This window comes from Talpa europaea (genome assembly GCF_964194135.1).
Source record: "Talpa europaea genome assembly, chromosome: 4".
NCBI classification, from domain to species: Eukaryota; Metazoa; Chordata; class Mammalia; order Eulipotyphla; family Talpidae; genus Talpa; species Talpa europaea.
Window position 1 is genome coordinate 17,806,501 of NC_140070.1, and position 72,089 is coordinate 17,878,589.

General features: G+C 44.3%; 1 protein-coding gene across 4 annotated transcripts; it reads right to left on the reverse strand.

Moving 5' to 3' along the window:
- Positions 1-602: 602 nt before the first annotated feature.
- ACSL1 (acyl-CoA synthetase long chain family member 1) lies at positions 603-38,716 on the reverse strand (the record flags this gene model as incomplete). 4 transcript variants are annotated; one of them, XM_084231973.1, is made up of 20 exons in its annotated part: positions 603-743; positions 1,051-1,122; positions 1,232-1,333; positions 2,299-2,442; positions 4,005-4,121; positions 4,714-4,802; positions 6,673-6,745; positions 7,442-7,537; positions 8,551-8,685; positions 10,003-10,137; positions 11,711-11,788; positions 13,895-13,968; positions 14,673-14,724; positions 14,875-14,907; positions 18,134-18,312; positions 18,527-18,626; positions 20,205-20,306; positions 23,866-23,930; positions 28,009-28,123; positions 38,522-38,716. In XM_084231973.1, 20 exons carry the CDS (start codon positions 38,714-38,716, stop codon positions 603-605), a joined length of 2,097 nt encoding a protein of 698 aa, XP_084088099.1. The 4 variants fall into 4 exon arrangements, with proteins under 4 accessions (XP_084088099.1, XP_084088098.1, XP_084088100.1 ...); XM_084231972.1 differs by lacking the exon at positions 11,711-11,788 and adding an exon at positions 11,855-11,932; XM_084231974.1 differs by lacking the exons at positions 11,711-11,788; positions 20,205-20,306 and adding an exon at positions 11,855-11,932.
- Between the last annotated feature and the right edge of the window lie 33,373 nt (positions 38,717-72,089).

Genomic DNA, 72,089 nt, shown 5'->3' on the forward strand with positions numbered 1-72,089 from the left:
ACAGGGCGCCTTATGCGCCACAGCGAAGAACATGCGCTTCAGAACCCTTGACTGAAAGCACTGTGAGTGCGTGTGAGAAGGGGCAGGGGAGGTGGCAGGGATTAAAAAAAAACCTCTGGTCCTCTGGTGATATTCTCCAGCTGGGGCAGCTGTTCTTGCTTTTAGGGGACATTTTCCCTCCAGTGCATTGTACTCTTGAGAGCAGCAGACAACTGCAGACTTTGCAGCAAGTAGCAGACACATCAGAAATAGCTAAGTCCTAACCCTTTGGTTAGAAGGACAGGGAGACACAAGTTTCAACACCAGCCTTTTAAACTGAAGAAGTCTCAAATAACTTAGCACATTTATAGTTTCCCCTTGACAAATTTTAAGGCTCATTTTGGAAGTTGTCTATCACCAGGTACATGGTCTGCAGTGCGAGGTGACTGTAAGGCAGTGTTCCGTTTTCCTCTAATTCCTACGACAACAACCCCGAATGGACAAGTCAGACATGGGCGTTTCCTTCCCTACACTCGCTGTCGTCAAAGTTACCAACTTGAAGGCCATCAGCAGAAGACTGTGGAGGTGGGTGGTTTCTCCCGAGCTTTTGTTTTTTTTTCACATTAGACTTTGATGGTGGAATAGAGTTCATCTATCTGCGACCTGAAGTAATTCCGAAGCTCTGGCCTTCTGGCCTTCATTGTTGGTGTCAGGAGGCCATTTTCGATAGAAAATAATTCAGGATGCAGGGCGATGCCTTTGACCTGCAAACACACAGGTGTTAAAAAAGGGAAAGAACAACCTGCGTCCAAATGGCACTGAGCTCCAGGGAAGACACTTCAGGGGATCCCCCCTGTCCCCAACCCGGGTCTAGCTGCAGACGCTCAGTAGAGCTGGGGGCCTACTCTCAGGCTAGAATTCAGGATTGTACCCCGACCTCCAGGAAAAGGGAACTCAGGTCGCTGGTTTAAAAAAATCCCTTCCTCACGTATCTCATCATCTGGAAAAACCCATTCATAAAAAAAATCTTCAAGTCTTTTATAGGAATTCACGTACTTTGATGAATCTTACCTGTTCAAATGGTTTTAGGCCAGCTTCTTTTCCAAGTTTCACTAAGTCTTCTAAGATAGCTTTTACGACATCCTAATAAGGCAAGAAAAATGAGCTGTTTCCACTGTCGGAGGCAGCTGCAGGTACACCTAATGCACCTGATGTGAAGATACGGGACAGGCTGCAGATCTCCCCGCCTTACCTTGTTTCTGCACAGTTCTTCAAAGGCCCCATTAAATCCTTTCTTTTGTGCCCAAGTACGTAATGTCTCAACCTCTGGCACCACAATGGCTATAAGAAACGCCTTTAACACAGACAAGTGAGTTACGATATGGTTTGATCCAGATGCACTAAAATAGCGATTATGATTCTACACCATAGACCCCTGGGAGAATCTCATGAGAGTTTTAGACTCTCTTCAGAAAATGTTACCAGCTTTCAAAGGTGCCTGAGTTCAGGTTGAGAACTGGCTATAAAACAAACAGTATCCAGTATTTTGCAATAAATGTCTTTAGAGAACCACTGGAAGTCAACAAAATATAAACAAAACCCTGATTTTTATTTACTTTATGTATACTTTTATCTTATAAAACAGGGTTAAATAACCATATAAGGTGATAAGTATCAGATAAGTGCCTTAAAAAAAGAAAATTTACAGATTCATTAAAAAAAATCTCTAATACCTCATTCTACAAGTTAGTAACCATAAAACTGAATTCATTTTTCACATTTATTTATCAAGAGGAAAAAAAGTAAATAAAATCAAAGTGATGGCAAGATTCTAGATCAAGGAAAAACAGATGTACTCTTATGAAATAAAAAATAACCTTCTAAAATTATAAGATTTGTCAATAACTTTTAGAAAACCAGACTCCTTCTCTGCATTGCTACCATCTGTCCCATATTTTGACAAATAGATGTTTCATTGCAGTTTTGACTTTGGTCTTCAACTTAAAGTACATTTGGCTCACAACCACCATTTGCTCAGAATGATTTAGGAGGCATAGCATATAAGTTGGATTTAATATGCTTGAAAACGTCAAACTCTTATAATCCAGACAGCAGTACTTCCCCTTATATTTAAATTAGCATATTTTACCCACTGCCCACTATTTTTATCCAATTTCCCTTTGTACCAGACTACTCAAGGTAAAATAAAAATATGGAAATTAAAGAGAAAAAACTTTCTGGCAAGAAGTGCCAAGGAGTAGAACCTAACAATGCTCCACTAATATCCCCGGTCACATCTGCAACTCACACAGCACGTACCTGCAAGCTGTCTCCATGGACAAACACCTGAGCAACAGGTTCACTTCGCTGGTAGATATTTTCAATCTTTTCAGGTGCTATGTATTCTCCTTGTGCCAGTTTAAATATGTGCTTTTTCCTGTCGATAATCTTCAAAGTGCCATTCTGTTGATCAGAGGGGTGGGGTTGTGGATTGGCCCATGGCTGTGCCACCCAGTACACTCACACAGATCCAGGGCAATTTCTCTGCACCATCATTTAAGCCTTGTACATGTCACAGGGGTTGGTTATTATATCCCACTTGACAGAGAGGGAAACAAAGACTTGGAGAGATTAAGTGACTTGTTGGAGTAGAGCGTGGGAAGAGACTCGAGAGCCATGGGAGTTCACTTTACTCTTTATCAATCAGCCAGCAGCACTGGGCTTGCTGCCTTCAGCTTAGCAAGCTTCAGGGAGTTTCCTATCTGAATGTCCTACAGACATTACTGTCTCCAAAGGATTCCAGTTCCTTGACAGCAGACAGGCTGATCTTCCCTCACAGCTCTGCACAGAGCAAGGGCTCAGTGAATGTTCGCTACAGAAGGGCAGACTTCTAGCCTCCTAGACGTCTAGCTTGTTGAGAGGAGGGTGCTTTGGTCCTTTGCTCAGGATTGGCTGCCCACAAATGCCCCCCCCCCACACACACACATAATAACTGAGGGATGCTGGCATTCCTAGATCAGACCAGCCAGATGCCAATAGTAACTAAAATCCCCACCCAGTTTTCTACCCATCCCCACACCCTGGGTCCCTCTTTAATTTTCAAAAGTCAGATGCTGGGAAGTTCCCAAGGCTCTTTCATTTCATGTCAGTTCACTTCCATTTTCAAGAGGCACAGATGGACATCCCGAGACTCTGAGATGTGTTTATCAGAATCAGAACTGAGACTTAATCCCTCTTGAACCTGTTGGGGGGAGGGGGGTTTTATTTTGAAATAGCGTGGGTATTCTGAAATCTGAATTAATTTGGAGAAGCACTTTTCAAATCAATAAAAATTTCACACTATCAAGCATCTTCAATCCACAAGAAACTGAAAATACACAACGATAAAAACCACCCGAGAAATTTTAGTGCTTGCAATGAAACACGGTAACGACTTAGGAAAAGTAGTGGTTGTTACCACAGCAGGCCAAGTGGTCAGACCTACTGGCAGGACAGCTGGGGCTTTTGGCACAAGCTTCTCACTCCTAAGACGACTCTGGAATTTCTCTACAGTCCAGGCTTCTGTGACTAAATTTAAAGAAGCTGGTTTTATCCATGGAACACTTACCTTATTCTTAATGAGATGATAAACCAAAGAAACAGATGTATTCACAAATTCGTGCCCATCCAATGTCTGGCCACTTTCCACACTGCCCCCACCCTTGTTGAACCTAAGGCCTCTCCATCAAGGCCTGCATCAAGATGAAAAAGCCAGTCTCCCAGCAATTCAAATAGGAAGAGCAACCAGAATTGATGTCAAGCAGCAGAACACACCAGATTTACTGTAGTTTAAGTGACAATCAGCAACAAGTATGTTAGGAGTGTAAATCTGATCCCTGCAGAAAATGGAAGTGCCTGCATCTGCCACTCCACAAGCAGAAAGGGAAAGAGAGAAGTGAAGGTACCACCCCACAGGGCAGCAAACATCTTATTTTCTTCCCTGCAGTGGAGCAAGGGGTTTTTGCACAGAGGAGGTGACCACTCACTGGTAACCATTTTCCTATGTCCCCGGTGTGTAGCCAGCCATCTTTATCCAGAGCTTCTGCTGTCTTTGCTGGGTCCTTCAAGTAGCCTTGAAATACATTTGGCCCTTTCACACACACCTGAAGGAAGAAAGATGATCTCTTAACAGCACTACAGGGCTCTGCCAAAGAAAACATGCATATCCCAACCTTTTGCTAGAAGCCCCAGTTTCCATGATCCACAGGGCGCTGTTGGGGCTCAGTGGGATCCAGAAGGCACCTCCAATGCCCCACTTCCCATTATTAATGACCTCAGCTGCAGTTGAGTTGTACGACTAGTGCCTGCCCTGGGTTCCGGCCCCAGGCTGCAGAAAGCCCCAAAGGGACTGAAATCACTTTGAAGTCATTAGGCTTTCTTCCACTAGCCAGTAGCTCACTAATAGGCATCCAGGGCAATTAGCAGGCAGGAGTTGTGTCCCAGCACTGAGGCCACTGGAGCCTCTGCATGCTCCTGGGCCCCAGTCCCTGGAATGTCAGGCGGAAGCAGCCGGCATTTGCACCCTCCTCTACATGACCCTGATTGCTAAACAGAAATGCACCTTCACAGAGAGCACAGCTGGGCTCTAGGATCACCAACAAAATCAAGCTCAATGGCTTCCCATGGCGGGGCTGGAGAATAGCACTGAGCTAGCGGAAAGGCAATGAGGGTGGACACTCATGGGGCTTTACTCACCTCACCCTCACCCTTGGCCGCCATGTAATTCATTTCTTCCACATCAACAAGTTTTATAAAATTGCAAGGCATAGGGCTGCCAACGTGACCTGTGAGTAAATAAAAGATGGAACATTTTTAAGGGGGTTACGAATATTCCTAGGCCAAATTATTTTTATTATAACATGCAAGCCTGCTCGTCATAAGAACAGCTGGTGCCAACCTCTGGCTTCCATAATGATAGCCCATCTCCCCTGGTAAATTAATTTAGGGAGTTTATTCCTAGAATAGAGACAAACATATTCAACCATCTTTTAGGGATCTCCCCTAATTTGATGAGCCAAATGATTTTTCAGAGTATAAGTAATTTGGCGGCTGATCTTTTTTTTTTTTTTTTTTTTTTTTTTTTTTTTTTTTTTTTTTTTTTTTTATAAGATAGTTTTTTTTTTTTTTTTGAGGATTTTTTTTTTAATAGAGGCATTTTATTTATTTATTTGTTTGTTTGTTTGTTTATACAAGCACTGGGTACAGTCAGAAGCGCGGGAGGGTGAGAGAATTCACCAGAGCCAGAGCGGGGAGCAGAGCAGGCAGAAGGACCGAAGTACACTGCTGAGGGGAGCAGCGGGCGGCAGGAGAGGTCTGCGCGCCATGTGGGACCCTCCTCAGGTGGCCGGGGAGCAGCCGGGGATCGAACCGGCACCGCAGAGGTCGCCGGCAGCTTCGCAACCCAGCGCTCAACCACTGCGCCACCGGGGAGGCCCTTGGCGGCTGATCTTAAGGAACCAGGAAACAAGCCTTCTGGAGCTCTTACCAGGCTCCAAGAATCAACGGCCCCTGTCCAGGACTTGCCACCCTCCCCGCCACCCCAAGATTTTTAAATGTCCCTGTTCTCTATAAGAAGACAAAACTTCTATGACTTTTGTAAACTTTAATTATTCTCTCACACACCATCTGATTCTGATCAGTATTTAAGTTTATTAAGATAGTACAGTGCTTCTTTCCAGTTAATCCTCCTGCCGAAGGGTGTGGTGTGAGGATTAGGTTCTTTTTCAAAAACAAAAATAACAGCAATTAGCTATGTCTTAAGAGCAATGCACATAATTCTTCCCGTGTGTTCACAGCTTTAGCTTAACGAGATCACTATTCCAAATTCTCTAGATGGTGAGGATCCAAGGGCGAAAGATTAAACAAACACCATGAGGAAGGTTCATAGCCTGCTGGGGCCAATCCCAGCAGAGTGAGCTACTAGCTAGTGCCCCCATTTACAACACAGCAGGTGAGGCGGGGAGGTTTATTTAGCATAGTGTGGACGATCCCACTGGTGCAGGAGTGAGGAAAGCACAGAACTCCGCAGAGAGACTGGGCAGAACCCTGGCGACAAGCACAGTGCTGAGTAAATCCTTATACATTATTTACGTGCTATTTAACCAACAATTGATCGTTTCCTCCGCAAGGCAACAGCTCGTCTCACAGGGACGTAGCGGGGATGAGATACCGTTATCCACGTCTTAAGCACCTAATGCAGAATCTCATCCGTGACAGTCAATTATTTGTTTGTCCTCCCCCTTTTTTCTTTTGGGGAAAAAGGACTTGGGTTCATTTCTCTCTGTCGTCACACAGTGCGAGTTTAACCACAATTTGCCAGCAGAAAATCAGACCCCAGTGGATTACTGGAGAACTCTGTTGGGCCAAACATTCTGAGCCTGGTTTAAAGGGCATCCTCTCTCAGATGTCACCTTCAGGATCTGGGTAAATCTCTGTGGCCACCCAGATCTACAGTCAGATCCTCAAAATTACATCCCTCTGCCAGAGGAGACGTGCTCCACATGGCTCTTGGATTTACAGGGTCAGCGGCCTCCAGGCCTGATCACTGGAGACCCAACACTTGTTTCCATTGGTCAATGAACCAACCAATGATTAACCCAATTCCACTTCAAACCTGAAGACCGCGATGAGGAGTGAACAAACGGTGTGTCGTACCTGCTGTCCAGTCTCCGGGCAAGGTCAGGGAGCAGCCCGCAGTGCACTCCGTCTGTCCATAGCCTTCATAAAACTGGGTCACCAAGAGAAGAAACAACAACAAAGGGAGAAAGTCACACGTGCGCTGGAGCAGTTACGTTCCTCTGGCTCCTGCACCGTGGCTGGCTGTGAAACCTCTTTTCCAGCTTAATTCTACAACAAGCATCCTCACAGCACCCAAACACCTCCGCCCTCCTACTGAACACCAGCATGGTGTGTGTTCATTTTCTACTTCACTTCCTGGGGACAAGCAAGGGAGAACCCCGACGGGGCAGGACGGGCCTGGCTATAGGATGCACCAGGTGGGGCTCTCGCTCTCAGCCCGCGTCCTCGATGTCCCCCTTGAAAACAGGTTCTCTCTCTCTCTGCCTGGTGTGCAGGTTGGCTTATCCCTGTGATCCATTCCCATACTCCCATGCCTCACCTGGAAGGCATGTTTTGTGTTAGAGCAGTGGTCACAAACACCTATTCTCCTGCTGAAGGGTAAAAGACATATAGACATGTCATTTTATATGAAACCCATTAAGTTGTATCTTTTATATGAAATATAAGCATACATACACACACACACACACACACACACTCTTATACTTATTTCTCAAGTGACTTAGAAAACAGAGAATCCTGCAAGCAAAACTAAAATGCATGCAAAGAGAATAAAAATGACTTTTGGAAAAAAGATTCCTGGGCATGACAAGGTCCAGAGAGAGTCACAGCGAAGCCACCTCACCTGACAGCCAAGGGCAGTTCTCAGGAAGGTGAGCACGGTGGCGGACACGGGAGCAGCTCCTGTGATCATCAACCTGACTTTTCCTCCCATGCTCGACTGAGAGACAGAAGAGGAGAGACAGTGGGGTCAGACAACTGCAGGAGGTAGGCACCTCACAGATATCTGTGCCCGGAGCCACCAGCTAACCCTCAGCAGATGGCAAAGAACTCACTGACTCTGACTCAGGAAAGACTCCTGCCAGCGTGTTTCCACCTGAAACTATTCCACTCACTTTTTTTTTTAAATTTTCTAAAATTAGGGTAACATTGGTTTACAACACTGCATATGATCCGGAAATGCAGGTTCCTCCCTCTTCAGATGTATGCTACCATACCCACCCACCATCCGCTTTCAACAGGGAGGGAGATGCAAGCCAACACCCAGAACTCATCATATTTTAAGGAATTCGAACAAGATTTGCAACCACCACACTTCTGGCATTTTTTTGGACACATTATCATTTATGCTTTACCACTCATGCCTAAAAACTTACTTCAAGAGTGACAACCTTGGGTCTCCCTGGTGGTGCAAGGGGTTAAGTCACAGAACTATGAAGCTATCCACAGCCATTGCAGCATGAGTTCGATCCCCCTCCAGGGAGGTGACCCACATGGCGCAGCAGGCCTCTCTTGTCTCTCCCGCTGCTCCCCTCAGCAGTGTATTTCAGTCAATCTATTCTGTTCTGTTCCCCACTCTGCCTCTGGTGAATTCTTTCACCACCCTGTACCTTTGGGCCATACCCCAGTTCTTGTATGCATAAATAAATAAATCTTTTTTTTAAAAAAAAAGAGTGACAAACTTGATCTAGAAAAGTGTAACAAAATGGAGAACCAGAAAGGCTATAATACCCTGATTCCTCTCCACCCCCCTAAATAGTTAGCTATTGTTCAGATTTATCTTGAATACTAATAGTTTTGTCCTTGACTTTTAGAAGTGTGTCAGCATTAGTAAAAATGTACATTCTCTCCCTCACCTTCACATCTTTCTTATAAAAAAAAAAAAAAGCTTTCATCGGAACTCAAAGCCCATATTAGTTTACATGAGAAATAATAGTATGAGTCTATGGTTACCTGTATTTTGTGAAAGATGAGTTTATCCCATAGGCTGTTGTTTCTAATGATGCCACTGCGTAGCTCTGCTTCCTTTCTCTTGGAGGCAAAGTCCAAAAGCCATCGCTTCAGTTTGGTGTTTGCTTGTGAGAAAATCTAAAAAGTCAATAAATAAGAAGGCTTCAGACCCATCAGGATGGCTAAAAGTCAGGTAATATAACAACTGGTAAATGTGGCAGCCTCATATACTGCTGGGTGGGGGAAGTGGGGGGCGCGTAAAATGGTACAGCTGGTTTAGAAAACAGGCCGGAAGCTCCTCCAGCAGCTAAAAGCAGTTACCACCTGACCCAACAATCCACTGCTGAGCGGGACCCAAGAGAAATGGACACACATGCTCACACAGAAACCTGTATGAGGATGTTCACAGTTGTCCCCAAAGTGGAAACAACTCAAATGTCCATCAATGGATAAATAAACAAATAAAATGGGTGACATCTATAGAGTGTAACTTTTTTTTTGGAAGTTCAGATACATACTAGGACATGAATGTATCTTGCAAACACACTAAGTGAAAGAAATCAGTCACACAAGAACACATGCTGCATGATCCCATGTACGTGAAAGTCCAGAATCAGAAGATTTATAGATTCAGAAAGTAGGTTAGTTTTTGCTGAGTGGTGGATGGGGTGTGGCAGAGAGGGAGCGGAGAATGAGCACTAAAGGGCAGATAAAGGGTTTCTTTTTGAGGTGATAAAGTGTCCCAAAATGAACTGTGGTGATGAGTGTAAAACTGTGAATCTACTAAGAACTTTGAATTGTATCATTTAAATGGGTGAAATGCCTAGTATGTGAACAAACCTGTTTTTAAAGTTTTTTTAAAGCGTCATTAAAAAAATAAAAAGACTCTCACAGATGACAGATGCCCTGCCTTAAAATAAGGAGCATTACAAGTGCCCAAACACATTTGGAGACCCCTCACACCCACCCCATCTGACCCAAGCTGTGGGGCACCATGGCGAGCAGGCATTCTCTATGTGGCTTAGTCGCTTCTAAGTGTGTAAGCAATATTTTATATGTGCAAGGAGCTTTACAATTAGTGAAACCATTTCAGAGTTACTCTTTTCATGTGATGCAATTTGCAACATTAGGAGACAGAAAACAGGAGGAGGGGGCGATTGTCCACGTAGAGATGAGAAAACAGAGGTTCAAAGAGGTTGTTGTAAAATAAAAATGAAATAAGCTTCCATTTTATACCCGTATTATACCTTATGGTTTACAAAGTGTGATCGTGTGTGTTTCATAATCTTCACCAACAGCTCTGTGAGGTGAACTTATCCTAACTTTACAGGTGAGTGAAGGGCAGTTCTGCAAGACTGAACTTGTACCCCCGGTGCACAGAAGGCACGTGGCTGAGCCTTGTTCAAACCCACGTCTCGGACTCAAAGCTCAGTGGCCTTCGGGCCTGGAACTTACTCGGTCAAACATCCGGTTGAGCAGTCTCGGGACCACAGGAAAGACAGTGGGTTGAAGCACCTTGAGGTCATCCATTAGCAGCCTGATATCTCCTTGGAAAAATCCTATTTTAGCTCCATGACACAGCATTACACACTAGGGAGGGAAGTAACCAACATTTTTATCATCACAGCAGGGGTCACACAATATCCAAACACACACATGAGGCTTTAGGTTTAGCATTTCAGCCAGTTTCTAAAAACCTTAAATTTCCTAAATATGGGTCATTTTTTTGAAAAACACTTTTGCATTCTTTGGTCATCATGCAACTTGGGAATGAGGATTTTTTCTTGATCACCGGAAGATAAAGGGCTTAGAAATAAACTTGGGAATATTGTTTTTAATGATAATCTCAGAGGTTCTGCTATTTTAGTGTCAATATAAATAACCATTGAATGAATGACATAGTATTATATAAACCAAATGTTTTTCGCCTACCAGAAACTTTAGATCTAATTTACACTGAAAACAAAAACTGAGCTACTTCCCTACAATCCTAGCTTATTTAAGTTTAATTTTTCCTTTATTTGAATCTAACTAAAGATTTCTGAGAACCCACTGAACAGGATGCAGTGGAGATACTGGGGGTCTAATACCAGAGCGGCCTGCCATCCAGCTATAATCTACAACATCGATTTTCCTGTCAAGTGCAAACTGCACTGGCAAACCACAGACAAGTGACAGTCTGCCTATTTTAAATTTTAAAGAGGAGAGATTCAAAGCACGATGAAAACAGAAGTATAGATGGTCCCAGGCTTGAAGGTATCCACTGCTCATTGTTTAAAAACAAAAACTTAGAAGGTTTTTGTTCAATGGCTTGCTTCCCAGGCACAATTTACAAACCACCATTTGGTACATGAGATCACTTTATAAACTCAAGAGATCTCCTGAGGTGTGCAAAAAGCACAGGTAATGGATAGAAAATGGAATCTAATGAGTCTTAATTCTTTAGGATAAGGAATCCCATAGGGCAGCAGCCAATCACAGGGAAGGCTCCCTATTAGTCACCTGTCCTTCTCACACCCAGCACAGTGCCTGTTACACAGCTGGTGTGCAGCAAACACCTGTTAACTGGCTGAATCGTGCCTGCTTTTTATCCTGTAAGTATACAGTCCCAACTTGCCCAAGAGCGAAAAAAGAAAGTGCTCAGTCAGTTTTTAAATTAGTCACACAGTAATATACTGATCAGCTAAAGATCATTCTGCTCTTCTGAGAGCTCTTAGAATACCGGTGAAAAGATTAGTCTTGAGCCAACGAGTGCCTCAGGAGCAAGCACAAAGGAAAATACAAACTTCCCAGGGATAGCCAACTGTCGAGGTGTGAAGCTGTACACTGAAATTTAAGGAGTGTTGTAAATGACTGCTACCTCCATTAAAAAAGAAGAGAAACTTCTTAGAGCAGAAGTCTTATTAGGTTTTGTAGGATGGTAGTCATAAAAATTCTCCTTTTACATTTAATCTTTCTGGAATCATGTCCACATTAGTGGCCTTCAAAAATGTGGGCTTATAATTTTGAAGTTATTAAAATTCAAGTATCCAGACCCAGGAAAAAAATCCAAATAAATATATTCTTTTAAGTAATTAGTACCATTACTCTTTTAAGTAATTAATACCATTAGGAACAAGCAAAGAATCTTCCATGGGGATGACAGTCCGTGTGTGAAACGTACCTGCATGAGCTGCTCAAACATGTGTGCCAGTGGCAAAAATGAAATGTGTGTGTCACTGGCATTCAGGGCAAGTACTTTCTGTAAAACACAACAACTTAGCAGAACACAAACAAACAAGCAAGAAAAACAAAACTCAATGCCTACCTCTACAACTCTCTCAAACATATGGGCCAGAGGCAAGAAAGATATCAAAGTATCATCTGGGGAAGGACTGACTGCGTTCTGTAAGCAAAGACACCAGCAGAGCAGAAAGGCATTAAGATTTCCAGTCACTTTGCATTTTATCTGAGAGCACATAATACCTCAACATGAAGGTCAAACAGCTTTTGCTTATCATCTGCAATTATGTCTCACCAAAGAATGAAAGGCAATCCAGAAATATTGAAATATTTTAATACTTTAATTTTTGAAATAGAGGTCATTTCTAATGACAGAGTAACTCTATTGCAGGACTTCAGTCAAAATAAGGAAAATTTTCTCAAATTAGGATATTAAGGGATTATGTGCTCTAATAACTTTGTATTTCAAAGCTGTAGTACCCACTACCCAGCAAGCTCAGTTCCACCTTAAGGTAAGACATACAAGCTTTATTCCAACATAAGATAGCACATTATGTTGTAGCAATATAAGAGCCATTCCAACACAAGATAGCATATTATATTGTAAAAGGAAAAGAGGAAAAAAGGTAGGTTTCCAAGTTTCTTTTATCTATAGCATAAATGCATCTTGTGTGTTTTAGTTTGATCAATATTTTTATCTTAAACCCCAACTTTACCTCAGTGGGTGAATAATTTAGCTCCATTTATTTAAAGCTAGCTCTGACCCAGCACAGGGGATTTGCACTCCTATAAAATGCTGATCACGATAGCTCTGCACCTAGTGTGAGTCTGACAGCTGGTTTCCATTTCATGGTTCAGAATGGGCTTCACTTAGGTCCAGGGGGACGGGTTTGCATGAAATGTTCACATTACTCACGTAAAGAATTTTTGCCTGTACCCCCTTCTGAAGCAAGTCCTTCCCCTCTCCATTATATCCCAATAATGTGATAATAGGTAAAAGCTCCAGTCCTGAGCAAACACAACAGCCCCAGAGCATGCCATCCTGGTGCAGCAGGCCATCGTCTTGGCAAATGTGACCTGCATTTACCAACTAGCATTTCTTAGTATATTTTTATGAGAAATCAAACTCAGTGATATCTACACTTTCAATTTTCTGATTCAGCCAAAAAAAGGTCCATCAGCATGACAGATATTTTACATAGCTGAGAATGTCCCTGATTGGTAATTTAAAACACAGTTTTGTAACCATTAGCAAATCATTCTTAAGGTCTCATGAGCCACTAATGCATTTTCAGTTTTTATTAAAGGTCGATAAGGAAATTAAAATTTCACTTTAGTAGGTACTGAATGTTGAACACTGTTTAGAAAGCATACACCGAAAAAAGGTTTTTGGGACTAAGAAAGTAGGAGTGTAAGTGAAAGGGAGATTAACCTTCTGTACCCACCAAAGATGCCCATTCCCCAAAACCATTAAGCACAGACTCCTGCCACAAAAATTAGGGCTCCAGAATATTCCCAAGAAACTGCAAAAGCAAATTATGGAAAATGTGGAAACAGTGTGAGGGAAAGACATTTTATTATTTAATAAGTACCTCTTTTCAAAAGCAGTTATTGAATATAATTGCTTAAGATTATAGGAAAGCAACTGAAGTTCAAAGTTTTAATTCTGCTTATAAAATGGAACTCAAACTGACCACCATGAAGAATAATAATAATTCAAAAGCCTTCAACAGCATTCAATATTTTGTTGTCAACTTAAAGAAATGATTCTAGGCTGAAACAGTAGACTAAGGCATTTCTTCTCTGTTCTCTCCTGGAAACATTTATAGGATAGTATCTAAATAAAGTTACCTGCAATAAAAGTTGCAATAAACTCTATCTCTCAATTTACCCTGAAGGTCATAAACAGTAGTTGGAGACTAGGTCCACAATGTAAACTGCTTGAGAGAAGGTGATGTTAGCCCATTTTAAAGTTCAGATCTTATCCATATTTCAGATTGTGTTCCAATTACAGCACACACACACACACACCCAGCAGGGCAGTGCTGCCTTTACTGCGTTCATGCCTGAGGCCTAATGCCAACACAGGTATCTAAATAAAGATGACAATGTCCCGAAAGTTTACCTCTGTCACTTTCACAAAAGCTGAACAATCACTTATTACATTTCGATGAGTGATCAGTGCTCCTTTGGGGTTACCTGAAGAACACACAGGAACCAGGATAAGGTTAGAGGCCAGCTGCTCCTTGAGCAACGTTATTTTGTTCAAAGTGGTTTTGTTATAACACTGATGAGAAGAATCTTGGTCGACATGCATGAAACAACATTTTTGGAGGACCTGACTTTGGTGCATATTGTCAGAGCACCAAGAGCTTCCAAGAGCTTCCAAGAACCTAACGACAACATTAAATGAGGACTTACTTTACAGAAACTGAATCCAAGAATGAGAGACATTAAGGAAGCCCAGAAACCCTATAATTAGGGCCTCAAATACCTCTACAGTAAGGTACACCCATGCAAGTCAAACGTTGAGTAACATTAAGTTCCTGAGCAAACTGCAATTCTTTAAATGAAACTCATTATCTTAAACAATCTTTATTAATATGGGCAAGTTTCAGAGGGTGAGTGGAGCAAGAAGAGAAAAAAACAGGACTTTGATTTCTCAAAGCCACTGATATAGTTTATACATGGAAGATGGGTGATGTCACCTTCAATAAATGTTTGAGAAGCATGTGGTGCTCTCGAATTCTAAGATGGTCTTGTAGAGCAAGAGCACATGCCTTGAACTGCTTCCCTCTCTTCCACTTTCAGGCTGTCTTTAGTTTAAATCAGTCACCCAGAAAGGGAGCAGAGAGGACACACTTCCAGATACCACTTAGAAGCAATTACTTTTCAAAACATACCTGTAGTTCCACTTGTGAAACAAATTACTGCAAGATCCTCAGGTGCTGGAGGCTATAGCAATTAAAAAAAAAAAGGTGGGTGTTATAAATTAGAAAACTATGAGCCATAAGAGATCACCCAAGATTTCTACTAGTCTCCAAAATTACTTGATAGTGGAGACTGCATGGAGGGTTACGGTGAGGTCTGACATGGTGTCCTTACCTTAGGAGTCCGTCTGTTGACTCTTCCCAGGTCCTTAATTAAAAAAGAAAAGAAAAGTTTAAATGCAAACATTTTCTAAATGTAAAGAATAAGGTCATATTAAGTCATTCAAAGGTAACTTTACTGCAGGATTCACTGTCAGCTGGTTCAAAGGCACCTTAAACTTCAAATAAAACAAACTATGGCATTCTGAGTTATCCTGAATCAAGAAATTTATCCATTATTCTAAGAAGTCAGTTTCCAGTTGTCTTCTTTCTTATGTACACCTTTATAAATGGTATAGCAACTGCCCCTTGAGATCATATGGTGTTTGTCTCCTTCTGACTTATTTCATTTAGAATAATGCCCTTAAGGTCTATCCATGTTGCCACAACTGGCAAAATTTCATTATTCTTTATGGCTGAGTAATATTCTGTGTGTGTGTGTGTGTGTGTGTGTGCGCGCGCACGCGCACGCGCATTTCTTAACCTAGTCATCCATCAGTGGACACTTGGGTTGTTTCCCTTCCCTGACTATTGTAAATAATATGGCAAAGAACGTGGAGGTGCAGGTATCTTTTTAAGGTAATGTTTTCATTTTTGCTGGATCACATGGTAGTTCTATTTATTAACTTTAACTTTTTTTTTAATTTTTTAACTTTTTGAGGAGTCTCTGATCTGTTTTTCTTAGTGGCCACATTTACATTTAATTTGGGAGTAACGGGAATTTCATTCCCACCAAGAGCATACAAGGTCTCCCTTTTCTCCACATTCTCTCCAATACTAGTTATTTTATTTATTTATTTTTTGATACCAGCAATTCTAATCAGTGGGAGGTGGTATCTCACTGTGGTTTTGATTTGCATTTCTCTGATTAGTGATGCTGAGCTTCTTTGTGTACCTGTGGCCTGTAGCCTTTGAAATAGGGTGTTTTTGGGTTTTTTTTCTTGTATTTCTTGTCCCTATTTCTTTTCCTTTAACAAAGCCTCGTTCGTAATCATAACCAAAGAACTGTGGGTGCTCTTTACGCTTCCCAGACTCAGACACAGATCTGCTGTCAGGTCTCCCAATTCTGCATAACTGATGTCTTCAATTTGAGGAGAAAAATTAATCTCTGCCAGATTTAAATGCTAACTACATTTTGGAGAGCTCAACTACTTGTACTCCCCACATGGAGCAGGACTGGGGATTTTGGAACCTCCTATTGGCTACAACAGAAAAATCTAAGCCACTTTTTGAATGAATGTGAAGGTAAAGAATGACAGACTCATTTCTGCAAATATATTTAGAGCTTTGCTGCAGACTCTTGGCAGGTATAAAGCAGTCAATTGTACAAGTCTTTCAACAGATTTGCATTTTTGAAAATTTTCATAATGCTGGGAAAAATGCAAAAATTCCAGATACCAATGTTTCTACTTTCAAGCCTATAAAAATGTACAGTAATATAAACATGATCACATGATCAACTGGGAAGCTAATTTATTTCATTTATTTATTTATTTATTTATTTATTTATTTTGTGAAGATTTATTTATTCATTCATACAAGCACTGGGCACAGTCAGAAGCGCGGGAGGGTAAGAGAATTCACCAGAGCCAAAGCAGGGAGCAGAACAGGCAGAAGGACCAATGTACACTGCTGAGGGGAGCAGCGGGCGGCAGGAGAGGTCTGCGCGCCATGTGGGACCCTCCTCCGGTGGCCGGGGAGCAGCCGGGGATCGAACCGATGCTGCAGAGGCTGTGGGCAGCTTCGCAACCCAGCGCTCAACCGCTGTGCCACCAGGGAGGCCCTGGGAAACTAATTTAGGTTCATTTCTTAAAAGTTTTATCTTCTGCTTATAAATTTTTTTAAAACCAAGTACGAATCATATTAAACAGGCAAGTTAAATATGAATTCACAATGCCATTCATACATAAAGACTTTAGTAAAAGCTTTAACACTCTTCAGTCATTTACCCATCCAAATAATTTTTAAATTATACTTGACCCTTGAACAATGTGGAGGTTAGGGATACTAAACCTCTTCTCTCCACCTCAGCCAAAAAAATCACACTTAAGTTTCAACTTCCTCCAAACTTAACTACTAATAGCCTGCTGTTGATGGGAAGCCTTACCAATAATGTATACAGTTGATCAACAAATATTTTGTGCATCATATATTCCTTACTTATTTCATTCTTACAATAAAGCTAGAGAAAAGAAAATTGTCGAGGAGAATATACATTTACAGTGCCGGCAAGGGTCCCACAATAAAAAAAAAAAAAAAAAAAAGAGAGAGATTAAAATTAAAAAAAAAAAGCTAGCTAAAAATGCAATTTAAGATTGGAGCACACTAATGAGCTCTTAAGGAATCCTATCCTATGCTCCATATACATGTGTGTGTACATGGGGGCACAGGCATGTGAACATGAGAGTGTGTACACAAGGCAGGTTTAACTATTAAAACAAAAGGTGTTTTTCCTCTGCCACCAAGTTTCCCAGGAAGAGTTTTATAGATCCTTACTTGGAGCCTCAAAGTCTTTGTAGAAGGAGAACTATAAATAAATTTTAAAACTCTATTTATAATAGTTCCAGGAAAATATTTCTAACATTTTCAGAATGAGAATGACTTACGCTGCTCAGCCTATGACTTCTATGATGTGCACGTGATGGGCTCCTCCTCCTGCTAACTTCTGTTTACTGAGACTTTAGTTTGTGTCCAACTGGGACAAATCAGCTTCGTATGTGATCTGCTATCAAACTGCTGATGTGAGTAGGGACCACACTCATAGTTATCTTTATAGTTGCGGTTGATACAAATCTCAAGACATTTAATATGAAAATTAGCCAAATCAAACATCGATGCTAGAAATTCACTAGGATGCTATAGAAGTCATCTGGGAAAAGAATAATGAGGCAGATTTCTATATCTGGTTCCATTTTGGAAAAAAAGGAAGGAAAAGCTATTCACGTCTAAAGAGAACACACAGCTGGAATCACCTGAATCTGAACATCACGTTCCTGGCCCTTGATGTCATGGCTTCTTGGTGCTCTAGAATAAACAGGTGAGCCTTGTAACTCCCTTTTTGAGAGCAGTTTCTGCAAGATGTGATAGTTAACACTGGGGCATGTGCATAGAATTTATTGTTCAGGTAGTGAGACAGGAATTTTTGCTCTATATCTTTCATGGGTCATTGACCTGGCCGGCCAGAGTTTGGAAGGTTGGTGGCTCAGGATACCACATCTGAGCTGAAGTGACCTAGGGAAAACCCTCCAGAGAAGTGACAGGGCAGAAGAACTCACCTCCATTGACTTGAAGCTGACGATTTCTACCCCACACTTCTTGCCTCGTTCAAACAAATCACTGCCGAAGGAGTCCATGATAACTATGATTTTAAGGCCTGGTGTTAACTTATTTTCTACCCCTTCTAGTAAGAGTATGGCCTTCCCTGGCTTATCGACAAAAACGAGAGAGAGTTCAGCTGCAAATGAGGAGAGACAATGAGAAATAAGTGTTGGGATATTAAACACTTGACCTTATCTGCCAGCAGGCTGTTTTAAGCACTACAATCCTTGAATAAAAGGTATACGCTTAAATATAAAATCCTAAACAAGTCAAATTTAAGCAAATGTAAATTTAGTCACCAAATCTAACTAAAAACGAGGCCAATATCCACCCAAACATCACAGACGTACCTTTGTTAACTACGTAGGTGATTGCTTCGGATCCAAGGGTATCATAGAGAGGAACGACCACCATTGAAAAAGCAAAACATCCCTGTTCAATGATCACCCACTAAACAAACAGGAGAGGTGGGGAGAGAAAACAGGATGTCATCATGGAATCACTCCAAGAAGACCAATAGTCCAGCCAGATTCAGAGTGGAAAGCTGGGATATAGGGAGATTAATATTTGTGTATCAACTACTATGTGCAGGCACTATGAGGGCTTTACAATGAGAACAAAACACTGGTCCTCTTCTTCAATGGAAGTACAATTGCCTGAAGAATTAATGCAAATATATGAAAAGATAATTACAAGATAAATACAAGGTAGTGACTGACTTGGGGACTGTATACAGAGTCCAAGTAGTGGCCAGCGGGGAGGTAAGTGAGCTTGCCCTTTTCAAGAGCAGCATGATTTGGAAGGACAGAGAGAAGGCTAGGTGGCTCCAACAGCGGGACTGCATGAGCAAGAGCAGGGAGGAGGCTGTGAGCAAGCTAGTGGACAGATGTTCCAGCAGGGTGTGGGGAATGACATGGCGAGAGAGGAGCTAGAGTGAGCCTGTGGCCACGGAAGAGCCTGGTTCTGTGTCCCAGGCACAGGCGTAGCAGGTGGGGGGTGGGAAGAAGATCCACCTGGCAGCAGTGTGCAGACAGATTTAGGAAGAGAGGAGGAGGAACAAGCTTGTAGGAAATTGTGCTGGCACAACCCCCCTGAAAAGTGATGGAGAGGCGTGATGTGGTAACGGATCATCTTGCCTCATCAGCCACATAGCAACTGATCTGCCTAAAAGGCAAATGTGGCAAGATCACTCTTCCACTCACCATCCTCCTTGGCACCCATTACCTCCAGCTGCAGTTTTCAGATCCTCTGCAGGAGTCTAACACATGGCACAGATAAAGGCGGAGCTGCCGTGGGACGGGAGCACAGCCCACTCACATCTCCGACTAGGAAGTACTTTTTCTCCCTTTGTCCCCCCCTTGGAGCCAATTTCAAGCTACTAACATGGGATTCAGATCGTAGACCCTTAGCAGGGTATAGGTGGCACAAATGGTTGTTTTTTCCCTGCACCACTCTAACCTCTACCATATTGAAATGGTTCATTCCCTAACAGATGTGCTGCTTGACACAAATAGGGTGGTTGTTCTTGACATTCCCTAGGCTATCCCAGACTCATTTCCTTCAAGATTCCACTCAGGTGCCACCTCCAAGAAGTCCTCCTTGATTGAGCTCCCATAATCCTTTTGCCCTGTGTTTACACTAATTATGTGACAGAGAAAGCTTATAAGTCTGCCTTCCCTCATGAGGCACCTCATGAAGAGGACTCAAGTCTCTGCTGTGATTTTGCATCTCACAGTCTAGCACATAGTAGGTGCTCAATGAATACTTGTACTAACTCAAAAATATCCAAAGGAGCCTACCCCTTGAAGTGAGGAATATATGTCCTAGCTATAGATTCATTATGAAATTCCTTTAAAACAATAATGTTGGATGTGTTTCATCTGAGTGGATTTCACTTATATTTATTTGATTATGTTAATGATAAGACACATGGTGAACATCTGGTCTTAAGCAGAAATATGTGTGAACTTCAGTCAGCTCTTATCTGAGGACTCTCAGAACTGTGCGCAGTCAGTGCTCAGTTAGTACCTCAGGTCTGTTTTGAGCAAAGATGCCGATGAACTGATCTGGGGCAGTCTTGAAGCCCTTCTGGATTAGCGCGGATCCTATACATTGGGACAATTCTTCCACCTGAGATGGGGAGGAAAAATCAGAAACAGCGTCAGGCCCCACCCAAGAAGCAGGCTTGCTGTGACAGCTGAGGCGGGCGATTCAGCCAGCAGGCAGCGCTGCACAGAGGTGAACGAGAATGAGTTGTTCACCCCTCTTAGACATTCTGGTGAAATACAGGGTTTTTGCACCAGAACTCACAATTAAGAGACGAGATCACAGGGTTCTGTTTGCAGGGCAAATGAGTCCCTCCAACTGCTGGGGGTACAGATGATTACATGTCAGGGGTTCCTTATATATGTCTACTTTACACTTCAGTTTTATAAAGTTATGACAGTAATACAGGAACAGAGAGTTTTAAAAAATATTTTTAAAGAGCAGCAAAGCAGTCCAAACTTGTCATTTGGTATAAACAGAGAAACAAAGTTTTGGGGAGAGTTTTAATAAAATAAGAAGCACTTATCGTTAGGATCTACAATTCCAATCATGAAGATATATTCTTAGGAAATAATTCAGTCTTAAAAGGAGGTTTTAAAAAACTTTATGTAGGCAGGGTATTTCGATAAATCCACCTTTTCTGTTCTCAAAAAAACAGGGAAAAAACTTTATGTAAAAAAAGGATTTATATTTCAAAATTATCTGAAGTCACAAAAAGGGGGGAAAAGATCAGTGGCTGGTCGGTTAAGTAAATGATGGAAAATCTGAGAAAGTGCTACATAGCTAATAAATATACAATTATGAGAACCATCAAATTTAGCAGATTATCTGCCACAAGGTTAAATAAAACAAACACAAAAATAAGTACAAAAACACACTATTACTGCAACTAAGGAAAAGTACATAGGTTCATAAAAATTAGGCAGGACTTACACTGCCCCCACCCCACGCTCTCTCCATTCCTTTCCCCTAATTATAGCTAAAAAGAAATTTTTTTATCTTAAAATGTGGAATACTTTGCTTTACTCTCAGTTGATGAACTCGCAAGAGCACCTTTAATTCACACCCAAGCCCGAAGGAAAGAGAACCACACCTACTGCTGCCCCAGAACCCTGTTGGCTCCAGCTCCTAGCACCATACCTTGGCTAGCCTATGGGGGTCAGAGCTGACACTGGTGAGGTGACAGCAAGGAGAGCATTAGCATGCTCGCCACTTGCGTACCCCACAGAAGGTTTCACAGCTTGCGTTCTCTCTCTCTCTCTCTCTCTCTCAAGGGAGGAGAACCTGTAAACAGTCTGCCAGGGTTTGCAGAGCTTCCTTTATACCTCTAGAAAGAGGAGCCGCACCTTTCTACAAAGCCACTCAAAGGGATTCCTAGCTCCCAAAAGGTCAGACTCACGGGCTAATGAATATTAAGATTTAAATGTACAAATCCAGAGTTGGCTTAAGTCCAGCTGTGTATGTCCCCCAGCCTCTGACTGAAATGTAGAGCTCAAAGATCAATCACTTGAGTAGTTTTTAATCTGCTTTGAAAAATCCACTCAGGAATGGATGTCTTCTGTCTTCCAGCCAAAGGAGACACCTATTACAGGAATATGTCCTGATGTGTTACTGTAACAGCATGTGGCAGGAATGCATGAGAGCTAATCCAGACAGCACTTGGGGCCTAATCACCATCCTGCCAGGTTCTATGCCCAAGACACATGAAGTGCTTTTACACCACTTGTAACAATAAGGGGTCTTGGAAACTACTGTTTGGAAGGGAAACTAGCAGGCTCTGAGAAGGCAAAGTAAAAACAACGAAATCCCTCTGGTCACCTGCGTGACAGCTCATTGCTCCTACAAGCAAGGTATGAAAAGCTGTTGTGCATCTTTGTTCTTTCTCCAGATACACAGCCAAGCAAGGCCTTTTGCATTTTGTTGATCTGCAGGTGAGGGGAGAGAAGGACACATGTGTTCCTTATTCCTGAGGGTGACACTGTGCTTGCTAACGACAGGCCCCTTCACATGCACAGCCCTGAACACACCAACTACTAAAGGCGCCTTTCCTACAAAACATGGAAGAAGGAAGTTCGTTTGTAGTCATGAATGCACGGGTTACCTGGCCCGAGAGCAGCGAGCTATTTCCTGGACAGCTGCACTGGAAACAAAAGGCGGCAAAGCTCACACTTCCAGCTGTTCCTGCAAGTCCTCAGGGTGCTAGTTGGACGGAGGAGAAGCAGGGCCATCTACAATGTTTGCTTTTTTCCTTCTTCCTCAGGTGTAGTCCCCATAGAATTTCCTTTACCAATTCACCTCGCACCATCACCACAGTCTCCTATGCTCCTCCCTCCCTCCTCCAGATCCCTCTCCCTTCCCCTCCCCTGCAGGATGTCTCTGGTTTATTGCAACACTATTTATAATAGGTAAAACCTGGAAACAACCCAACAGCCCCAAAATAGATGGCTGGACCAGGAAGATGTGGCATATATATGCAACAGAATACTATTCAGCCATCAAAAAGATAAATGAATGCCACTCGCAGCAACATGGATGGAGCTAGAAGGAACTACGCTCAGTGAAATAAGTCAGAAGGAAAAAGAAAAATATCAGATGGTTTCACTTACAGGAGGGCCATCTAGACTTACGTGATGGTAACACTGAAAAAGAAAAGCAACGTCTCTCTGCCCTGCTACCTGCCATTCACAAACTGCTCTCTAAACAAGTGAAGCCATGGATCAGCTGAGCTGGCACTACAGGGTGAGAGAGTGAAAAATACCCCTTCTCCCAGCTTCCTTTGCATTTGTAAGTGACACAGGTATCTTCCAGGACTTCTGTGCTGCCCTGAGGTTAAATGTCACACCAGTCCCAAGTTGGCCAGGATCTGTGTGATAACAGAGGGCACGGCCTCACCTCTGGTCCTGGTTCTGCTGCTAACCAGCTGTGACCCTGGGCAAGTCCCAATCCTTCCTGGGGCATGTTTTCCTCATCTATAAAATGAGAGGGTTACTCTGTATTGGGGTCTCTACATTTTTCTAGTACCCCTCAAGGCAGAGGGGTCTAGGAGAAGGGTCTTCTGTTTCACACACATTTCTAGAATTTTTTCTTAAAAATTATACTGCTCAAAAAAGATTTTTTTAGGTAAGCATAATATGATAGCAACTATATGACACTGTGGAAAAGGCACAACTACAGAGACAATAAAACGATCAGTGGATGCCAGGGTTGGGAGGGGCGGGAGGAGGTGGGAGGGTAAGGTGGAGCACGTGGGACTGTCAGATACTGCAATGGAGAATAAGTAACACGGCATGTGCCAAAAGACACAGGACTGCACAACATGTTGTGAACCCTAATGTAAACCATGGACTTTAGTTAATCATAAGGTATCAATATTCATCCAAAAATTATACTCTACTCCACAATGTGTCCACATTCTAAAATAAAGTGCTTTGTGCCATCAGTTAAATTGTTTAACTTATTTTCCCCAAATCTGTATGTGAATCATCTCCATTTGGAAGCAGCATGTTAATCCTAGAATTCTGAACTGGTCCAACATACACACTCTGTAGAAACCTTCCCACTGTAATACTCAATGGCTCCACACATGAAAACTTGTCTTGCACCACCTGCCTGCCTGAGTAGTGCCCAAGAGCAGAAAACCCACCTGCTTGTATGAAAGCCATTCATAGGGTTTGTCTGGTTTCCGAGAGCCTAAACAAGGGCCGTTATCTAAAAAAGAAAAAAGAAAAAAGGAGGACTTAAACATGCATAAACATTCCTAGATTCTAATTTGTATCCCAATTCAATCCACAACGTGACAGGCAGGTTCTTGCTGGTTCTCAAATTAAAACACAATGGGTTCAGATAGGAAATGGTTCTCTGGGGGTTTTGATCTGAATCTTTATTTGCCTGTTTATTTCTGTTTTGCTTTTTTCAGTGAGGCAGCAGAAGAGGGTAAGGAGTAGGGAAAAGACAAACACAATTCAGAGTTTATTGGGGATTCCTCTTCAACACACAAGGAGCCAGCGGCTGCGGACTTCAGCATTTCCAAAGAAATGGAGCACCTTCTAACTCAAAATACGAAAAGGAAACTAGAAATTGTAAGTGCCCAAATTCTGATGACCCAAGTGTATCAAGAATCCCCCAGAATTCTAATTTCACAGGTGAGTTCTTGATTGCAGAGAAACAAACACCAAGAAAAGTAGTAAGATGAGGGGAGGACAGAGGGCATTTATGAAAGCTAAATTCAAGAAACAGCAGGACGCCAGTTTAGGTCCCCAAAAAGCAGAAAGGCAGAAAACCCATTATTAATTATCTACACTAAAGATTAGCACAATAATAAATATAATGCCCAATCATTTATACTTAGAATTATACAAGTTTCTTGGTACAGATGAATCCCAAGCTGACCTTATGCTCAATCAGTATCTCTGAGCACCTATCGGGGCTGGGCTGGTGCAGGAGGGAAAAGCTATGATCAGCTAAAAAAGAAAAAATGAAAAAGCTGCCACAGTTGACCCCCGATACAAGAATGTGTCCAAACCATGAACTCCCTTGGCAGCTGTGTGACAGGCCTGCACAGCAGCTTCTGAGGACAACAGACCTTGGGTGTTTCATCAGCTCCCACCTGACTGGGGCATCTGCATTTCTGTTTTGAGACCCTAATACATCTGGGCTGACCATTCTTGATCTGAGTGTTAGAGGAGGTGTTCAGATTAGGTTTGGGAACCTGGAAGAAGTGGAGGGAAGGGAAAAAATGGCCGTATCTGGGCCCCCCAACTTCACAGAGTCACTCTCCAGACACAGGAAGTGTGATGGGTGTGTAGATTCAAGAGTCAGTCATGGGCGGAGGGGTGCACAAGCCGGACAAAGACCCTCCTTCCCACTGATTCTTGATGCCCTCTAAAGCAGTTCTGACAAAAACAGAAGGAAGCACCAGGAGGGCTGATTCTGACCCTCTTCATTCTCAGGGACTGAAGTAAAAGGATGGAACATGACAAATTCCTTTAAATGGAAAAAAATACATTAGCCATATGAAGTCACGCCATATATTTTATTCTTTAAGAACAGGAATTGGCAAAGTACAGCCAGGGGCCAAGTCAGCCCTGTCATCTGTTGTCATAAATGCAGTTTTATTGGAACACAGCCACATGGGCTCATTTACATATTATCTGAGACCACAGCCAAACAGTTGCAACAGAGACCATATGGCCCTAAAGTCTAAAATATTTACTATCTGGCCCTTTACAGAAAAGTACAGCCTCCAGCTCTCTAATGGTGGAAGTTAACTCCCAGGCTCACTGGGGAACTTAAAAAATTACATTATACCATGGCCCTGCTAACAAAAATTTTGGATACAATTGAACAGGCAAGGAGACTGGGCTTTAGTAATTTTTAAAAGCTCCCCAGGTGACACTAAAGGGCAGCTAGGAATGAGAACCATGTAAAAGACGGAACAATCTTTATAAATGACCGTTTTGTTTTTTAATAATAGGTTTGAAAATTAGGCTGACTTTTCCCGCTTCCAATAAACTCCTATTATACCTTTCCTGGATGCTGGTGTTTGCTCTCCTATAAAAGCCTAATCTAATGGCACACCAGAACTGGTAAATCTTAGGATAAGAAGCTCCTCCAGAAAGAAAGAAAAGAAAAAAGTGGCCAGCAAAGCAACTCCTGCCGGTCAATACATGCCAAGAAGACGGAATTCATTTTTCTTCACTTCTGAAACACTCAAATAAGAACTTCCTTTCGCAAGCAGAGTGATTCCTCCCAAAACTTACATGACTTAGCTCATCATCAGGAGAGAGTAAGAATTATAATGTGAGTCACCATTCTCCTAGATGAACCTCATCTTCTGCCAGCAACAGAAAAAAATGTACATACATTTATACATATGCATGCTTGTGGCAGTGGTAAAGAAGATACCTATCCACATACACACGTACGTTATATATAAATACAATATTTTCATGTGGCCATATGTTTAGTTGTTCTACCTTATGGATATTTACCTTCACAGACCAACCCTGTCCCTGACACTGATTCTGAAGAAATTCATAAATTAAAACTTATATTAGTGAATTTGCTTTCCCTTTAAAGTAAGGCTTAATGACTCTATTACAGGAATATGGCGGCACACACACTGAGGTGAGCAATCTGATTGGCCCATCTCAAGTAAAAGCCAATGAGCACTTCCTGAGCACTCAGTAATGCAACATGTGGCTGGGACGGAGAGAGCACACAGCCCCGGCCCGTAAGGAGATTACAGTCTAGTGAGCCTGGGCACAAACAAAGCTAGTCCAAAAGATTTAAATAAGACACCTACTGTGTCAGGGCACAGAAGAGGGAGGACTTCCAGGTGCCCTGCTCCACGGGCCAGGCTAGTGAGGGGGAATGCCAGATAAATGCCTCTGTTCCCTGTGGGGCTCTGAGAGAACAGGTCCAAGGGGCTCAGGAAGGGGGCAGTGCCCCATACAGAGGTAGGGGATGAAAATGATGGGCCAGAAAGACTGGAAAAGGTGAAATGCAATGAGCTTTGTAAGATCAGTCATACCATACCAAGCACCTGGATGGGAAGGGGAGAAAAGAAGAGGATTTGAGCCTCCCTGGTGGCGCAGGCAGTTGAGCACAGCGCTGTGAAGCTGTCCGCACCCTCTGCAATGCCAGTTCGATCCCCGCCGGCCATGGAGCAACCCACGTGGCGTGGCAGACCTCTCCTGTGGCGCCCACTGCTCCCCTCAGCAGTGTATTTCATCGGTCTGCTGTTCTGTTCCCTGCTTTGTCTCTGGTGAATCCTCTCACCCTCCCACACATCTGGCCTGTACCCCGGTTCTTGTATAAATAAAATAAAATTTAAAAAAAAAGAAAAGAGGATTTATGATCAGGAAAAAAGTGCATGAAGATGTGGGGTTATGAGTGCTGAGGGAGCTGTGGCTTGGCAAGAAGAGCAGTGGGGGGCCTCCCCGGTGGCGCAGCGGTTGAGTGCTGGGTTGCGAAGCTGCCCGCAGCCTCTGCAGTGCCGGTTCGATCCCCAGCCACCGGGCGAGGGTCCCACATGTCTCGCAGACCTCTCCTGCCGCCCGCTGCTCCCCTCAGCAGTGTACTTCGGTCCTTCTGCCTGCTCTGCTCCCCGCTCTGGCTCTGGTGAATTCTCTCACCCTCCCGCGCTTCTGACTGTACCCAGTGCTTGTATAAATAAATAAATAAATAAATAAATAAATAAATAAATAAATAAATAAATAAAAAGACAATCATCCAGATATGGTCAAAAAAAAAAAAAAAAAGAAGAAGAAGAAAAGCAGTGGGACCTGAGGGGAGCTGGGTGGAGGCCTGGACGGGAGAGGCGGAAAAGAAGGCGGGTCTCACAAGCCACTGTTAGTAATTAAAGATAACCCCAAAAGCGCACATTGCCAAAGTGTCTCTGATGGCACACCGTCTCCTGGGAGTGTCAGTGCTGATTTCTCAAAATGTGAGTGTCATGGTCAAGTGAGTTTGAAAAACGTTGGGCTCAATTAAAAGGTCCCTCAAATGCAGGAAATGACAGGCTCCAAAACGGCTCATGTAAATGCGACTCCATAAAACACAGGACATACTGGAGATATGTTTGACCCCAGAAGCCCTCAGCCACATAACCATGAAGAGAGGCCAGTGGGCTTTGGACTCACTTGAGAGAAGTTACGGGAAGAGACAGGAGACTTGAACAATACTAAGTAGGTAAAAGATTGGCGCAAATAGGCCTTCCTAAAGACTGCTCTTTCTGAGTAAAAGTCATTAAGTATTAATCACACTAATTCAGTGAAATGCTTACTTGACACCAGTATACCCCTCTGGAAACCTTCATACAATGTTCGGACATCATCGTAGTAATACTCAAAGGTCTCGTCACTGGTGAGAATTGCTGACCTCCGCGCACCTCCACTACCCTGTGGAAAAAAGAGAGACGGACACATTAGACGAAAGTAATAAAACACAAGGCCTGTGGGGGCCCTGGGGAGCAGCTGCTCTGTGAGTGTTTGTTGAAGGAATTGCTGTACAGGGGTGGCTGGTGTGCAATTATGCATCACTCACTTGGGAACAAGGGCAGCTTCAGAGAAACAAGGCTACGACCAAAGGCAGCTGGAGGATCCCTGGGGAAAGGGAACACTTGAGGAGAAAAGAAATGAGGTTCACAGACCTATAAGCACAGGTCCTGCCAGACAGGCCAGATTGAGCAGGAGGGACAGGGCCCTGTCCCGACCACATACACATGGCGGCTCTCACATGGTGGCAGAGCAGCACAGGGGGAGCGTCTTGTGTCCACTCCTGTGCAAACAGCATGCCATTTGGTTTGACTTCCATGCTATTCTCTCTATTCTTTTTGAAATTATCTCCACTGCTTTATCTCTTTGCCAACTGCAGTGGAATCGAGCTGTTACGTCAGCTTCCCATACAGCATCTAATCCTTACAATTATTGGCTACAAAATGTGTGGATGTCATAGACACACCCTCACAAGTGCAGTTTGCAGCACTTAGAGGGATGTGGAATCACAAGGCACCCGGCAGCCTTCACCTGGGGCTCAGGGAGCACAGCTGCTATGTGAAGGTGCTTTCCTGTCAGGAAGATGACTCAGTGCCCAGCTTCCCGGGGCCACAGACGTCTCCTTAGAGGTTCTTGTCTCAACCTGTGAGCTTCCAGGGCTGCAGAGATACTGCAAGGGGTCCAGGGGGTTCTTCACATTTGCAAAGGAAAGTGTTCCCCTTTCTTGGGGGAAATTAAACAATGATACAAGGGCTTTTGGTGCCACAAGAAAGGCCTGTCCACAGGTGGGAGACAGCATTTGTGGCTTGAAGTTTTGAGGGAGAAAACAGGAAAGCTTCTGTGGAGAAGGGGCGAAGGGCTGGGTCTGAGAGAGTGGAGGACAGCGTGGGCAGCAAAGCTGCCGGGGGAATGTGTTCCAGCGGATTCCTTTGGTAAGATGGGACTGCCAGGTAAGTTTCGATGGAGTCTTTTTCTTGTGTTTCAATGCTTAATTAGGATTCCTCACTCCACCTGCCACAGGCTCTTTCCTTCCTCCCCCTACATTATCATTGCTTAGTTTAAAATGTTCAATAGTGCAGAAGTATTGTCAGGGAGTCGCGGGGGGACTGACAAGCCTCATGAACACTTTGGTGAGTTTCTAGACTTTCCCCCCCATGCTTACATATCTTTATACATGCTTTCAATAGCTACAATATGCTGGGGATATGTGTTTAACTCTTGATCTAAAACTGCTGTTTCCTGGAGTATGCGTCACTCAGTCATCTATTCTAGTCACCACACAGTCTTCTCTGTCCTGGCAGAAGCTTTCTAATACCTGAAGTCATGATTCCAAACATAACTACCAGCTAAAACAGCCTACAACTTTATAAGGCAGTTTTTTTGTGTACATTTAATGATGGGAAACCTTGTCACTTTAGACTCATGCATTGTTATTACTTGAAGTGCTGAGTCTTCTCTCTTTTCAGTAACATGGGGGAAGCCCGGGGTGTAGTTCCAAAGTAATTTTTGGAGAAACAAATTTCCTGTAAAGTAAGGATGTGTAGACTCTAACTCAGGCGCTCTGTAACATGTTCTAACTCTAACACCAGTCCTTCTCGGCCTATAATTTTACTCTAACAAATATTCAAAATGAAAACGCAAAAGCAGTTTTGTGGCTTTATAGTAAGCATCAGATTTCAAGCCAAGAAGTCACCAAAAAGACCCAGGTTCATCATGGCTCAGGGAAGAAGAGAAAGGCAAGGAGATAGAAGGAGTGAAAAAGCTGCGAAAGTAAGAGGTGTGTCTGGTGAAGAGGAAGCTCTGCCACAGTTGCTGCCTGCAGTGGCCGGACCCACTTGTCTGTCAGCACATCACAGGTGCAGGCAGCCTAGGGCGTCCTTGCAACAGTCAGGTAGGGATAATGGTGCCTCTCCATCTCTCTTTGTACTCATTCACTCTTGGTAATACTCAGGCTACCCCTGCAAAGGTGATACCCCCTCCCCAGTTTCCACTGCTGTCAATGGGGCAGGTGTAAATCCAGTGAATCCCCCGTGGAGCTTGTTCTGAAGGGGCCTGAATGTTATCTTTCCATGACCCAAGGGACTCAGGGAGCACTCACTAAGCAGAAAAACCCAAAGGAAGTCACAGTAGACAGACAGGAAGTAGGCCTGGAATCTCAGAAGCAGGGTTCACCTAGAACTAAGGGCTGAAAAAGGACTGTCTGGAGAGTAGCTGGCCCAAGTAAGGAAAGCAAATTAGCCAGTCCCATGCCAGACATGCTGAGTTGGAAACTCTGTGGGCAGGGGCGGTCGGGGTGGGAGCAGCCAGCCATCTCGGTTTCTGCAAGCCCTTCAGGGATGCTGGTGCACAGGGAAGTGGCAAAGACTGGGATAAGTCTTTAGAAAGAAGTCTATGAGTGTGAGCCCCACACAGAATAGGATGGAGTGGGGATGGTGCTCCAGAGAAATCAACTACAGTAAGTCCTAGAATAACATCATTTTAGCCAATATCATTTATTATAATGTTGATAAATTAAAAAATCACCTCCCAGAGGGGGTGTATGGACACCCCATATCCTGTCCAGGGTTGGTTCCCCCTTATACCCTGAGCTGCTGAGAACCCTGAACTGCATATGTGCGTTGGAAAATGAATGAATGGCTGAACACCAATGATTGCTAATATTTAATGTATGTGGGTCTTCATTTAGAAGGCTGGTGATTTTGTGACCATGGGGACTTAACTCTTGTATTTATCAATTAGCCTGTGGTAACACTGGTTTTGTTTGATGTCATTTCACTTAAAACTGCAGTTTCCAAGAACCTAGTGATGACATTAAGTGAGGACATCCTGTGTGTGGGCCTGGATTAGGGCCTCGGCAAGTGGGAATGAGGAGACTGGCGATGACAGAAGCACTGCAGTGCTAATGAATGGAATTAGGCAACTCATGGGGTATAGAAGAAAAGAAGGGGCTGAGTCAGAGGGCTGACCAGACAGAGCTTCCGTTTTATCAAAAAGAGAAGAAAGAGGAGACTCGAGAAAGACATTAAGCCTCTCACTGGCTATGTGGTGACCATGTCCCTCCAAGAAACGACGTTCATCTTTCTCAATTTCTGTTGTGAGAATCACCACTCTAGAGTATAATGTTATAACAAGTTTTGGCAAGGTAATTCTTGGGTCAGATTAATTTTTGGTGCTATATAATCTTCAGGACTTTGAGAAGCATGGAGGTAAAACAACCAAGTGAAAGATGTTAATTATATCCCAAAGAAAGCCATCATCTTGACAAAGTGACCCGAGGACAAGATGTTTGTTATTATTATAATTAGCAATTAGAATAATTAGCAAAAATTTGAAGATGAAATAGTGAATGAGTTCTATGCCAAAAAGGCACACTAATTTAAGGCATAGGTAAAACTGGGTAAGAGGTCACATTGCACTTATTTGGAAGTCACACTCACTCCATAAATTTAAGGAATGAAGTTATGGGGGCAGGGCACTAAGCAACAAAATTTGTTCTTGGAAATCTGCTGCTTCATGAAATGATCACAAGTTCCCCTAAAGAACCATCATTTCTGATGCGCATACATGATATCATTATTCTGTCAATACTGGGTGTTAGCAACCTCAGTTATCCCTCTGAAGCCTGGTAAGGATTTCGTGCTGAAGCCTGCTAAGGATTTCATGTAACCACTGGAGCTCAAGATGCCTATAGGTGATACAAAATCGAGCCATTTCACAAGGAGAGGATTTAGTAAGTGGGTTAGTCAAGTAGATGTGGCTAATTCTAGCAACACCAATTTCAATGAAAAAGTACATAAATTTGGCCTGCTGACATAACCTACGATTGGGGGCGGAGGTGGGAGCTTCTGCTGTGCTCAAGAAACAGGTAGTGCGAAGCTGGCACCTCCCCATCACTGTGCAAGAAATCAGTCATTAAGGTTATGAGTCAGGAAGGGCGATGGGCATTTTTATCTCTTTGGTTAGAGACTTCTTTAATGTGGTTAGTTTTCTTGGTCTAAAAAAAATAAAGGATTGTGAGTCAAACACATTACAGTCAAATCAGTGGTCACAAATATATTCTGCAAGAATATATTTAAGGTTTCTCTTGAAGTCATTCTCCCTATGAGGGCTGAATTAGGAAATAAAAGTTCGAGCTCCCTTTGGGAGCAGTGAGGGCAGGACAAGGGTCAACATGTGCCTCATCAGTGATTCCCAAGACTAGACCTCTTGGCCGTATTTGCCAAAAAGGAACATGTGAAGGTGAGAAACAGTTTGTGCCACCCCTGTATTAACTTATATGCAAAAGCAAATGACGTCTTTGAGGATTTCTCTAGGGGATACAGAGGTCAAAGCTTTATCAATGGTGGATCATTCGGCCCAATGTATAAAATGGGTATCTCTGACCATAACAGTCAAACACCCACTGTGTTACTATCGCTTATTGCCTCCAAGGAGAGGAATGGGGGAGTGGAGGGGTGGCAGGAAGAGGGAGGGAGACAAGAGTGAAAGGGAGGAGAAGCAAGTAACTTCTAAAAAGACTGTTGCTGGATTTTGATGTTAAATCCATCTGTAGGGACGAAAACAGCACATGGAACCACAGTCCTGGGGGTTAAACATGACGTGACTTTTTGTTTATTCTAGTACCTTCCGTGTAAAATATACTCCTCTGAGCATTTACATATTACATGCATCTTATCCTGCCCAGATCACCTCATTTGCTTTTTTTAATAAACAGGCACAGAACTACTTCCCCATCCAGTGACCTCATGAGAGCCCCCTAAGGTCATCCATTCTCCTCTCAGCTACACTAGACCTTGGAGATGTCAAACGAGGACCTTTGAAGGTCAGCCAATAGGTGACCTTCCCAATTACAGTTGCTGAATGATAATGAACAGACCCTCCCATTAAGTTGAACTATAAATGTCACAGGGTGACTGTGAATGTGGGTTCACTGCTCCTGCTCACAGTTTAACTAGCTGTCACTAGTTAACTTCCCAAAATCCTCTACACCCGAGTGAGCAAAGGAAGGGCAGAACCGTCAGAGTAAAAATGAGCGCTGGTTTTGTCAGCTGAGGTGAGTATTTGTGAGCACCTGCTGGCGGGTGAGAACACAGGTGGAGGGGGAGATTTGCACTTCTCGATCCCACATCTAACCAGTGGGGCTGAGCTTCAACCCCAGTTCAGAGGGACATCTGGGTATGTTTAGAGATTTGCTTTGGGGCCCATCAGCAGGTTCAGACTTGCCCCCACACTGGTCTTCCTCATCTTTAGGGCGACAGGGCCAGAGCAGGTGCCAGCTGGGTTTTTTGGTTCTTCAGCACTTTCCTCTCCCCTTGTTCATTCTCCAGAGTTCAACTTCCTGAACTGCCCACTACCCCCAAGGGGAGGATTTGCTGAAGGGTTGGGAGGAGGCCAACACATTTTAATCTCACCACTGGAAACCAGCAGCCAACCACAGACGGGGAAACAGCATCCTCCCACCTCAGTGAAAGAGAGGAAAGTTGAGTCACCACACCCAAATGCCCACAAACACACAGATCCAGCAAACCCGACTGCTACAGCATCTCTACACTTAGGAAATGTCAGGCATCTGCTTCACTTTGGACTAGTCTGAAGGGACCCAGTCTCTGCACCCTACCCTTTCGGGCATGAGTGTGGAGTGGGGCTTTATGTCACGAGAGGAGAAAGGCCTCTGGGGGTCATTTTTCATTCGGTACAGGTTGACCCTGTTTGAGGGAGGCTATTTTTAAACTTAAATAAATAGTCCAGCACATATTTCTGTCATCTATATGTACACATGTTCCCTGCCTAATGAAGCCTGTGAAAAGTGGCATCATTTCTACAAAATCAAACTGTGTATTCAGACCTGCTTTACTGCTTTCCTATAGGGCAAACATGGGTGTTTACGTCCTGATTAAAGTGAAATTGAAAATAAAATGTTTTTTCTTTTTTAAAAAAATAGATTTTATTTATTTATTGTTGTATATAACTGGGGTGTGGACTAGAGGTGTGGGGGGGAGGGGGGAGAGGATTCACCAGAGAAAGAGTGGGGAGCAGAACAGGATGATTTACTGAAATACACTGCTGAGGGGAGCAGTGGGTGAGACAAGAGAGGTCTGCTGGGCCATATATGGGTTAGCTCCCTGGCCGGGGATCGAACTCAGGCTGTACTGGTGATAGCACTGAGACTTAACCCCTAGGCCACCAGGGAGGCCCTCTAAAATGTTTTTTTTTTTTTTTCCCCTAAAGCAATCACTTTTCATTCTTGGAATTTCTCAAGGCAGTCACTTAATACTTCTGTGACTTGGTCATGGCACAAAGGTCAGAAACTCTGCTTTCGGTCCCAGGGAGAGCCAGCCCTCACCTGGCAAAGCATCTTACTCAGGGGTCACTGCTCCTGTCACCTGCGCTGACACTGCTACCACCTCATTCAAGTCACTAGTCACTTCAAGTCAGCAGACATGTGTAACCACAGAGAGAACTCAAGTAAGTTTAATGTGATGTGAGTTTAGCAACAAAAATTAAGTTCACAAGGGTTTTCAAGGCTTGTTACCAGGAAGCCCTTTAAGTTTTAGGAAAGGTGCTGAAGCTACCTAAAGGAATGAAGATGCTCCTTTTCACACACTGCTAGAATAACATTTCTAAACAAAAACATCCTCTCCAAGTCCGTCTGCTCCTCCCACCCCGACCTCCCCAACTGCTAGGACTGCTTACTGAAAATGCCCTCAAATGCCGTCACACTTTTCAGGAAAGCAAGTGACATGGCAGCAAAGTTGCTAGGGGCAGGGTTGCCAACCTTTGTCCACATCTTTATTTGACCATACACACAATTATTCTGCAATCAGAAACAAGAGTGGCCAGGCAGTGGGGAACAGTGGCCGAGGACCCACAAGTACACATGATAAGTAAATGAAAGATAACGCCTAAAAACAGCCAAAATTCACACAAGGATTACAGACAGCAATGAGGTCCGAGTATCCAAGCAAGAGATTCTTCCTTAGTCTCACATGGACTGTTCTGATGTTTCCCAGGGTTATATTCATATGTATGTTTATTGCTGTGTTTATAAATGCTGGCAGAAACAACCAGACTCCTAATATTTCTCCCCTCCCCTTAGTGTTCACCGGCTACCGCACCTGTTCAAATGCGCACTCTTACAGGTGGTCCTGCCATTCTCCCTACTGACCCAGCAGGACAAGTCGGTGCTGTGACCTGCTCTTCTTGGACAACTCCCACAGCTCTGCGCTAGCACCTTCCTCGTCTTACCTTTCCTTTTTCCTTCTCCTATTCTATCACTACCTCCAAATCCATTTGCCCACATGTCCATTTCAAAAAAGCTTGCTCCTGGGTTTAGAGGCCATAGCCACCAACTCTCCCAGTTTTTCGAGAAGATACAATCTTTCCTTGTTATTCATGTCTGTGTTTATCACCCCTGCCAAAGAACCTGGCTTATATTACTACTTTCAACAACTGTAATGAAGATAGCATAGCAGAGTTCTAGATCTTCCATTAATCGTATGATATAACTTCACCTCTTTGGACTCAGTTTTCTTGTGTATAAAATGTGAAGGTTAAAAGAGAAGACCTTCCAGGGAGAAGAAAATGAACTTTTATGGAACATTCACTATGGCCAACCAGACACCCCGCATGCATATATCTACACAGTCCTCTTAACAACACAGAGGGAGGCCGTACTGTCTCTTCTGTTTTCCAGGTCAGGAAGCTGAACGTCAGGAAAGTCTGCTGAACTTGCCCAAAGCTGCCTGGTCTAAGCAGAGAAGTCAGCCCAGCCTCTGGCATGTCTCTTGGCCTCTGTGGTCCCTCTCGGTGCCAGCATGCTTTACTTTTTCCCTTCACTGCACCTACCAAGGTCTGGGCCCCGCCCAAATCCAAAGGGTCTCAAGTCACACCAGTGAAGGTCACCTTCTCCAGGGGGACATGGGATCTTAACCTCAGAGGAAAGAAAAGGCAAGCTAAAATCAGACACCCTGCTACTCATTCATTGAAAGACATCACACACACACACACACACACACACACACACACACACACACACACACACTCACATGCGCCCCATCCACTTCTCAAAGTTATGGGGCAACAGCAGAAAGACCTGTTTCAGGCTGGGAGCAGGAACTGCAGACAAGGGAACATAGCTCTCTAAATAGGGTCTTGCTCAAACCAGGCTTTTTAAATGTAAGAAAGACCTTTCGGCTTCTATCCCCAACTTCAGCATCCCTGTCCCACCCCATCGCTTATGCCTTGATGGCCTTTTCAGCCATAGGTCTTTACCTCCCTGATTTTAGAAGCTGTAACTTATAAAGAACCTTGATGCTTCGGTTTTTGTTTTTGTTTTTGTTTTAAAGAGAGTAGCTGGGAAGTTGCTGTGTGGGTAGTGATGTAGCCGAACCCCAAGTGCAGACTACTCTCATTTTAACATCCACGTACAGCTGTGGGATGAAGGGGGTGAGTGTGTATATAAAATGGGAGGGAATATGGTGGGGGATGGACAAAGAGCGCTTGCTTGTTTTCAAAGTAGGGAAAAAGCAACATCATTTTATTCTGGCGACCAGACCCTACAACAGTGCAAGATATACAGGGTCTTGATTAAATCTTAATGAATTAAGTTCCTCTTTCTATACAAGCTCACATGATGATGCTAGCTATATAAAAGCATCTATAAGTACTAAGCATCATAACTACAAAGTTAATCTTAAATTCAATAGTTTAGGTTCTTTTTTAGAATTGCAAAGCAAATTAAGTGTCTATTCCTCAGACCGACAAATTCTCAAAAATCAGAGCTCTATCTATTTTGACAAGCAAAGAGAAAAATCAGCAAACTCATTCACCAGGCAGTGAAATTACAAATTTTAGTTTTCCTTTTGCTTATCTGTAATTTTAAATTGTTCTACAAAGAAATTTTATGATTTTTTAAATAAGGTTCAATGACTTTATGCTAAATTGGAACTTCAAAATCTCACTGTAAGTACTTCTACAATTTCTTATACAATGAGAATCAGGCTTTTTAAATGTACAGTCACTGCTAAGATATAAATATCTTAAATCTGCGCTTGCCAAGTCCCCTGTTCAGAGCAATGGAAACTGCTAACATGAGCTATCAGGCCCTCTGGCAGAAGAGAAGCAAAGCACAACACCTCAAATGTATAAAAAATTAAACTACTCATTATTGGCATGTGATTAGCTGAGGGAAAATACTGTCATTACCTTCTAATATAAAGCCAACTTTCCTTAGCAGTAGTTCTATTTTCACATTTTGACATGAATTTGACTGACATATCTTTTTATATTTTAAGAGTTTCATGTTAGTGGAACCAAGCACTACGACCCTCTACATAGCATGCAGAGACGGGCCCACTCTCCTCCCTGCGACCATCAGTCTGAGAAGGGAAAGGCCTTTAACCTCTGCATCTAAAAGCAGTAAATAAAGTGATTCTCTCACCACATTCTTTTATATATGTTGAAATGCTGAAAATTAATTCTTGCTTTGTAGGGGCAAACAGAAGCTACAAAGCCTAGAGTAGGTGATGACATCAAATACCAGGAGAATTGGGCTTCTTCATATTTCAACTTTGAAAAGGTTTTTCAGAGACCCTGACAAGAGATTCAGAAGGAAAAGGAGGCAGGGGCACTGAAAAGGCATCTCTTGAAAGGGGTCTTTGAATTTCCCAAGATGAAGCCCTACTTAGGGAATATACGCTGTGGCTTAATTTTCATGACAGCATGACCTTTAGTAAGCCCAAGTGATAGACAACAGTGGCGTGCAACAGCTTAGCCTCAGGTGCCTCTTGAATGTCGCTATTTCTTCGTGTCCTATGCTGAGATCTGCAGCCAAGTTCCTAGTCTAGCTTTATCCTATTTGAACTCCCAGAGTACCCTTCAACAGCTAGGGGATGTCTTCTAATATCAGATGTACCACAAGTAGAAATCTTCTTTCTGTAACATTTGCTTGACACCCTCCTTTCTTCTGGAATATAAGCCCTGTGAGAGTAGAAACCAGTGCCTGTCCTTATTCCTTTGTGGAATCCTCTGGGCCTACTGCAGAGCCTAGCACAGGGCAAAAGCCCCATGTGGTTTCTGGAATAAGCCTGGGGTCCAGTAGATAGATAGCCAACCAACACCACTTCATTTGCATCTCTACTCTCTATTTTGGCCTCCACTTCCATTTATCACCATCCGACAACTGCTGTTTGCTGAGCACATTTTGGTTCAGCAAATACTTGACACTATTGTGTTCTGGGCCAATATCTCATTCAATGAGGTTTAACTCGTCAGGGGAAATGCAGGGAAAGCCCTTCCACTTACCGGCACTTCCACTGACTGCATAGAGAGGTCGCATGGTGGCTTCAAGGCTTTGGGCCTCGTGGCGTACCAGAAAGTGGTGAGTGCTGCAAACGCGCCGAATCCCATGAGTGTGTTGGTGGGAAGAGTGCGGACGTACTGTCGGAAGTCAATCAGCTCTGGCATTCGAAAATACCGAAACAATTCGTGGGCTTGCATTGTCCCCTGTTGTTGGTTCCTTAGGCTGAACTCTGTCAGAAGAGAACAACATGCTCATTTCATGAAGACAGGACCCTTCCAGAATTCCCAAAGGCCAACCCTCTGACTCAACGGCTGGCTGACCAATGAAGGCATTGAAAAATTTCACGACAGTGGAGTAGCCCAGGCTTTTTGCTGGCTATCTGGTTCTACTTGTCCAAAAACACTTTAAGAATTCATTTTACTTTTATCTCTCTGTCATCATGTGTCAAGTTCTCATTAACCACATTAAAAAGATTTTACACACAGAGAATTTTCACCATAAAATGCCCAAATACATTTGGGACATTTGGGACCTCAGCTTCCTGAAGGGCCCCCAGCCTGCTTCCACTGACAGCAACCGGGACACCTCAGTCATGAGTGTCTGAAGAGACTGCCCCCAGGGTCATGCCCTCTGCACAGGACATTGGAAGAGGGACTGCCCAGACAGGGAGGGGGCCAGCCCAAACCATGGGCCAGATTGGAAGGCAGATGGCCATCACCTGGCTTGACTATGGTCATTGACTGTAAAGAGCCCATTATGGGAGAAGAAGAACTCCTCTTCTGCAGTGGGGTGAGATGGACTCCCCTATTTACTATCTCTATGGATGAGCCTCAGGTGACCCTAAAGTGGCAGACAAAGAGGTCACCTTCTTGGTGGTTTTGGGGGTGCTTACTCTACCTGGATCCAATTCTCTGGACCAACCTACCAGTTGATCATCCTCCTCACTGATATTGACGGCCAACCTAAGGCAGACACTTTACAGCACTGCCGCCCTGTTCACTACAAGCCCACATGTTTACACACTCATTTTTGGTCTTGCCTTCCTGTCCCTTTCCTCTGTTGGACTACAATGTTCCCTCAAGATGAAAGTCCAAAAGGAAGTACAACCTCTTAAACAAAATTCCTCCAGTAGGTTCTTTTTAAGACCCTGCATTTTTAATATTTTTGTTTAGTTTCATCTCATTTATAGACCATCAAACCACATTCTCCAGTCATGCAGTATCAGTTACAGAGTGCTGAGACCCAGAGGCACATGCGGCTACAGAAATCACAGAACTGGACTGTTGAGCAGCTCATTTTAGACAGCTGGCACCAGCCGTGGTCTCTTGGAGCAACATGTAACAGCTAAAATTGACCCTGGCCTAATAGTCCAAGGGTGACCATCTCATTCCCTTATGTGCCTGGTTCCCCAAATTTCCAAGCTGACAATAATTTAGGTAGGACCTAAAATTTAAGTAGGACCTACACCCCAAAATTCAGCTCAAAGTAGCTATAGAAGCCAGACCTTTATCCCACATACAAAGATTTGCCATTGTCCTCTTGAGAGAGGGAGAAATACCAGGATATTATTACTGTGATCAAAGACTAAGCCCCCAGGCCTTGCCCAGCAAGCCAGTTTGGAGGGCTTGACGAGATAGGGGAATTGATAAGGTTGCCATGGGACCTGGGACATAAGGCTGATCACCTTGACCAGGACCTGCAGAGCCCCAGGAATGCAGAAGCAGAGTCAGGCACAGTCTATATCAAAGGTGAATGCCCAAGACAAGACATCTTAGCATATAACTGGCACAAAGTGGCACCCCAAGAAAGTATAAAAGAGAGCCTCAAGCCCTTATTTAGGTGCAGATGACATCTCGGTCTCATCCCCTGCTCCCTTGCAGGGTAGTAATTAAATCTGCCTTTTCTTTCCTCCAAAAAAATATAAATGAAAAATAAAAGGCCCAAGTAAGTTCTCGTTCACCTAATCAAATACACCAAACTTTTACTGTCACAGTTAATGGAGAGAAGAGTGAAGAGGCACGGACAAACCCAAGGCACTAAAGGCCTGTTTCCACTTCCTCAGAACAAGTTCCCTGACTGGTCAAAGCGACCAATCTAGATGTTGGGGCATCTCTTGCCTTCCCCATCCTCTTTGTACCATAAAAGCAGAGATATTAATATAGGGAAACCTAATGTTGGCTATTCTGACAAAATAATTTCTTTTATGTTCCTTAAGATACTACTGCTAAAAAACAAAGAATAAATTGGTGTACATCAGTTTTAAACCAACCATCAAATACTGAGATCAGTATTTCAGTTCAGTAGATCAAAGTTTATTTTTTTTTTTTTTAGAGGCATGCTTTTACTTATTTATTTATTTCTTTGTTTGTTTTTGTTTATACATGCACTGGGTACAGTCAGAAGCGCGGGAGGGTGAGAGAATTCACCAGAGCCAGAGCGGGGAGCAGAGCAGGCAGAAGGACCGAAGTACACTGCTGAGGGGAGCAGCGGGCGGCAGGAGAGGTCTGCGCACCATGTGGGACCCTCCTCCGGTGGCCGGGGAGCAGCCGGGGGATCGAACCGGCGCCGCAGACGCTGCGGGCAGCTTCGCAACCCAGCGCTCAACCGCTGCGCCACCGGGGAGGCCCTCAGTAGATCAAAGTTTAGAACAGTATAAAGGACTCCAGATTCCAGGCCAAAACCTGCCTCACCAGCTTATTGGCTGTATAATTTCAGATAAATTACTTCACTTTGCAATGCCTTAGTTTCCTTATCTACAAATAGATATTTTTTAAAGTACTTCACAGGTCTTTCATAAGACTAAATTATTCACATCAAGCTTAGAATTCATGAGGCAATAGACAGTGCTCAATAAATGCCAGCTATTATTACCTCTCCCAGTACTCTTATTGGTCCTATGCGCAGAACAGAAAGGTACAAAGGCAATAAAAAACAGCAATTGACCACAAGAAATTTACACATAAAATTAAGAAGCCAAATGTTGCAGAGGAAAATTAGATGCCAACCTATAATAAAATCTCAAATTGAAAGTTACAATTTATATACCTGGCCATATAAAAAAATAAGTATGCGGTACACATAATAACTAAGAATAATCCTAATTAGAAAATTATTGAATTGCCTTATAGTATGTTTGGCAGTAAAGAAAAGGAAATCACACTAAATGATCTGAAAGACCTTTACTCAAAAACTCTTGGCCATGCAACAAGTGCTTACATTTAACTACAAGTTCGGATGGTATTTGTGAGCTACTAGCTACATGGTCTTTCTAATCCCTGGGTCACAAAAGTGGAAATATTTTTCTTTCTCCCGATATAGAAATACCTTTTAAGTTTAAAAATACAGTGTCTAGTTTTTTTTAAAGTAGCAGAATATCAAGTGTTTTCACTCGCCATCAAACCTACAGGAGCCAATATAATGTATTTGTTCTGCTCATTTCATGCAATCTTGCACTCTATCAGCTCTGTGTTGGACGACACCACATACCACATAACACTAACACACACACACACACACACACACACAGAGGAAATTTCGAGGTTTAACATGACAACAAAGAAGAAACAGATAAGTTCTTCAGGTCATAATTATGGAGCGAAAGTACCATACTTAAAACCACTCACCACTGGGGACACCAACAGCTGACTGCTAGGTGACACACCACTGCAGAAACAGAAAAGGCAGAGAGGCCGGGGGTGGGGCAGGGGCTGGGGAGAGCTCAGCCGGTGCTCACCCAGCTGGCCAGCCAGCAAGGTCTCTAAGGGCATTAGTCACATGCCGAGTCCTGTGTTGCTGCCCACTGGGCTAAAGGTAACTAGCAGACAAAATCCATACTGGACTTCCCAGGAGAATGGAGGGTGGAGGATGGGCCAATGAGGAGCTGGGAGGAGAGTCACCCCACTACTCCACCCATGGGCAGAGATAGGCATCAGTTAGTGTCACTGCCAGTGCCAGAAATGAAAACACACACTGTTTTATTTTTGTTTGCTTTGCCAATAAAGAGACAATGGGCACAGTTTGAAATGAACGATCAGATGTGGGGTGGTCTGTCGAGCCAACATCAGACACACCAAGGAAGAAACAGATGGATGAGAGTCACTCGCAGCAGATGAACTCATAGGAATCAAGCTCCTCAGGCCAATTACCATATGTGAGGGCCCAGTGCATGTGAGGTGTTAGCTGGAAGCTGCTGAAATCCTGGTCCAGGCGCTCAGTGAGCTAATCCATAAAACGAAACAGGCACTATCTGCAAGGCAGGGTAAGGGCTACCCAAGACCCAGTGATCAGAGAAGGCCTCTCTGAGGAAAGGATGCTTTACACCAAGATTCTAAGGATAGGCCAACAAATCGAGTCCAACAGGCCCTGCGCGGGTCAGATTTCATGAGTAGGCCTACAACCCTACAAATGCAAAGCAAGCTGGGAATGCGATGTGCAGGCCTGCCTTCCCCACAAGTCGCTGTCTTCTAGCTGTCTTTGTTACTCCCACAGCACTCCGTGTCTGAACGGGAGCTGCCCACCCCTTTTACACATGCCCAACCCCTTCTCTCTCAACAGCCTCTGAAATAATTTCCATAAAACCTAGATTGTGGGAACGTTCAAAGGGTTAGTCAACAGAATCATAACTCTGTGTGAGAAGAGCATATAATTCCTCTATAAACAATGACAGTCATAAACAGGCAATTCATTTTTTCGATTTTAAGCATCAACAGCAGTCAAGCCACAGACAGGATTATGCTAAGAAAGAAAAAAAGCCTATTTCTAGGGGGAAAAAAAAGTCTAGGAAAGAAATTCTTTTTTAAAACTTCAGAAAATGACAGATTTGGTAGTCTGAGCATTTTTATTAGATATTAATCTGTAATGCTAAGGGTTTAAGTCCTGCCAAATGCTTATCTTTAGTGGGTGATAATGACAAGTTGCAGCAGTTTAATCCTTGCCTCTTAGCCAGTAGCCAGGTAACAAGATGCAGAACAGCTTCACTGGATGAACTGGTTAATGCCACACACAGGAAAACTACATTCTGAGCAATAGGTAATACAGACAAAACCTATTTTCTTAACTGCTATTAAGAAAAAGGTATTTGGAGTATTTAGGAATAGAAGCAGGCCTACCTTCAAAGAAAATTAGCCACAATAAAAATAGCCTTTAAATGCTGTGGGTGAATGTGAACACCATGATTTACGACAACCCAGTGGTCTCTGACAAGTACCAAGACTCATATAATTTGCCTACAAATGGTTAAAATGTAGGCAGATTTTACTCTTGTACCAATGGCATTCTAGTTGGAATGTATTTTTAAAATTCTTTGAAAAGCAAAATTTCACATCATCTTATCAGGAAGCTCGTAGCCCAGGTATATAATCATGCTGCTATTTGCTAAGAATGTGATTCAATCAGCTTAAATGCTTAAGCAGTCAGTATTTCTGAGTCAGGAACACAGAAGACTATTGGCAGCTAAATTCTCCTTCCTGTACAGCTACTTCTGCACACGCTGACATCCTCCATGTACCTTCAAAAGTAGGTTTGCTCAGTTGGGCCTTTTGAGTTTCTATAGCGCCAGAGTCTAAAACCACAGAAAATGATCAGGGAAATCTGGTGCAAGCACAGTGGTAAGAATCAGAGCAGAGGGCACCTTTAAATAGACCTGGGTAGAAACAGCTGACCAGGGCAGGGTAACAGAAGTTCCCTGCAACTAGACTGCATGATTGTCAATAACCAGAAATCCTGGTACCTGTTCCCAAACTTTGAGAAGAACAACTAGCAACACAATTAGCATGAGCTGATGTTTTGGAAAGGCTTTTGCATCCTATGTCTTATCTGAACACAAAACATTGATGAAACCGAGGCTGGAGATGTACAAGGTTTGCAAAGTGTCTTCCAAGGAGACCAAGCTGACGGTAAATGCATGTGTATTCCTCACACAAGCAATTGTTCGTTAATCTGGTGGGCAGCTAGTCCTCTCCATTAAGAATATCCAACATACTCTTTGTACATGGGGCTCACAGTCCCCTTCAGCCCAATCCAGGGTAGGAACTGTGAGAGCAGGTGGGTTCTAGAGGTCCTTCCAGCATAACACCACTCTATGACATTATTTGATAGCTTGGTATCTGAAATCCATTTCAACTCTCCACATTCTTATTCACATTTATCCCGTTACCCTAGCCTGTGGGTTCAAGGTCCACTGTATACAAAGGTTCACCTCTTACCATTTTGTCTGCACCAGGAAAAAAGTGTTTCAGAGCCAGAGGTGACTGACAAGGGCATCATTCAAAAGGACGCATGCGCGCACACATACGGACACAGTTCTTGCAATTCTGCAAACTTATACTTACATTAGCATTTTATGTTATCAGTTATTTCTAGATGACCAAATGAGTGATCTGGATAGTTTTCGCCTTCTAAAGTTCTTCAAGTTTTCGTCCAGCTGAATAATACCAGTTTGATGGAATAACTCACTAGGAATGCAGCCCTCAAACAAACCCACATAAATAACACCCTTGCCCCAGCAGCAGCAAATGAAGAAATCCTGACATCCTTCCTTAAAGCAGCAAGCCAAGCTGGCAAGATGCTGCCATTCCTTGCTCCACCTCCTGCCCTTGTACAATGGGCTATTTACACAGGGCTGAAAGATCCCCCTTTGTCCTGCACTGGCTGGGCACGGCTCAGGCCTTGGGGAAGAATAACGAGCAGCAGCCGGACCATTTGCAGTGCTTTCAGCCTGCCACTCCAAAACCATTGGATGCGTGCTCCTTCACCCTGGCTGGCAAATTACCGAAAGCTAGATTTGCTTAAGCCATCCTGTCTTGAACCAAAAGAACAGTCAGCTCTCCCTAGAGACAGAATGTACAGAAGCTCCAAAGAGATGCAGAGGGGACCATGTAGAATGGAAAGCAGAGGTCACTGTCCAAAGCCCGTCCCACAGAGGGATTCCTGGCCGTGGCGGCTGTGCTTAGACCAGCTCCTCATTCTGAGCCTCAGGAGGAGAGAGATCTTCTGGGTAACTCTGGGATCCTACACAACTGGCAAGGAATTAATTATTTCTATTTGGTGTCTTGAAGCTTTTCTTCCCAACTAATTAAGTTTCTTTGCTTGAAAGTAAAATTCAGCTAGTTGACCTCTGTCATGGGCCAAGACTGGGATTGGCAGAGGTAGTTTCACAAGGTACCTTTGCTACCTGATGATGTTCAAAATAGAGTGACTGAAAGAGCACCCCACAAGATGATAAGACACTAGTATGAGGACTAAAAGAGAGTTTTTGGGGCCTCCCCTGGTGACACAGGTGGTTGAGCACGGTGCTGTGAAGCTGTCCACAGCGTCTGTGGCACCGGTTCAATCCCGGCCAGCCAGTGAGGGTCCCACATTGTGCAGCAGACCACTCCTGTCGTGCCTGCTGCTCCCCTCAGCAGTGTGTTTCAGTCAGTCTGCCTGTTCCATTCCCCATTCTGTCTCTGGTGAATCCTCTCACCCTCTCACGCATCTGGCCTGTATCCTGGTTCTTATATAAATAAATAAATAAAATAAAATAAAATAAAAGAGAGTTTTTGGGAATCCCTAACCTTCTATTGGGGCATCTATATTACTTAATACTCATAGGGGGTACAAGCTGAGAAACATTTCCAGACCCCATTCATAGGATTTGGATGTACAATAAATAACACATACACTCATGTATTACAAGGTGGCAGTAAGTACAAAAGAAATTATGCCAGAGATCACACACTCAGGGGGAAGTTACAAGTTGAGCTGGTCCCTACAAGATGAACGTTACTAATCTAAGAAAATGATCATTGGCTGCAGACTGAGAAACAAGACTGAAGGCAACTCCCCACCGCAGCTCTAGGGTTTTTGGCAAGTTAATTCAGAATAAATCACAAATCCTATAGGAGAGAAGGAAGACATTTAAGGAAGTCGGTTTGAGCTGATTTCTTTCAGGGTTGCTGTCTGATGGGCACTTCTGTATCAGGCACTGTGCTAGAATGATCATGTGATGAAAGATAATCCTTCCAACATGGAGCATGTTATTCCCTTCAATGCAAAGATCGGGAAAGTGTGCCTAGGACTCATTAAATATCCTGCCCCAATTCCATACAAGAACAGAACTAGAACCCAGGTCAGAAATCAAAGCTGATGGCCCCATGGCAAGTGTGCAACTGAGGCGCGTGGCGATTCAAATCTAGACAAAGGAGGGAGGTGATGTGGAAGATGACAAAACAAGTGCACAAATATGGATGTGGTGGAACAGGAGGATATGGTACATATATGCACAGTGGAATACTACTCAGCTATCAAAAAAGAAACTGCCATTTGAGGCAATGTAGAAGGAGCTGAAAGGGATGATGTTAAGGGAAATAAGTCAGAAGTAAAACGGCAATACTGAATGGTGTCACTTATATATGGAATTTAGGGAAACCAAAAAAAGGATCAGATAAAACCAAACCAACAGGAAACCCTAGAAATCTGCTTGTGGAACCGAGGCTATCAGAGGGAGAGGGGGAGAGCAGAGAACAAAGTGGGAAGGCAGCACATGGACTGCGGTGGAGGACTATGGGTTTTGGTGGGGGTGTGGTGGGTAACGTAGCTAACATACACCTGAGAGGTGCGACCCTATACCTCTAAATCATATACAATGTCGTAAGCCAATGTCACTGCAATAAAAAAAAAATAATAAAACCTCTGATTACACCCTTGCAAACAGATAAATAAACAAAAAGGCAGGATTTCAATCCAAAGGTCCATCAAGAGGACCTCCCCAGTAGCGCAGTGGTTGAGCGCTGGGTTGCGAAGCTGCCCGCAGCCTCTGCAGCACCGGTTTGATCCCCGGTCACTGGGTGAGGGTCCCACATGGCGCGCAGACCTCTCCTGCTGCCTGCTGATCCCCTTAGCAGTGTATTTCATCAGTCTGCTCTCCGCTCTGGCTCTGGTGAATTCTCTCACCCTCCCATGCTTCTGACTGTACCCAGTGCTTGTATAAATAAATAAATAAATCTTTAAAAAAAAAAAAAACAGAAAAAAACAAAGGTCCATCAAGAGATGAAGGGACAAATGTGGCAGAAGCACACAGTGGAATAACATTCAGTCTTTTAAGGAGGAGGAAGTCTGATACAGATGACATCATGGACGAACCGTGAAAATGTTATGTAAGTGAATGCAGCCAGAGACAAAAGGACAAATACTGTATGCTTCCACTTACACTAGGGACTCAGGACAGGGGAATTCCTAGAGATGGATCCAGGCAAACAGGTATGGTGGGGTGTAGGCGTGAGTGGGGAAGGGGAGTTACTCTTCACAGGTACAAAGTTTCTGTTTGGGATGATGAAAAATTCTGGAACTGGAGAGTAGTCGTGGTTATGTAACATAACTTAATTGTGTGCTTAATGTCAATGAATTGTATTTGCAAATGGTTAACATGGTAAACTTTGCGATGCATATTTTACCACTATAAAAATCTTTTTAATCATTTAAAAAACCATCAGGATTTGGTAAGTAAGTGTATATAAATGGAAAAAAGAAGGAGCTGGAGGGTTGACTTTCTGAGCCTGGGAGCATGGAGCAGGAACAACAAAGAGCAGGGGTGGGGTGACAGAGGAAGGTGGTCTGTGAGCTCGTGCTCTACTTTGCAGGGTCCTGAAACCCCTGCTTCCTGCCCTCGTGGAAGTGTGCTCCCTCCTCGCCCCACCACTCCTCTGGGCAAGCTACCCTGTTTGCTCCCAGTTTTGACATGTCAGTGTGGCATGCATGCCCCTCCAGTCCACGCTCAGAGCCCACCACAAAGTCCTCCCTTGGCCCACATTGCTCTGCCCTGTCCTAGGCCATCTCCTTCACCTACAGCTCTTTCCAGCTGGTCTGAAGATGTCCAAATCCTATTCAAACAGGCCAGAAGCCACTTTCTCTATGAAATATTTCCATGACCGCTCAGTCAGAAGCAGCCACTCCCTCCTCTGAACTCCTGGAATACTCCACTGGTGGCTGTGGCGTGGTCCTCAGTACCTCCTATTTTACACTCAGGATTAGAAGCACCTCACTCCTCCTGGGCTGGGCCCCCACCCATCTGTCTTCACATGCCCTTGGCGCTTAACATGCTGCCTTGCCCAGAACAGGTGCTTCATAAACATTTACTGAGTCATGAATGGCCCTCTGTGGTCTTTCCATTTCTCTAGCACAAGCCCCCTGCCCACCCAGAAGACGTATTTATAGAGCAGTGATTCTCCCAGGAGAAAGGGAGTATTCAAAGCATTTCCAAAACTTCAGCATTCTCCTTCTTCTACCCCCCACGGAGTTGCTGTGAGTCAGAGTAACATCTCCCAGGTGATTCAGAAAAGGAAAAAACACCTTGCAAGCCACTGATTTAAAGGCTACCTCAAAATACTCTCCTGCTCCTATTCCCATAATGTTTTACATTTCTCAAACTGTTTTACTTACCTATAATGGCACCCCAAGGTCAACTCAGGGCAAGGGTTCTCTCTGCTCTTTAGAACCTAGTGACACATACGTTTAGACATGTGACTGTTGATCCGTTTAAAACAAATCAAGGTTGCCCATGGGCAAGGGGAGAGATCAAACACATACCGTTCTTAAGTAGAACAGCAAATGTCAGAAGAAAGGCTTGAGTTCAGAGCCTGACAACAGGGCTGGCCACTAACTTCTAAAGTGAATTTTCTATGACAGAAAAGAGAATCCTTCAAACCAGAGAAACAGCACAGAAGCTGGGAAGCAATGGCAGGACTCCTGTGAAGAGAACCTCTGAGAAACACCTAGAGAGCCAGTGGGCGGCTATCTGAGGTGTGAGGAATGCTGGAAGCAGGACCTGCCCCACATTTCCCGAGGGGGAAAACAACGAACCACCACCATACAGCTCTCCTCCCTCCTCCTTCACACACAGCCAGCAAGGCCCGACATGCACATCTACCTGGGAAAACATCCCTTGTCAGGATACACCTGATGGAGAAACCTGGGCCATGGGAAAGCCCCTGTGTGGGCCAGCAAGGTGACATCTCAGGGGTATATCTTCCAAAGGAAGTTTCCATTCAAAAAAGTTCCTAAGAGGAACAAGACTTTTCCACTGTCGTCAACCACGGACTGAATGGTGATAAGTGGTATCTCCACAGATGGCAGGAAGAGTCTGCTGACAAGAGCTCTAGGCGGGGACAGGCATGGCCTTGGTCAACCGGCTTTGCTTCAGCTGATGAACGAATGTGACCTACTCGTTTGACTGACCCAACCCTTCTGCGAAAACCAAGACAAAGGAGGCTTCTGTAGGTTAAGCTTCCCACTTGTCGGCTGAGCCAACAAGGCAAGTTATTTCAGTGGACACTCGGCACAGGAAGAGCCCTAGTTATGTCTCTAGTCTGTACGTTACAGAACATGACACCATGATCTAGGGGTATTAGGCAACACAAGTAGAGCCTGTTATGATAATAGCTTGAGAAGGAAACAACATTCCTTTTGTCACTAAAATAATCCAGAACAGTCTCCACCTTACTGGCCTGGGACGCAGCACAAAGCAAACCCTGAAGCAAGAGGCTCCACCGAGAGCAGGGGAGAAGAACTTAATAGGGAAGAGGACAAAAGTCCTTTCTCAACGGCCAGAGTGGGACCCGGCTGGACTGCAGCTCTTCTCTACAGAGGGTCTCCAGCTGCTTGAGAAACTGCACACTTTGAAGGTACCTCAGTCCTGGGGTCCCTTCGGGTGCTGTGTCCAAAGCTAGCAACTTCCAGGTGTGACTATGGAAGAGACAGAAGAGAAACAAGGAAAGAATATTAGCTTCAAGCGCCAAACACTGCACACTTGTGCCAGGTCCTGGCTGGGTCCCGATGAATCTGCAACCTCTTGAGCCAGCTCTGCGCTGCCGGTGCAGGACTCCGAGCAGGTAAAGGGAGAAACAGGACAAAGTGACACCCTCTTCCATCACCAACACCACAGGCATCTCCTAAGGATGGCCACACGACCTGGCACTGAGGCCCAAACAGCAGGGTTGACTTCCACCCAGAAACTCCAGGGAACAGCAGCACATACAAAGAAAATAATCAGAGCTCAAAAATATCAATTCTATCTGGTGGGCAGATAGATATTTATTATTTCATTCCTCTTTGCACTTTGTATTTTTATAAATGTACTAAGATACAGAAGATCAACTAGGTCAGCTCAGTTCATTTCCTCTTGTATTTAATGGGTTTCCCACCTGCTCCAGAGAAAGCTTAAGGAGGCAGCCTGTCCTTCCAGCCGAATGACAGATGGGGTGAAGCCCCTCCCAGACAATCCATATCTGAGCTCTCACCAGCAGCCTGTGCTGGGCCCTGACGCAGCCACTGAGCAGTTATGTGGGCAGCTTCCACTTAAGGGCCCTTTGAGACCAGGGTCCCCTGCGAACAAACAAACAGTACTCTGAAAATGACAAGGGAAAAAACTCCCTAGTCCCTTGCAAACAGAAGGCCTTCCCTGTGAGGACACAGCACCTGCAATGTGTGTGTGTGTGTGTGTGTGTGTGTGTTTTCTTTTTCCTGTCTTCAGTGAGTTTAAGATATCAACGCAGAGCACGATACCTACAGGAGTTAACCAAATTATACAGACAAACATGGTGACCTGGGAGGAAGTCAGAGGAGGGCATGGGGCTCCTGGCATCTAGAGGAGGGAGAAAGCGCTATGTATGGGCTGGAGGAGGGAGGGAGCACGCACTTTCCAGAGCGCGTAGCCAGCGTGGAAGCAGGCCAGATGGAAACAAGCACAGGCAGGTGGGGGTGGAGCACGCCCAGAGAACCAGCAGCGCTGGGAGCAAGGAAGAGATGCCAGGGATTGCAGGCAGCTTAGGAACAAGAGTGTCACAAGCCAGAGGTTGTGGTTGCTCTGCCCCCCCCCGCCCCCCCTCCCGCATCACAGGAGAACAATTCTGTCAACAGGCTAAGAAACAGCTGGCTTCAGGAGCCCGCGGTGGGGGGGGGCAGGGATCAGGACCCAGACCTTGTCCTCAAGGGGCCCCCACCACCAGCAGCTCACAGAGGTCACAGCGATCACATATCAGCAACCTGGATAAGAAGGCTGAAGGGACACACGATTGGATAGAGTTACTTACACCTCTTAAAATAGATCAAGGTTTCAGAGGGACTGATCAACTAGAGATAGGGCCTAGCAGGGCAGGGGCAGATGGAAAATCAAATACGAAGTCAGACCTCGACTTGGAGAGGGGAAGGCTAGCAACTCACTCGAACAATCCTCATTTGAGTGTTTACAGGTTTTAGCAGTGAACTGGTGTGACTGAAAAGCAGAGGCAAAGGGAGGCTACAGAGCATTCTTAGCTGTGCGGGCCTCAAGAGGGAGAGTGGGACCCCATTCTGACTCTCAAATTCATCAGTTGAGTAAAGAGCTCCCTGGTGCTGGAGAAAGCAACACGTGAAATAGAGGAAAGGTTAACCAGGATTTAGTTCCTTGGAGGAGGAGGGGTAAGGGAGGTTTGGGTGACAACCACGGGACAGGAGCTAGAGTTACAGCAAGAGTTCAGGTAACTATAGGCAGAGGTGACCGGCCCCAAGGAAGCTGAAGACAAACCAAACCCAAAAAGTTGCAGAGGATTAAGAGAATGACCCACTGTTTAAAATCAGGAAAGAAAAAGAGATTGTCCAATCGGCTATTACCCACTTAGGACAGGAGACACAAGTGTGGGGGTCTCTATTTTTCCTTTTATATTTTGATTATGAAAATTTCCAGCAAATCCCCAATAACTTATTATACAGAGGACACTTCTGAGGCCTGTTCAACTCTGATCCTACAGCTTTGGGAACTCATCTGCGGGAAGTAACATGGCCTGGTTACACTCCACGCTGCAACTGCCCACAGGTTTAAACAATGAAAACCATCTTAAATATTGACTGTAAGTGGTCAGCTCAGCATGAAATGTAAATGTTATGAAAAAGGTCTGTATGTTCAATTTGCAATTATGTATTGAGTGCCCATCTCTATGTCAAGTGCTGCCGCAGCCTTAGGGACACAGAATGACTAAAACAGGAAAAATACAGCCCTGTTCTAATGAGCCTGCTACATCATCAGTTTTGGGATCTAACGGTAAAACATACTCTAGATTCAGCCTGACTGTCCTGAAGTCAGAGACCAATTTGACACACAAATATCTTCTCAACTCTGTAAAACACACAAATAGGAATTGTCAAAACTTAAAAATAAATATTTGTAGACATTTTAATGACTTTTGTTTTATACCTTACTGAATGATCTGCCCCCGCCCACTGTGGGGTCCACATGTACCCCACTTTGTGGCCACCTTCCATCTCCTTGAACAATACCTGCATCCTGGCCAGAGTCTCAGTCAGTTCCCCAAACTGCTCTGAACTGCTAAATAAAACTGCTAGACCCTGAAAAGCTGGTCACATCTGGAGATAGAATAACACTGCCTGCCAGAGCCTGCAAACAGACTGAATTCAGGAGAGAGACAAGGATAGTCAGTGTCACCCCATGATGGTAAGAAGCATGCAGGGGTGGGCAGGACAGTGCTGGTAACTATCACCTGGTCAGGTGTTGGAGGCCAAATGGATGGGGTGGGCGGCGCTGGAAAAGAGTGGCAGCCATGGGGCCTGTTGGTTACGGGGCTGGCCTTATCTCAGATGTTCTTTGAGGATTCCACGGCTTCGGCCTCTGCCTCCAGGGTGAAGGATCTTCAGCTTGCTCGAACTCCTGGCATCATGGAGTTGATCTCTGACTCATGCCAGGAGTGAGAAAACCAGACTGGTACCGGCTTCAGAGTCCAGTCTGTCTTTGGGCTGCTCAGCCACACCCTGTTGGATCCAAGTTCCATCCTCTATGATGTAGCTGGTTGGACAGTTTGTCAGGCAAGGCCCCAGCCAGCCGGACATTCTGGGGGATCTCAGAGGTTTGCCTGAGGCACAATGTGGGTGACTGATTTACAGAAGGAGCAAGCAGCTATTTGACCATTCACCAGTGACATAGAAGCAGGGTTTGATTTTAAATGGGAATACCAGGTAAACACAGACCACAGTACAGTTATGTCAAACTCCCTCACATCTTCTGCACAGCCCACAACTACCTGCTGCTCAAACATAACTGAAACCCCAGGGAGAGATGGCCTGGCTGGACTCCTAAATGTAAGCTGGAACTCATAAAATCATAGGTTTTGATCTACAGATTTTCAATACCTTGATCTTAGCTCAAAGATCTAAGCTTCGCCAGTATCAGAATATACAAACCTGGAACATTTCAGTGTGTATCTTGTCCATGGGACAGAGGGCCAGCTATGTGTCTCCTAGTCTCAGCCAGTCATCAGGTAATATTAGCTGCTTATTAGCAGTAAAGTCCTACATTGAACGCTGCTGAAAACTCAGAAATCATGATGACTTGGTCTCCTAAATGTCCAGAGGTTGGAGTGTGACTAGAGTGCCCATCTGGGGTATCAAGATATGCAACAAATGAAAAAAAACAAATGAAAGACAGAGGCAGGGATTCCATTCAAAACCGAATAGCCAGTACAGCTGGACACCAACCAATCCGAAAAGGGGCAGGCCACGCACTGCCCCAGAACAGGGCTCAGGAGATGCTCTGCTGACATGGGCATTGATTCTACCGTGTTGGAATAGGGGCTGGGGGCATTGGGGGCAGCAGCTATTCTATAATCAATATGGAAGTATCTTGGCATTTGAACCACCAGTGTGGTTGCTGGTACATTCCACCTGGATGTCAGTCTGGGGTTTTGGTAAGCGGTTTGGAGTCTGAGGATGGCAAAAGAGACATTAACAAAAGTGGCTCCAAAGGTCAGCCTTGAGGAACCAGGGCGGGATGAGGAATGGTAGTGCAGACAGCCTGAGGTGGGCATGCAGGACCTAGGAGACCCTACCAGGACTGGGGAGTTTGGTCAGATGAGAGTATACATACAGGGTCTTGGGGGTGTAGAGACATGGAGTGAACTCTGTGTCACCAGTTTATTTTGCAAAAGACCCCACAGGAGGTGGCTGGGGAAAGGCATGGGAAATAGTTGGATGGGATCAGACTGTGGAAGCCCCCAACAGCCAAGCTAATTAAAGCCCTCTTGAGGCCTTCCAGAAGGGAGTTCCTCAAAGGCTTCTGGGCAGAGAAAGGATTAGATCAGAGCTCTGCTTTAGCAAAAAACATCATCCTCTTCCTTTTCTGTTTTAACTACGGACTTTTGCTGTCTAAACTAGAGATGATGGACTCTGAGGTAGGGGGTGACACTGAGAACAAAAGGAAGCAATAGAAGTACGTTGGGCAACACTGTCCAGGGAGTAAGTTAAAATAAGCAGAATCTGCTGATGGGCTGGATTTCAGGACACAAATCAGGGATAACACCAAAGTTTGTTCCTCAGGGCCCAGGAACAAACTCCACAATGTGTCATGGGCAGAGGGGAACACAGGCTATGTAACTTTGGCTAAGGCACATACCGCCTGCACCAGTTAACTGCGTCAGTCGGTGTTAGGACATTTCTGTGAACTGGGAAGCCGGGGTTGTTATAAAGAAGCTCAGAGGTACAGGGAGAATGAAGAAGTAGCTGCGTCTGGGGTGGAATCAGGAGTTTCTAGCCCGTAACCCTCTTCAACCACAACAGCCCTGCTTTTATTTATTTCACATAGTGGGCCTCTGTCCTAAATTTTTATGGGAAAAAAGGGCCTCATAACCACTAGACAATCCACAGTGCCTTCAAACCTTTTCTCTCATGAGTTTTCAGCATGATAAAACATGCCGAGAAGACCCATTTCTGGTAAAAGCACCCCAAACATTGCAGCAGAAAGAAAACTGATGCACCACAGTGAGGCCAGTCCCCAACTTCAGTTAGCCATGCGCTACCATCTCTGGTAAGCCTGGGTCGCTTCTGCCAACCTGTCCATCTCTTCCTTCTGCACACGTGCTGCAACATTCTTGTCTCTTGATTGTTCTCCATTCATACAAGACCAACTTCCAAGACAGGTGAAGTCTTCTGCTTCTGAATTGTCTAAAAAATCCAAACTGGTAGTATATGATCTTAATTCTCACTGAACCAAGCTGAACTAAAACATGTTGTGTCTTTCAGGTCTTTGGTGGCACAAGACCAGGTACAAATGAGAAAGGGAATAGCCAAGGAGGACAATGCCACCAGCTGGATAATGTGGAACCTTCCAGGCTCTCAAAACTAGGGATGCTTGTAGGCGCAGAGGGGCGGAAGGGATGAGTAGTTAGTTAGGAACCAGGCCCTGACATCAGACTGCCAAGGTTCAAGCCCTGGCTTGGGTAATATAATCTCTAACTATTCTTTCTGGTATTGTAGAATATGGATCACCGTAGTCCTCACCTGACAGGGCACTGGGAGGGGAAGCTGAGTTAATGTGTCTGAAGCACTAAGAAGAGTGATGTTCGCTGTGACCAGCCCCTCTATTCCCTAATCCTGCCTTAGGTGACTGGGGCACCACTGTCAGGAGCCCCGCCCTGCACTGTGGTTGACAGTTAAGTCTAGAGGGAGAGAAAAATGAGTCCCTCTAGCAATTTTCTATTAACTCTGGTTTATAAAAGAATAAATGGTATTCAGTGTATCTTAGCCTTATATATATGAACATTTCTTCCACAACAAGCCTGAGGGGACCAGACCGATTACTGTAGCAGCCAAAACTGTGCAAATGAACAGATAAGACATTTCAGAAGTCCTTCCCAGAATCAAGAAATTATGTAAGTGGCAATGTACATATCCTCCTTTGACGTTCCAACTCTGGCCAAACTATGAAATCCTTGTCTCCACAGCTTTGGAACACAGGAACCCAAAAGTTATTAAAATTCATTCATTAATAAAAAGAATTTTCAAATCATTGTCAATTTCAACAATTCTAAAGCAGTCATGGCCTATTCCTTAAAAAAAGATATACTAAAATTATAGGGAACTTGGTGAACTATTCTGAAACAGACTGCTGTTCCTCTGTACCCAACGACAGGGGAATATGGGCTATTGTCACTGTGGTGTGGGCAATTGCTTCAAACTATGTGTCACCTCAGACTTACATAAACTGGCATTTCTCATGAGTTAGTAATCAGCATTTTCCATAAGGAACTGGAGATAAAATGAGAATCTGACAGTGATGCCACAAATACTGGTAAAACACCTCTACTTTCAAGTTCAGAAAGTCTAGCCTTAAAGGATGTTACTATATACGTTGTAATCCAGGAGTCTAATCCAGTATGTCATCCAAATAAAACTGTTTACAAAACATGACTAAGGAATCAAACTTGGCAGAATCGGGTTATAAGAGACAGTAAACTCTAAAGAATATGAGCATATGTTTTAAGTGACATATCAGCAACTGGTCTTAAAATTTCCATCTTCCTCTAAGGTTATGGAACATTTAAATGTAGAAATTTACTAGTATGTCTATAGTTTTGCTTTTTTCAGAAAGTGAAATTCGAGGGGAGAGAGGAGAAATTCCCAACTGTAATGACAAGTGAACCTGATTTTTCCTTAGCCCCTCCTCTAACAGCACAACTTTTCCCACAAGACCGCTACATCAAAACAGAAGATGCAGCAAGACCTGGACATTAAGCAAGACACTGCAGAATGTTGGTACACTTGCACTTATTCCAAACTTCATCAAAAAGTGAAAGTAGCTGTATGATCTAAATAGATACCTGTCCCTACCTGCATTTGTCACCACAGCTAGCTCTTAAATCCTCCAAATTAAAAAAACCCAGATAATTTTTGGTCAGGCTGTCTGCAATAATAATAAAAATACTGCCAAAATATGCATAACAGAGACAGGAAGGAAATATGTCAAAAAGCTTATAATTGTGGGGGAAGGGTGATTATTTAAAAAGCGTTCTCTATTTAATGCAGAAAACAAAGGTTTATCATATAGATCTAATTTGTCTGCGTTACGTTAAGAGAGGGAGGGAGGCATAAGGTGTGCTACTTTAAGGATTTTCTTATACCACTTACACCATTTTAGCCCATAAGACTTCAGTCTTTTGCAGTCTTTTCACAAGTAAGGAATCAAGTTTCAGACTGGGAAGGGGTTCTAATCAGCAGTAGAAGGAATGTCTGCCACTGCTGCTCCAAGCTAAAGTCGGTGCCTTTAAAAGTTCCACCTTCTCAAGTCCACCCAACACAGATCGTCAGCTCAAACCTTAAATTTTAACCCAACCTAACTGCCACCTCCACTTGAAAAATGCAGAATCAGACTATCAGCTTCTGATCGACTTTTTGGTGGTTTGTGTCAGCAAACAATGCTTACATTTGGGAAAATCACACGTGAAATGTGTGCTGGAATCTGTGACATTTAACCAGTTTTCTCTCGTGCTAAGCAAAGATCAGTAAATAAAGTCCTTTAAGTCTTAACTTCAAAAGCCAACGGGAATTATTACAACGGTCTTAATGGAGCTCCCAGCCTGGAAGGCGGGGTGGGTGGGGCGGGGGGCCTGCAGTCCTAAGGCGCACTCTCTGCACCGTCCAGGGCGGCCGGCCTCCGGGCTTCGGTCCAAGTGTCCGTTCAAGTCATCGCCCGACTCTCCGTCGACGCGAGCGGACAGATGTCATCTTTGCTTCCTAATTTCAAACAATGCCAGGATCCTGCATCCACGACTCCCTCGCGGCTGTGGCACTCCTCTGGAGAGGAGACACCACAAGAAGGTCTACATATGGCAACCGGCTTCGGAGGCTGCATCCGACTCTCCGGCGAGCAGGCGGCGGGGCCACCCTCGCCGGGAAGCCAGCGCGCCGGGCGGCCCGATGCGTCCCCGCGCGGCCGGAGCGCGCGTCCACCCCGGGCCGCGGGGCAGGGCGCACGCCAGGGGCCGGGAGCCGCCGACCCCGCCCGTGGGCGCCTCTCCTCGCCCGCGGCTCCGGGCCCGGCTCCCCGCCGGGCCGGTCCCCCCGCCGCACCCACGAGGGGCCGGACCGCGGCGCGCGCCCCCCGCCCCGCGCGCCCCAGCCCCGCGCCCGCGCCCGCGCCCGCGCCGCAGCCCGCGGGAGGCCCCGGCCCCGGCGCAGGAAGCGCGGCGGCCGGGAGGCCTCCGCCGCGGCGGGAGGGGAGTCGCAGGGCAGAGGCCGGAAAAGCGGAAGGTGCCCGGGGGCAGCGGCGGCCCGCGAGCCTCCCCGCGGCGGGCGGCGGGGGCGCCGGTCCCGCACCTCCGCCCGCTCGCGCGCCGCCGCGGGGCCGGGCCGGACGCCGCTCCCCTCCGCGGGCGCACTCACCTCGTCCGCGCCCGGCCGCCGCGCCGCCGGCTGTCACCCCAGCCCACTGCCTGCCCCGCGCCGGCTCCGGCTGCTATTTAAGGGCGCCGCCGCGCCGCCGTCCGCTGGCTGCGCCCCAACCTCGGCCGCGGCCGAGCCAGGTTGCTGCGGGTGCGCGTGCCGCGCCCGCCCGCCCCGCCCCGCCCCGGCCCCGCCCCCCGCAGGCCCCCGCCCCCCGCCGCGCGCCCGCCCGCCCGCCCCGGCGCGCGCGTGTCGGCCCCGGCCCGCAGCGGGTCCGGGGAGACAGCGAGCGGGCGCCGCGCGACTTCACCGGGTCGCCCTGGGGTTGCATAACCAAGCTGAGGCGGGGCAGAGGGTGCACTGCTCCTTGACCTCACGCCCGCGAATCCTGGGGTCTGCAGGGAGGCGGGGCCCCGGAGACGCCTGGAGCTTCGGGCACCCTCCGCCGCGTGCCCTGCGGACTTGTCCACACGCAGGGGGTTCTGCAAGGAGGGGCCCGGGTGGCCAGAAGGCTTAGCTTGCTGATTTTCTTTAGCACCGACATGTGCGCTCCCTTTTAACATGATTTCATCAGGTGCCCAGTAGGGGTTACGCCACAGGCCCTGGATGGGAAGACTCTTCTGGACTTGTGCAACGCGCTGGCCATTAAGCAACCCTGGAGACATGGGCCGCGGGGTAGAGCAGAGCACAGAGCAGACGTTGCTCAAGGACGGTATTCACCGGCCGGCCGTGCGGTTTTGGAGGGGTCTGCATCCTGCAGCTTTTTTCAGCTAGCGTCCCAAATGTAATTTTCTGTAAGCACCCAAGATCTGCCGATCTCTGCCATCTCACATAGAGTGGTGCTTGCGGCCCACACTGGGTGAAGGGCTGTAATCTACTGCGCTTAGGAATTTGAGGCACAAGAAGAATTATGGTTAATAAACGCCTTTGATCATGCAGACACTTGATTAAAATCACCGCACACACATTATCTTATGAATCTTCATCATAACTCTATGAGGCGGGTGATGTTATTTGTCGCCTTTTACAGATGAGGAGACTGAGGGTCAGAGAGGTTGACTCTAGTGAGGGCACAGCTGCAGTTGGGACTCAGCCTTGGAAGCCTGCAGGTAGTAACCACGGGACTATGCTTGCACATTTACATTCCAGTGAGATATTGCTGACTGCCGGCCTGGGACATCCTCACGTTGATCTGGCAAATACCCTAAGGTCTTTCTCTGGGCTTCTCTGGCTTTTCCAGAACATCCGACCTTGCTGCAGTAATTCTTTGCTCCCCCTGCGTCTGGCATGGTGGTTATAGTGCTGCTGAGGACAATTCACAACCAACAGCCTCTGTACCAGCTCAGCTCTCCTGGATCACATTCTAGATGTTTATTCCATTTAAATGGAAAAATGAAAGACTCCATTTTCATTTTTATTGGTTTCCACTTGGCTAGTCCTTGGTTTCTCTGTTCAGGGCTCCTTCTACCCACCCATGATCTCATCATTTTTTAGCCTCTCCTTTTTCCCTCTTACTTTTCCAACCAGTCCTTCAGCCTGTGTCTCCAAGTACTTCTCAAGTTCTGTGATGAATTAGCCTGTTAGGACTCCATGAGACAGTACCACAGCCAGGTGGCTTCAACAACAGAAATGTATCGCAATTCTGGAGGCCAGAAATCTGAATCAAGGTGTGGGTAGGATTTGTTCCTTCTAAAGGCTGCATGTTCCTTCTAAAGGCCCCAGGCCTCTCTGGCTCATAGCTAGCTGTCCTCTCCTCATGCCTCCTGACATAGTTTTCCATTTATATATGTCTGTTATTTCTCCTGCCTCTACGGACACTGGTCATATTGGTTCAGGGTCCACCGTAATGACCTCATTTTGACTTGGTTCCCTTGGTAAAAAGCCTGTCTCCAAAGTCTCATTCTGATATAGTAGGGGGTTAAGAGTTCAACATATATTTGTGGGTAAGGGCACACAATTCAACCCATACTCCTGACAGTTTTCCCTGACTTACCTTCTCCCTTCTCTCTTGAAGATACTCTTCTCTCTATTGGCTTGCCTCTCCCTAGCTCTTGCTTTCATTGCAGGTGATTTATTACTCTGCAGTGGGAGAGACACAGAAGCAACGGATTACATCTAGTCCTACTCACTCTGGCAGAAGCTGCTGTGTGACATTGGGATACAACTTCATTTCCCAGAAGTTCACATTTCTCCTCTGCAAAGAAGGGAGCCAGACTACATCACTTCTTCCGTCCCTTTTAGCATGAACACTTACAAAAAAAAAGATTCCTTTTTGTTAATCATTTGACAATGTTTCACAATTTGTGGGGTTGTCCTACGATTACCAGATAGTAATGGGAGGCAGTATTATTCAGTGGTTAGGAGCAAAAACTTTGGATTTGTGCAATCTGCTGCAAGCCCCATTTCATTCTCTACAAGACAGAAATAATAGTACTTCTAGAAGGGTATGGGAAGGATTAATAGCTTATGGCCTCAGTTTTCTCATTAAATAAAGGTTCTAAACTCTACATGTGAGGTTCCATTTTGTGACTTGGAGAGAGAAAAGAATCCAGTCTTTTCTTATTATTGAGATATAATTGACATACAACATTATATTAGTTTCAGGTATATAATATGATGATATGATTCCTGTAATCTCACAGGACATCGCTATAAATTGTAAAATGTTCACCACAACAAGTTTGGTTAACATCCATGACCATACATAGGTAGGAATTTTTTTTCTTATCAGAAAACTTTTAAAATATAATCTCTTAGCAATTTTCAAATATACAACACGGTATTTTATACTATTGATACCTACACTAGTCACAGAGTGCTGTCACGGTGCTGTGCAGCATATCCCGAGAGGAATCCAGTCTTAAAACCTCTTTTCTACTTTCTCTCGTCCAAGCATCTTTCTAGTAAAGTGAGCTTTACTCCATTCACTGGATGTTGGATGGAGCAAATTTCCAAATGGCAGTTTGGATCTTTTTTTAGTTGTTCTTGTCCCCATTACATTTTGGCTTGATTAAAATTTTGTGGCTAGGTCCAAATCTTTGTCTACAACTGATTGATCAATCTTCTAGTAAAGCTAAAGAGAGTCAGAGTCCTTTTGGGAATGAACTGAGAGGCAGGTTGACAACAGACTTCTCTCAAAAGCTCTGTGATTGCCAACTGCACGGTAGTGATTAGTATTGATCTCCTACATCTCTTGATTTTGAGCAATATTGTTCCTAAGTATAGCTGCATCAATTAATAATGGCTAATGTGGTTTTAATTCCAGACTTTTATAAGTGGATGTTAAAGAAAAGGTTGGCAGCAATCTGTTTTGAGGCTACATCTACATTAGGCATAAATCCATCTCCCACATGAAACTAAGATCCTGGAAGGCAGACACTGTCTCTCGCTAGTCTTACACCATCTCACGCCTCCTCACTCCTCTGTAAATCCTAGCATAGTATATACACACAGTAGGTTCAATTGCTGAACTGGACACATTTTTTGTAACTATTCACATGTGATTAATAGTAACCCAGGGTGGGTCCAGGTTTGGGCAGCCTGAAGTTTATATAATTAGGGGACTTCTTTGGAAAATTACAAAAACAAAATTGAATACCAACATGACTGTGCCTTTAGAATGAAAACAGAAATCACACTACAATGCAAGCTTAAAAAGTTGTTGCATCATATGTGTCAAGATATCCAGAAAAATAACTTAAAGTTTGCATTAATTCTAGTTTCCTTCCTCTTACTTTTTTTTTTTTAATAGGAAAAAACTTACCCCCTCTCCATTTTTGGTTGCATACTCATCAATTGCTTCTTTATAAGACTCTTGAAATAAACCTATTTCTTAGAACAATTTTAAGTTTATAGAAAAAACTGCAGTGTTCTCTGAATTTCCACTATTATTAACACTTAGCACTAATATGGTACATTTGGTACAACTAATGAGCCAGTACTGACACATTAGTATAACTAAAGTTTATACTTTGTTCACATTTCCTTAGTTTTTACTATTTCCCCTTTTTCGGTTCCAGGATCTGAATCAGGACACTATATTGCATTATACTTGCTATATCATCTCAGGCTCCTCTTGACAGTTACAGTTGTTCAGACTATATTTGTTTTTGAGGTCCTTGACAGTTTTGAGGAACACTGGTCATTTTATTTTATTTTTATAGTTATATAAAAACTATTGATATTTTGGATGTTTTCTCACACTTAGGCTGGGATGTGGTTTTGGAGGGAAGATCACATATGACATTTTTATTTTATTTTATTTTTTTTGGTTTTTTTTGTATTTTCTTTTTTTTTTTTTAAAGTTTGTAGGGTTTTTTTTTAAATTAATTAATTTATTTATACAAGCACTGGGTACAGTCAGAGCGTGGGAGGGTGAGAGAATTCACCAGAGCCAGAGCAGGGAGCAGAGCAGGCAGAAGGACCGAAGTACACTGCTGAGGGGAGCAGCGGGCGGCAGGAGAGGTCTGCGCGCCATGCGGGACCCTCCTCCGGTGGGCGGGGAGCAGCCGGGGATCTAACCCGCGCTGCAGAGGCTGCGGGAAGCTTCGCAACCCAGCGCTCAACCGCTGCGCCACCAGGGAGGCCCAGATATGGTTTTCTAGAGAGAGAATAGAAGGGAAAGTCATTCTGTCCTTCAATAGGGTTGATGGGTGCATTTTATTTTTTAATTTTTTAAAAGATTTATTTGTTTATGCATACAAGAACTAAGGTGTAAGCCAGAGGTGCAGGGAGTGAGATTTCTCACCAGAGAGAGTGGGGAGTAGAACATGAAGATCTACTGAAATACACTGCTGAGGGGAGCAGTGGGTGAGGCAGGAGAGGTCTGCTGCGCCATGTGGGTGGCTCCCTGGCCAGCCAGGATGGAACTTGTGCTGCGGTGGCTGGTGATAGCTTGAGAGCACTGTTTAACTCCTGCGCCACCAGGAAGGCCCCTGGGTGCATTTTATATTGATAGTTTTTATTAGATTGTAAGGAGAACCAAATCCATTGCCAACAGGGGAATTTTGAGTAATATAGCTCTGGCCATGTACCTTTCACATGGTATTTCTCTACCACTGCGCTAATACTTTCAGCTGCATTAGAGCAAGTTGATAGAGTGATCTGACCTCTGGCCCTAGACCTTCTTCTCAGGATGATGGGTGCATGAGCGGGAGAATGGAGGTATTCCTGAAGGCATTTCTACACTGAGAAGTTTAAAAATATACACTGTTCTCCAAATCCAAGGAAATGCATGACTACCTCCAGTCCCACTTAGCTGTGTCCCCAAAATGGCCTGATTGCTCCAGCAACGTCAAGATGATGGAGGAGACTTGGAGAAGAGTGATAAGTGTATTCACTTGATTGCAGCTAAACTGTTTTACTTTCACAAATTTTGCAAAAATATTTAACTATGTGAACAGATTTTGCAAGCAAACTTTCAGGTCTTACAAGGGGGCCCTGAAAAGTAAGCTGTGTTAGCATCGCAGTTGGCAGGGCCTTCCGCAGCACCACTGCACTATTCAGATTCACTGAGCAGTTTATTAGCTTCCAGTAGCAGGGAAGGAGGGGACTGCCACCAATCTGACACCGCTATAATGACTGATGATTATCTTTTTTTTTTTCAAAGATTTATTTACTTATTTGTTTGTTTGTTGATACAAGCACTGGGTACAGTCAGAAGCACAGGAGGGTGAGAGAATTCGCCAGAGCCAGAGCAGGGAGCAGAGCAGGCAGAAGGACCGAAGTACACTGCTGAGGGGAGCAGAGGGCGGCAGGAGAGGTCTGCGCGCCATGTGGGACCCTCCTGCGGTGGCCGGGGAGCAGCCGGGGATCGAACCGGCGCTGCAGAGGCTGTAGGCAGGTTCGCAACCCAGCGCTCAACCACTGCGCCACCGGGGAGGCCCTGATTATCTTTTTTTTAAAGATTTATTTATCTATGCATACAAGAACTGGGGCACAAGCCAGAGGTGGGGGGGAGGGGTGAGAGGATTCATCAGAGACAGAGTGGGAAACAGAACAGGCAGACTGACTGAAATACACTGCTGAAGGGAGCAGCAGGCAAGACAGGAGAGGTCTGCTATGCCATGTGGGTAGCTCCCTGGCTGGCCAGGGATCGAACTCATGCTGCAGAGGCTGCAGATAGCTTCACAGTGCTGTGCTTAACCCCTTGCGCCACCAGGGAGGTTGATGATTATCTTCAGAGACCCTACTTAAGTTAAAGGCCTCCCTTCTCTCACCCCTTTTTATTTTTTTAATTGCTCTTGCTCCACTGGCTTCATTAACTCTCGAGGGAGAGCTAGTCCACAGCTGCCTAGGCAGTAACTTCCACGGGTGTTCCCCTTTTCCATCTGCGCATATCCACGGCTCTTTTAGACCCACTGTTCAGGGCACCCTCCTGGCATTGCAGAGCTGCTTCTACAGGGTGTTGTCAGATGAGGACTGCACTGCCAGGCTCCACCCAGCACCCACATAACGCTCAATGTTTTGTTTCTTGAGATGATATGAAAATTTCACTTGGTCAATATCGGATAGGAATGGAGAGAACTCCAATCTTCCAACTCAACGGGCTTCTCATTGACAACCAGTAAGCTTCAAATTCTTTACAAGAGCTTCTAAAATGCACTTCATAACCTGTCCCTGTTTTTCTCACAAATTAGTTCTTCAGTCATTCCCTTTACCAGTTGGATGAAATCCTTGCAGATTAAGAGCAAAGACTGGGGAGTTAGTCTGCTTGGATTCAGATGTCACAATTTACTAGGGTAAGCAACGCTCTAACTGAATCTTACCTGCCAAGAGAATTTACTGCTGTGCTGCATCCAATATAAATCACAATCAGTTGTGAGATGCACCATTATTTTATGTATCTCTGAAAAAGATTTTAAAAATGCTTCATTATACCTGCTGTCATAATTGTGAGATATCATCAATTAGAAGATGCATCCTATATCAATTAGCTTTGACTACATGACAGATTACCTGAAAACTTGGTAGCTTAAAACAACAACCATTTATCAGTTCATGATTCAGTGGGTTGGCACCAGGCTGGGTTCAAGCTGGTGGTGCCTCTGCTGGTATCTCCTGGGCTCTCTCATGTAGCTGGTCAGCCGGTGGATAAGCTTGAGCCAGATGGAGGAGATGGCCTCTCTCACATGCTTGATGGTTGCCAGACTACTTGCTGGAGGTCCCTCCGTTCTCTTCCACACGGCCACTCCAGTAAGCTAGTTCAAACGTTCAGCTGGTGGTGTCAGGGCTCGAAGCTCAGCAAAAAGGGGAGACAATTCAAAGTGTAATTGCTTTTCAAACCTCTGCTTATGGCATGTTTGCTGCCATTCCATGGGCCAAAGCAAGCCTCGTGACTCTGTCAAGCATCCTCGTGGGAAAGGACTGTCCAAGGACATGGATACCAGGAGGGCAGCCCTGGCTATTTTGCAAACAGTTGGCCACCTGTTCTGATTCCAAAGCTGTTCAAATCTGGGAGACTATGCATCTAAGAATACCCAAAATACTGTTGTGTGCTCAGCTCAAAGACTTGCCGTATGGGAGAATGTCTGCAAAGCAGTTAGGACAGTGTTTGGCATCAAGTTGAGTGAATGCTCTATAAATACTATTATCTTTGCTTCTCTTTGGAAAGCCTATGGATCTATGCTCCTTTCTATCTGTTAACTTCATATTTATCCTCCAAAACCTAACTCAGCATCACTTCCTTCAGTGCATGTATGTGGATGGACACACACACACACACAAACACACACACATACACACACACACACTTTCTTGTCTTTAGAGCTATAGGTTAGACATGGTGACTTCATTGTAACAGGTGGTTATTTCTGTGTTTCTAGATCTCTGGGCCTGGCTGGCAGCTCCATGACAGTAGCTATTTTGCACTTAGACATCCTTTACCCTGCACACCAATGCTGTGCTTGGCACCTGATACATGTTTATTTAATTGTGCTGACATGTCAACTCCAGTACAACTGCTGTTCATTGCCCTACGTATAATATTTCTTTCCTCTGGAGGTGCTCCCAAAGCTCTTTATGATGTTTCTAGTATAAGACTTGCCACATTCAATTGTGATTACTCGTTTGTGTAACACACACACACATACAGAACGTGCCTCGCTCACCTTTATGTTACACAGAGTCTCCTAGCAACAGGCTGAGTGGATGCAGTGAATACTCTCCAAATACCTGTTAAGTGGGGGGAAAAAAAAACACCATTTCAAATCTCTATTCCTCTTACAACTAGGAAGGCTTATGGCTTAGAAGTACAGAATAAAATAAGATTTAATATTTGATTCATAAATAGTTGTTTCAAATCCACTCCTAGAGAGTGGGGCTTTGCGGATCTTTCCCTCCTTTGCAGACCACATCACAGTGTCGTCACCACGTGCTTGGGAGAGTAATTAATTGCAGGCTTAGTTGCCATCCCTGTGGCCTCTCTGTGCACCCCACCCCCCACTCAAGACTTATTAAGTGGCAGGCCCACAACATCCACCAGTATTTTAAGTTTCTCTTGGTGGGCCCAATATGTCTGTAACTATCATGGGGAGTGCATGGAACTTGGGCCAGATTGCTGTCCTCTCATCTCCATGCTGGCAGGATGCTGGCAAAAATCCCCTGAAGTACATCAGTTCAGGGTGATGTTGAAATTGGGTGAGGGGAACAACATGCAGGCTTCTGCCCCTTCTCTCTTCTCTTTCTCTCCCCTTCTCTCCATTGCAAACAGCTTGTGGCCACAAGCCCACGTCTCAGCCTTCTACCTTGAAGATATGAAAGTTACAGACCACACCTCACAAACATTTCCCATCTGCTTTCTGTGGGCTCCCTAGGTTAAGAATTAGGTTAACCTGGTTCCTAGGTTAAGGTCTCTAGGTTAAGAAGCTCTAGTAGACCAAAATGAATATTAGATTTGGAATTATAAATATCTAGTTTCAAGGCTTGATTCTGTCCCTTACCAGTGTTAAAAAACTGAGGAAAGAAATCACGTTAAGTAGCAAAAACAAATTTTATCTAACACTTCATGAAGCTGACAGTCTCCATTCAGAGACCTGCAAAATAGGGCAAAAGGCTGGAAGTTTTTGTGGGATAAAGAATAAAGTGAAAGAAGAAAAAAATAGAAAATATATGATTGCTTAGGACCACAGAGTCATCCTTGTTTGGGGTGAGACAGGACAGAGTTGGCCTGTGTTTGGGGATAGGTTGATTGGATAAACTACATTTCTGCTCTTGAGGAGCAAAAATACCATCTTACACCAATGAGAACAGCACATATTAAAAAAAACTAGCAACAACAAATGTTGGCAAGGATGTAGAGAAAAAGGAACTCTCCTGCACTGCTGGTGGGAGTGCAAACTGGTCCAACCACTATGGAGAGCTGTGTGGAGATTTCTGGACCTACTAAACATAGAGCTTCCATATGATGCAGCAATTCCACTCCTAGGTATTTACTCAAAGGACACAGAAACATTAATTCAAAAGGGCACCTGCACCCCTATGTTTATAGCAGCACTCTTTACAATAGCTAAGCTATGGAAACAACCCAAATGCCCAAAAATAGATGACTGGATCAAGAAGATGTGGTACATATACACCATGGAATATTACTCAGCAATCAAAAAAGATAAACTCATGCAATTTGCAGCAACATGGATGGAGCTGGAAGGGATCATGCTCAGCAAAATAAGCCAGAAAGAAAAAGAAAAATACCAGATAGTCTCACTCATAGCAGGAGTTTAGAAAATCTAAATAAGCAACCAGGAAAAAGACCTATTATAATAAAGTAAAAATCAAAATCAACAAGCAACTATAAACCAGAGACACACTATGGGGGTGGGGCAGGAGGGAGTAGGATCAGAACAAGGGGGGTGGGAATTGTATGGGGACTATAACCAAGATGACAATGCATACATTGTGCAAAAATGAAAAATGATGTAAAAATATATAAAATGAAAAAAACAAAACAAAACAGGCACTGCACTGCACAGGGTTGCTGGTGTTGGAAAACACTCCAGGAATGTAGAGTTTATTTATATTGCAAGCCTACACTCAATTTGATGTTAAAAACCAAACATTTTCTTTTTAATATCAGGAATAAGATGAGGATGTTCACTGTTATCACTTCCTTTTAATTTAGTATTAGATGTTGTAACTGGAACAGTCAGACAACAACAGGAAATAAAAGGAACCCAGGTTAGAAAGGAAGAAGTGAAACTATCATTAATCAGAGATGATATGATACTATATCTAGAAAACCCCGAAGGCTCCACCAAAAAGCTATTAGAAACAATAAATGAATACAGCAAAGTGGCAGCTAAAAATCAACATATAGAAATATATGCATTTTTATATAAAAACAATGAATGAAAAGAAAAATATTAAGAATATAATTCCATTCAGAATCACTCCAATAAGAAACAAACGTCTTGCAATTAACCTAGTCAAGGAAGTAAAAGACTTATACAATGAAAACTATAAGACATAGGAGGAGCTGTAGAGACACTTCATGTTTATCGATGGGGAGAATCAATATAGTCAAAGTGACTATTCTACCCAAGTGATATGTGAATTTAACACAATCCCCATTAAATTACCAACTATTTTCAAAGAAATTTAAAAAATTAAAATTTATATGGAATCATAAAAGGCCTCAAAAAAGGTCACTCTTGAGGGAAAAAGGAGAGAAATAGAAGCAATGCTGACTTTATAAAGCAACAGTAATTAAAACAATATGGGATTGGAAAAAAACAGAAATTTAAATCAATGGAACAGAACTGAAAGCACAGAAATAAATCCACATATAAAATCAGATAGCAGAGTGGGTAACCTGAGCACCCACCACTTGCAATTGATGTCTGAAGAGCAGGGCAGTTCAGGGATGGAGCCCTGAACCTGTGGGTAACCTGCGCTTACTCTGGGTGGTTAGTGTCAACATTGAATGAATCGATTGGCACCCCCTGACACCAGCAGAAAATGGTTGCTGGTTTTGGAATGTAGGATATATTTACTTAAGGATGAATGATAGTACAAAACAGCACATGAAAAATGTCCGTAAGTGGTGCCTTTGTTGGCTTGTGCTAGGTTTGGCTACCTAACATCAACTCTAAGATTTCAGTGGTTTATAACAACAAAGGTTTATTTTTCATTCTCCTGACAGTTAAGCTACAGGTCTGTGTGGTCTGTGCAAATGCTCGTTTCAGCCTCTCTCGAAGGAGATGTCACAAGATCGTCTGCTTGGACGTGGTGTTTGTCACTTCTGCTCACATCTTCTTGGCCTCATCAGGTCAAGTCTGATGTTAATGAAGGGTGAAGTATAATCCTTCATGGGGATGGGCTGTGAATAATAGGGACCAACAAATAACCCAATGGGCCACAGGCTAAATACAGAGAAAGAGCTTCCGGAATAAAGAGATTGGAAGCTCACTGGGAAAGGTAGTCCTGGGGGCCCTCAGGGGGCATGAGCAGTGGTTATGATGTAGAGTGGGTGCCGGGCCCTTTAGATAAGGGGGCAAAAATGCCTAAGACATATTTTTCAAGTGATAAAACAGACAAATTAGGAAGACTTAGTGGTTTGGGGGATGCAGATTTAGGGGAAAGACTGAACTATTGTATGTGGATACATACAGCAATTGCTAGTATTTATTGAACTTTGTACCAGGAGTTTATGTAAATATATCCTTATTTAATTCTATGATGAGACTCCTCACCCCCACTTTTTTTTTGCAGTATTTTATTTTATTTTATTTTTTAAATAAATTTTATTTTTATATTCCCCATACAATTACAACCCCCTTATTTTGACCCCAATCCCTCCTTTCCCTGCCCCCAACCCCCATAGAGTGTCTCTGGTTCATAGTTGTTTGTTGATTTTGATTTTCACTTTCTTATAGTTATTCATTTTCCTGGTCCCTTATTTAAGTTTTCTAGATTCCTGCTATGAGTGAGACCATCCGGTATTTTTCTTTTTCTTTCTGGCTTATTTCGCTGAGCATGATCCCTTACAGCGCCATCCATGTTGCTGCAAATTGCATGTGTTTATCTTTTTTGAATGCTGAGCAATATTTCATGGTGTATATGTACCACATCTTCTTGATCCAGTGATCTATTTTGGGGCATTTGGGTTGTTTCCAAAGCTTAGCTATTGTAAATAGTGCTGCTATAAACATAGGATCACCCCCACTTTTCATAGGAATTTCAGGTTGAGACGTTGAGGTAGCAGACCAAAGTCAAACAGCCAGGAGGCAAGCTTTGCTGGCCTGCTGCAGAAGTCCCTGACCTGCAGCACTCCTGGGCGAGCCGAAGAAGGAGCACACTTCCCAGGGTCAAACAGCTGTCTTCTTGGTTGTAAGCCACAGATGTAGGCCTCCAACTATGACTATTTTGAGTAGATCCAGAATTCACTGAAGGAAACCAGAGATTCTTAAGACCTGGTGCCGAGACAGAGAGACAGGTAGAAGCATAGCCATCTTTTTACAAGAATAGTCGAATGCTGCCACCACAGCTATAATAACTACCTCAGTAGATGCCACTGGACATTGCAGGTATGTGCAAACCGCAGCTTTCCCTTTGTTCCTCTCGCTGAAGACTCAAGATTCCAGGCAGGCTTCTGGTTGCCCACCTCTGACACCTGGCCTGTGCCCTGGCTGCCAGGGGTACAGAAATCCTCGAGGATCTCTACGCTTGATTGCCTATAGTGGCAGATGAGATAGTGTGAGCCCCCACAAAAGAAAGGGGATTGAATACTGCACAGGAAAAAATACCAAATGTCCATTGCATTCTGTGACTCTGAAGGGGGGCAAATCAGTTATAACATATTCAATGTAGAGGCAACAATTAAGATTAGAATTAATTTAGAGGAGCAGACTTATTTCTTACAGACATGCAGTAGGGGGGTAACAGTAGGTTGTACAGTGGAGTAGACCCTTAAGGTTTTGAAGGATAAATGGGTGAGGGTCACCATGTAGGTGATAAGAAGCCCGAAAGGACAGCACACAGTAAGGCCTAGATACAGGAGACAGCTCAGAGTGTAAAGTCAAAGGGGGAAGGAGATCGCACGGAAATGGCAGATTTCCTCAACCAGCGGGGTGATTGCACTGGGTGACCGAGAGGCACCAAATAATTTTAAATAGAGGTAGGTCACGTCTGCATTTTACAAAGTTCCCTCTGACCCCTGTGTGGAGGGTAGATGCAGGATCTGAAGTGAGTTGGAGTAAGCCAGGGCAGGCCAGAGGAGACCAAATTTCTAATTCTGGCTTTTTCACTAATTGTGTGACTCGGCTTCCAACTTGAGCTTTACTTGTCTCAGTCTTATTATTTTAATACTCTGGATGAATGAGGTCATTCTGATGTGATCCCTTCAACCTTTAAAGTCACAGGGTGTCATTAGTATGAATATAAAGGCGTGAATATAAAATT